Source organism: Ananas comosus, linkage group 22 (genome assembly GCF_001540865.1).
Source record: "Ananas comosus cultivar F153 linkage group 22, ASM154086v1, whole genome shotgun sequence".
Classification (NCBI taxonomy): Eukaryota; Viridiplantae; Streptophyta; class Magnoliopsida; order Poales; family Bromeliaceae; genus Ananas; species Ananas comosus.
This window is the reverse complement of record NC_033642.1, coordinates 4608327-4676781: the sequence shown is the minus strand read 5'-3', so window position 1 is coordinate 4676781 and position 68455 is coordinate 4608327. Positions and strand designations below refer to the sequence as shown.

The 68455-nt window shown below is 37.9% G+C and overlaps 1 protein-coding gene and 1 long non-coding RNA gene across 3 annotated transcripts; one reads left to right on the top strand and one right to left on the bottom strand.

Annotated features, from left to right (window-relative positions):
- LOC109726965 (probable lysophospholipase BODYGUARD 3) lies at positions 10581-32283 on the bottom strand. 2 transcript variants are annotated; one of them, XM_020256796.1, is made up of 4 exons: positions 31181-32283; positions 29881-30427; positions 11689-11771; positions 11071-11170 (listed from the first exon to the last, which is right to left on the bottom strand). In XM_020256796.1, exons 1-4 carry the CDS (start codon positions 31722-31724, stop codon positions 11166-11168), a joined length of 1179 nt encoding a protein of 392 aa, XP_020112385.1. In that variant the 5' UTR covers positions 31725-32283; the 3' UTR covers positions 11071-11165. The 2 variants fall into 2 exon arrangements, with proteins under 2 accessions (XP_020112384.1, XP_020112385.1); XM_020256795.1 differs by lacking the exon at positions 11689-11771 and having other exon boundaries at positions 10581-11170; positions 31181-32239.
- LOC109726966 lies at positions 12864-18401 on the top strand. Its single transcript, XR_002220662.1, has 3 exons — positions 12864-14923; positions 15900-15961; positions 16129-18401. It is a non-coding gene; the product is annotated as an uncharacterized LOC109726966 (long non-coding RNA).

Sequence of the window (68455 nt, the reverse complement as noted above, 5' to 3'; positions counted from 1 at the left end):
AATATTATATCACTATACATACTATATATATCCTGTATCCCCTCTTATACAATTATCAATCATATGTACCTCTACACTATCTACTCTTAATAATCAAACACTCGTACTAACCACTATATATATATGTTATGTATACATAATATATTATATACATATATATATATATACATACATATATATTATACATACATATATTTACTACTATATACCATACATATATATATATACTATACAGCACGGAGTACCATACCATATCATGATATATATACATTATATATAATGTATACCCCATCTATATACATATATACTATAATACTATATATATAATATATATAAGCTATACCATATACATATACATACTACATATATATACTATACATAATATATATATATATATACATATACATATACATATATACTATTATATATACATATAATATACATATATATATTATATTATATGTATATACATATATAACATATATATATGTATACAAAATATACTACATATAGTATCATATATAGATTATATAACATACTATATGTATATTATATAACATAAATATGTATATTATATATACATATATATGTATATATATATATACTTACTATACTTATACTATATATATACCTATATATACTATATATAAGCTAGGCTGACTATACTATCGGTAGCAACGGAGCGGCTCGTGCTACCAGTTGTTTTCGATGATGCGGTTCCAAATCGACGATCCGGGCTCCGTTAGACTTGATCTACACTCATTTAAAAAAGTATTTAGAAAACTAAATTTTATAATTTTTCAATACCATTTAACCTACCAACACAAGTAGCCCTCACAAATTGAACGGCATGAAATAAAAATGCTCCATAAAAAATGGATGATAAAGATTTAAATTCCAAGATCAGATATGCTGATCTTTCTCTAATATAGTGAAAAGAATTCTATAAAATTTTCATCCGCATTTGGATTGTTTTACAGCCGTTAAACTCACAAACACCACATAGGCCCATTAAAATTGTCAAATTTTGAGATCTTTTGATCACTAGTCAATGATGTAAAAAAAACCTTGAAATTTAGTTTCCAAATACTTTCAATAGTGTAGATCAACGTCTAACGGAGCCGATCGTTGATTTGGAAGCCGCATCATCAAAACAACTTGGTAGCACGGAGCGCTCCGTGCTACCGATAGTATAGTACCGACTCCATATATATACTATAGTACATATATAGACTATATCTATATATATATACATATATACATATAAGATTATATATATATATATATACTATATATATATATACTGTATATATATATTATATATCATATGTATATATGTATATATATATAAGATATATCTATATATGCTATATATAGATATATCTATATACATATATAGTATATCTATATTTATATATATATATATCATATATATATATAGGTAGGTTATACAGATATATATAACTATATATACGTATTATATATATATATACTACTATATAATCCTATATATATATATATACTAATATACTATATATATATATATATATATATATACTTATCTGTATTACCTATATATACTATACATACTATACGGTAGGTTATATAATTATACGACTGTAGTTATATATATATATACTATATGTATACTTAATATATATATACTATATATATATATATAGCTATATATATATATACGTAGTTACCTACAATATACATATATATATATAACATATATAGGTGGGTTATAATATACATACGATGTACGGTTATAATAATATATACATATATAGGTAGGTTATAACCTACCTATATACTCTGTATAACTACTCTCTATATATATATATAACTACCCCTATATATATATATGTATAATCTACCTATATAGTATATAAACTACTATATATAGTAGGTTATGACTATATATATATATGTATAACAACCTATAATATATATGTTGGTTATAAATATATCAGGTATATAACCTACCTACTATTATATATACTATATATAATATAGATATATTATATTATATGTATATATATATTATAGTATATACTATATATATATATATATATATATATATATTATATATATATACTAGATATATATATACTATGTATATACATATATATATTATAATATATGTATATATATATATATCTATATATATATATATATATATATATATATATATATATATATATATACTATATATATAACCTACCTATATACATACATCTACCTACCCTATATATATATACATATATACTACTAACTATATATATACTATATATATATATATATATATATAATATATATATAATATATATATACATAACTTAACCTATATATATATAATATAGTTATATATATATAGTTCATATATATACTATATATACATCTACCTAACTACCTATATATATATCTTATATTATATATAATATAACCTACCTAACTATATATATATGTATAACCTACCTACTATATATATAATATATAACTCCTATATAGTATATACTATACTAACCTACCTATATATGTATATATATTATAATATAACCTACCTATATACTATATACATATATAGGTAAGTTAATATGAGTAGCGTCTGGGGGTGCTTTCAGAAGCCACGGAGCGCTCGTGCTTCCACTTTGTTTTCCGATGTTGGGACTTTCAAATCGACGATCGGCTCCGTTTATGACTTGATCTAGGTATTTGAAGTATCTAGAAAATAAATTTTGCGATTTTTCGATATCATTTGCCCTAGTGATCGAAGTGGCTCAAATAACGGCTGAAAATAAAAATCTCACCAAAATATGATGATATCGACCATTAAAATTTAGATCACAAAAGTATTGATCTTGTTTTATATGGTAATAAAGAATTCTATCAAAATTTTCCGTGGATTTGGGATATTTCTATACCGTTAAACTTGCAAACTGGCTCACCACGGCCGTTAAAATTATTGATTTTGAAGCCCCTTCGGATCACTTAAGGCAAATGATATCGAAAAATTCGCAAAATTTAATTCTTGGTACTTTAAATAGCTCGTAGATCAACTCTAACGGAGCCGATCGTCGATTCGAAAGTCCGAACATCGGAAAACAAAGTGGAAGCACGGAAGCGCTCCGTGCTTCTTTCCGAAAGCACCCCAGCCCAACTCGGTTATATATATATATAGATTAGGTATATTATTATATACATATTATATATATATATAACCATATATAGGAGGTTATATATATATCATAGATTGTAGGTTATAATATATAATTATATAAATATATATAGTATATATATATTATATATATATAAATATTAATACTAAACTAATATATATATATATATATATAGGTAGGTTATATAACCTACCCCCCCCCTAATATATTGTATACCACCTTCTACTATATTATATATGTATTAACCTACCTATGTATTACCTATATATATACATGATTATAGGTAGGTTATATATATCTGGTATAACTACCCTATATATATATAGATATACTATATATTACTATATATTACATACATATATATATATATATGTATATCCTGTATATATATATAATATACAGAATATTTAAATTTCTATAGTATATACTATATACATACAGTATATATATATATAATATATATATATATATACATATATATCTATATTGTTAGATATACAATAATATATATACTATTATATATATATGTAGATATACATATAGTATATATGTATGTAGATATACATATATATGTTATATGTAATATATATATATATATGTTATATTGTGTATATACTATATATATATATATATATATGTATATCCTACAATCTAGATATAGATATAATCATATAACATACTATATATATATATACAGTATATATATATATATAGTATATATATATATATATCTATATATATCTATGTGATATATCTATATACATATATGTAATATATCTATATACATATATAATATATCTATATAGTAATATATATATGTATATATATATATAATACATATATAATATATATACATATATCTATATTATATGTATGTATATATGTATACATATATATATATAGATATATCTATATTATTATATTAGTACTATGCTATACATATATACATACATACATATATATATATATATATGAGCTAGGCTACTATACTATCGATAGTACGGAGCGCTCCGTGCTGCCAAGTTGTTTTCGATGATGCTACTTCCAGAAGTCGACCGATCGGCTCCGGTTGAGCTTGAATCTATACTATGTGGGAAAGTATTTAGAAATAAGTGTTCATAAGTGTGTTTTCGGAATATTATTTACCTATCAAACAAGTAGGTCTAAAATTGAACGGCTGAAAATAAAAATCTCATAGAAAAATGATATAAAAAGATTAATTCAAAAAAGATATACTGATCTTACTCTAAATAGTGAAAAGAATTTTTATATAAATTTTTCATCGCATTTGGATTATTTTTACACCGTTAACTCACAAACACACCCACATCGGCCATTAAAATTGTCAATTTTGAGATCTTTTGATCACTAGTCAAATGATGTCGAAAAAATTTGAAATTTAGTTTCAAATACTTTCAATAGTGTTCGATCAAGTCTAACGGAGCCGATCGTCGATCAGAAAGCCGCATCATCGAAAACAACTTGGTAGCACGGAGCGCTCGTGCTACGATAAGCATAGTAGCCGAACGTTCTATATATATATTATACGTATATATATATATATATATTATTTTACAATTGCGAGAGATGATGTTTGTACTTTTGGATTTCTTTATTGTACTCCCTAGATCTTATGTATGTACAGTGGATCATGTTTTAGTTTTAGCAGTTTTTTACAATCCTATTACTTGCTTATAGTTGTTCTTTTATACTTTACAAGTACTACTATCGCTTCGTATACACAAGGCTTCTTGTGTATGCGGCAGATCTATTGGCAAACCCACGTTGAGCTGTAAGGATTGAGATTTTTACAGTGCAACTAAACTCTCTGTTGACGATATTTATGTGTGTAATTTAATTACATAAGCACTCGTCAAGTTTCAGGAGAAAATGAGCTAGAACGGAGAAGTTACGTGATTATTAGTTTTCACTTAAGTGAATAGTAACTCCAGTTTTTCGGTGAAGCCACGGAGTAGAGTTGGCTTTCGGCGCTTATCGGACTCCGTTCATAGCGATCCAATAGCTCGTTTCGATCGGTTCAGCTGTTCTGGAACCAATGGCACTGACGGATTTCAGATCTGATGCACGATTTTCGAGAAAAAGGAGTTTTACCGAAAAGAGGGTTTCCGCTCTTTGCTTTTCTGTGCATTCTAAAGCTTCTCGTGCCCCGTGCTTGTGACCTGGAGTAGGGTGAAGAATGTTTCGGGTCCCTACTAGTGGTAGGGAAGTCAATTTCTAATACGAAAGTTGGTTTAATGGGTTTACACATTGGTATACGTACGATATATGGATTAATTAGAGAGCAGATGGGTTCCGTCGCGAATCCGTGACCAAATTGGATGAAACGAAATCGTAGTTTCGATGCCCCCGTTGTACTGAACGCGATGGCACAGTCGGATCGAAAATCCGACGGACGGATCTCCGGTAATTGCAAAGTTATCGCTAAGAGGTCAAATTGGCAAAACGGTTAAATCGCGAAAAGATCTAATATTTTATGTGCCGAATTGCTTGAGATCGGACATGGAGGTGCGTATGTGTAAAATACACATGCTGTGAGGGACTTGACTGAGAATATTATCCCTGGGAGGACTATCTTGCAATTGTACATATGTAAATAGTAGTTGCACTAGGGTTTCGTGAGGAAACCCTAGCTTTTGGCTTTCTCCTCAGCCGAACCGAGCCCTAGCCGCCCCACCTTCTCCCTGCCCAACCCGCGCGCACGCCCCAGCCGCCGGCGAGCTGCCCCGGCCGCCGGAAAAGCCACCCCGACCTCTTCTCTTGCTCTCTCGGCCACCCTCTCCTCCGACTTCGCCGAAGCTGCGAAGGAAGCTTCTTTCACCCTTGGAGCATCATCCTCTGGCCGAGGTCCATCTCCGTCGTCCTCCCTCGTCGGCCCCGACCACCCCCGAGCGCCACCGGATCCACCCCCGCTCCCTGCGGCCAACTCGGGTCAACCCAGACCGAGCCAGCTCGAACTCTGCGTCCTCGCCTTACTTCGGCCGTGCCGCCCTCCAGTCGGCCCCGGCGACCTCCGACAACCCGGCGCGCGCGTCCCCCGCCGTCCCCGCGCGCCGCCGGCCGCCGCTGAGATCTCCTGCAGCTACCCAGACCTGTGCGGGCCGAGGTCGGGCCCGCTCGACATCCAAGTGCCGCCGCCGCCCACCGGGGGGTACACCACTTTCCCCTCGGCCTCCGGCGCCGCACCGTAGCCGCCCCGACCTCCTCCGGCCGCCGCCGCGCCGCCGGGAAGCACGAACCCGAGAGGGAATGGGCGGAGTCGATCTCCTCCGCCGCGCCACCGGTTGCCGCCCGCCGCCGGCCAGCACCCTCCCCGGACCTCTCGGACCGGCTGCTCCCATCCCCGGCCAGAGTGCCCGCCTCCCGGCCGCCGGCGACCAACCCTAGCTCCCACTGCTCCGGTATGCTGTTTTTGAGTTCCAGCATTGCAATTTAAGCTTTCCGGCCACCTTTCTGGTGATCCGATGACTCCCCGACACCTCGAGAAGTGAGCACGATGATCTAGGGTTCGTGCTGAACATCGTGCTCACCTCCGACAGCGGCAAAGATGCCCTGGTTAGCAAGTTAGTCGCGACCTTCGCGCTGTGCGCACTGTTTCACAGATTTCGTGTCGCTCGTGCGCGCACCGCAGTGGTCGGCAGTGCTCCGAAAGGTGAGCACGGCCTCCGACATGATGAAACCTGTCAGCGAGTGCGACGGTCGGATTAATCGACCTCTGGTTTGCGTGCACGGTCCAGAAAAGCCTAGAAATCACATGAAATGATGCGATTTCATGTATCGGTATGGGCTTTTAGGACTTTTGCTTCGATGTAGATGCTGTTGGCAGCACGTTTGGGCTAAGGATAACCTCTGGACTGATCGTCCAAGGCCCCAAGCCCTTGCGAAAATCGAAAAGTGATTTTCGATGCGTTTTTCGGCGAAATCCGCCGATAGAACGCGGGTTCGGTTCGGAATTATTCCGACGGTGCTTCGTGAGCTATTGTGTAGTCGCCGAGCCTTGTTTTCTGGCCACTTGCGTCATTTCGAGAGTTCAGAAATGACGAGTGAGCGACGGTGGGTTCCGGTGTCGAATTTGACACTTTCGGGAACCCGAGTTCGTACAATTATCCGGCGATAATTGTGTAGTTGTGTTAACTTGTGTTTTCTGCCAAGACATCCAAATTGGTGTGTTTTGTGTCAGCGGGTGACTCGTATCCTGAGTTGGAACATTTCGGGACAGTTCGTGGGTCCCGACGGAGTCCCGGTGCGATTTTTGGGACTTCCGGCGAGTTACGGTAGTCGGTTTTGGGAAACTGATCTCCGTGGGTTTGTTAGCGGGATTACGATGTAGTATTTCTTAGTTGTGGGTTAGACACTAACCCAGTGGACCCTCCATAGGTCCTGTTGACGTTCTTTTGCAGTCAGGAGACAGGCGCGACAGTTGTACAGGTGGGTACTTCGATCCGACGTCGGTACAGTGGTGCACGCTCGGTGATGGTTTCTTACCTTTGCTCTTTCGTTATTATCTAGCATATATATATCTTGATATATAGTGTTGAGCCTAGCACCATGTTGTTCAGTTACACTCTACTCGGTTGTTCTCTTTATATCATGAGTAGGAGTAGAGTAGTTATACCATATTTCTTTGTTGCTCTACTTAGCTATTCTGCATATCCTGTATCATGTTTAGAGTAGAGCGGTTTCGTGATTTTATGTGAAATCGGTGACCTAGTTGATTCGTTCTTGTATCTTATATCTGTATATAGTCGGTTTGTTCCTTGACTCTTGTTGTTTGATGACCTTTGAGGTCGGTGTACCCTGAGGGGTAGGATTGTCGACTAGTGGCCGACGGTAGTTCTAGATCATATACTCAGATGACTTGTTGACCGATTCTTGCATATATACAGTAGTTGACTCATTGATCAGTATCTACATACTGTGGGTAGGATGTTGAGTTGTTCCATCCCAGTTGACTTGATTAGTCAGTATTTGCATATGTTTGAGAGGATGTCGATGTTGTCCCATCCTAGTTGACCTGAGTGGTCGGTTCTTGTGCTTCTTTACAGTTGATGACCTATGCGGTCGATAGGCCCTGGGGGGCAGGATTGTCGGCTGGTTGCCGACGGTTGATCATTGACCATATTGCATTGATCGCCCGATACTCGTCGCATTTCACGAACACTGGCGGTCTGATCCACCGCAAGGAGTGTTCTTTTCCGGAAAAGTGGTTGAATGGTGACAACCCGTGAGCCCTAGAGGGGTTATATGCATGTTAGAGCGGCAGTGGTACTGTCGGGAGGTGTTGCGGTGCGGACCTCCAGGGCATTGGCTTGAGGTCTGCGGTGCTGACCAAGAGAGCATTGGTTTCAGATTGGGTACTTTTGGACTGATTGTCCCATTGACGCATATGTTTATAGTAGCAGTCGTTGCATGCATACTTACAGATCTTACTTTATAGTTGTCTTGCTACTATAGTAGATATTCATGTATGCTTTCTGTTCCAGTTACAGTAGCGGTAGCCGTTTATTCAGTATAGTTCTTACTTCCTTTCAGTTTATCGCTATTGTATATCTGCTCATTACCTTGTTTATTTCCACTGACCCATGTTGTTGTATAGTTCTTCCTGATCCGGTGAGTACTCCTCGCCTTCTTCGGCTTGCGGTACCCACTGGGAGGGGAGACATGTTTACATGTTCTCACCTCCCCCACCATTTTTCAGGTATCGCGGGCGATGAGTAGTGGGACGAGACGTGAGGTACGTGTGTAGCGGTCGATAGAGCTTCCGACCCAGGTTATTTCGGTATAGTTATTACCCTTATTATTTCAGTTGTTATAGCTTAGATAGTTATATGGTTCAGTATTTTTTATTACATTTGAAAATATGGATTTTCGTGAATGTAATAAACGGATTTCTGGATTTTGTAAAGTAAAATATTTTCTACCCCTCGTGGTAGCATTTTTAAAGAATAAAGGTTTCCGTGTAGGAAACAGTTTTCAAAAAGCTTTCTGTGGATTTTGCATCTTAGTATTTCAAAACCTGTTTCTGTGGTTGGAAATATTTTAACTGATAGGTGTGGATTTATGCATACATGTGAATCTGTGGTGAATGGCGTATGAATATATATAACGGTTGGTTATTTGTATGTTCATTTGTTGTGGTTGTGCTTGGGTGACTTCTTGTACTTGTGCGACGCCGTGCAAATACAGGGGAGACTCTGTCCGTGTGAACAGTGGATTCCCTGTATTTGTGGCGGATCTGGCATACTCTGGGGTCAGGTTTTCAAAAAAAAAAAAAATTTCAGACGCTTTTCCGCTTTGTTTTAAACTGAAAAGGGACCCCGGGGCGTGACATGAGCCGAACCCTAGGGCGTGAAGGATTATATGCCTAGTGACTAAGCATAGGTGTGGCATTGCCTAAGGTCTTTAGACCAACATGACAATATTTGTTTGGATTGGGACTGAGTATTGAAGTATTCATTTGCTTGATGCATATATACATCTGCTTATCTTTTTACAATAGTGCTATTATTTCAAATATTTAGTCGCATGATTTCTTTCTTGTTTTACTTTTACTATATCAATTATACCTGTTTATACCTATCGTATTTACCTTATCGCTCTCTCTCTCTTATTTACTAGTGAGTACAGCTTGCCTTCGACGGCTTGCAGTACGCACTGAAAAATATGTGTACATGTTTTTCATTCCCTAGTTTCCACAGGTGACACTAGAGGTGACATATCCGCCTGTGCATGAGGTACTATTAGATAGATGAGTCCCTCTGGCAGTAACTTTGAGTTGTAATTATACCTTTTGTTTCAAACTCCTAATTATTTAGTTATTGTATATTTAGCATTTGTAGATTTGTTCTTCTTAGTAGTTTGGGTGGCTTCCTTGTAGTCGGTTTTAGTATCTGTATTTCTTCACTTTTCAGTATTATTAATTCTTGCTTCTGGCCTGTATATATTGTTATTTGATTTTGGTTGTAGGAGGTGACTTGTTGTATGTGAAGATTGGAGGCTGCAGTAGTCATTTATTCATCATAATAGTCGATCATTTATTAGTATGTTGTTATCTCTCTATTGTCGTTGTTGTTGCTACTATTGTGTTTGATGGTTGGATGTTGTACTTTATGTCTCTATATATGTCATGCGTACAGAAAAAACTCTATCCATTTGGATAGGGAAGATTTTGTTCGTATGGCGAATCAGTGCTTGTTCAGGGCAGTTTTTTAGTTCAGAAAAAGCATGTTTTTCACTCGTTTTCAAAGAAAATATTTTACAAAACAGCCTCGGGGAGTGATATATAATTTGTTGCCCTCTCGATGTAGTAAGATTGATGATTTAATAATGAAGTTATTAACTAACAATACTACATAGTTCATAAGAAGAATATATGAAAAGTAGAGAAATCTATATCTTTCCCCATAATATTTCTATCTTACATATTTCACACTTGAATAAGGGGTACCATATAGAACCACATATAGTGGTAAAACATAAGTACTTTAGAAAGAAATTTTTTTAAAAAAGAACGAAAGAGAGAAACAAAAGATATATATATATTTGCTCAAACATGCATCACTTGTTTGCATCACATTTCTTTGAGCTGTGCATTGAGAGGGAAGTTATTTCATTTAGGTTTAAATTCTTTCTTCCTCCTCCTTATTTAATGCATAGCATTTTTCCATATCTCTTCAAGCTCTCTTGCGAAAACCCTTTCTTGGCCAACGACAACCGTGATATGGTCCTTCTCATCATAGATCTTAACACGAGCCCTAGGGATCTTCGACCCGACAGCATAGCTACAATCAACAGGGAGGAGCTCATCTTTTCGGCCGTGAAATATAGTTACATTGCACTTTAGCTGATTCTTGACAATGTCTAGATAATTCTCCATCTTGTTAGCACTCCCACAAATAATGTTGTGTAGAGTGTGCCATGCAGCATTATGAGTGTGGCACATGAAACCCTCAATTAGGAAAGTCCTCATCCTGCATCACGTAAGGAATCATCCGTTAGAAGCATACATAAATTAAGTTTGGAATCATCCGTTAGAAGCATACATAAATTAAGTTTTCCTGCAGACTTGATTTCATATCCTAAACATACTGCCAAACATAATTTATCTTCCAATTTATGAAATAATGGCCCACACTGTGAAGAAAAATTTCTACTTCGAAGTTCTAAGACAATTTAATTTTATCCACATCAGTTTTCAACATTTAGTATGTAACATGCCAAAATTTGAGTATAAAAGGCAATTCCAATTAAGTGAAAAGAAGAAGGATGGAGTGGTGGCTAAATAATTATTTACCTAAATCAACTCGTTGCTTATATATTCGTCTATATGTACTAACTATATAGTGGCATTCACAGCTTCAAGGTGAGACATTTGGGAGGTAAGTATCTCGTAACAACAAAGACTAAAAATCAGATAAAAGAAAACGGAGAATCAAAAAATAGAGAAGAAAAAAAAATCACAAGAAAATAATCTTGTTTGACCACTGACCTGAATCCATGAACAAAGATGAAGCAAAACTTTTTATAATCGAAAGCTGAGTACAAAACATACGTCTCTCAAAATATCCTAACCTGCAAAATAGATGTCATGCTCTCTATGATACCACAAATCCACGGAGTAAGGTCTATCAACATATGTAAGCGGTTAAATCTCTAAAGAATTAACGATACTAGTCTAAGTTTAACTAAATTGGTAGATCAAAAGTTTAGGGGTTAGAAAAACTTTGGCCCCGACTTAACTATTCCAATTTGCAGGAGCGCTGCCCTTGCACTCACAAAGCAAGTAGTGGGCTTCTAGTGCTACTACCATGGAGTTTCATAAAATTCTATAACAAATTCATGATTTAGTGACATTTACTCCACAACATTTATTTAAATCATGCTAATTAATATATTTAACAGTATTACTTGATAATTGCCGCTAGATTTAATAATTTAGCAGCAATTTACAATTAATGTTACAAATAGGATAAATTACCAGCACTTATTGAATGCCGCTGAAGTTACAATTAGTAGCAATTTACAATTATTCGTACTTGATAAATTAGTGAATGCCGCTGAAGTTTCCAACATTTTATAAAAAATAACACTAAATGTAACAAAATAGCAGCACTTATTGCTAAATGCTGCAACACTTACTTCACAATATTTATTTAAATTAAGCTAATTAATATATTTAACAGCATTATTTAATAATTGCCGCTAGATTTAATAATTTAGCAGTAATTTATTATTAATGTTACAAAATAGGATAAATTAGCAGCGTAAATTAATGAACGCCACTAAATGTAATAAAGTAGCAGTACTTATTACTAAATATCGTTACTAATCAATATATAATTATTAATATATCCTATTTTTACTTAGAATTAAAAGTTTTGAAATTAAAGTTTAAATATTTGAAACTTATAATTTTTAAAATTAAACTTATAATTTAACATTTGAATTTTAAGATTTTATATTTTCTATTTTAAATTCTAAAATTTAAATTTTTAATTTTTAATTTTTAAATTTATACATTTTTTTTAAATTTAAAATTTCACATTTAAAATTGTAAATTTTGAAACTTAAAATTTAATATTTGAAAATTAAAAATTTAAATTTAGTATCTAAATTTAGAATTTAGAATTTAAAATTTTAAAATTTTAAAATTGAAGGCTTAAAATTTAAAAAAAATTAAATATATATAACTGAGAGTTCCTAGCGTAAGTGACAAAGTGCTTGATGGTTGGTAACTGAGGTCTCAAGTTTGAATCCTAGTTGATTCACATTTCCAGCTGAAGCGGGTAAAATTAAAATTTTAAAACTTGAGTCCCTAAAATCAGATATTTGTATTTGTGGCGTTATATTAATTTATGTCCCACTAATAAATAAGTTAAAATTAGCATTTAATCCCTTTTAGCGGCATGTTCCGAATGACACTAATTGATTTATATTAGAGGCATGTTCCTAATAACACTAATTGATTTACATTGGCAGCATTCATTATAAATACTGCTAATACTTTTAGCAACATTGGCATATGCAACAGTTAGTGTCATATGCTGCTAAAATTTTTAGTGGCATTCGTTGATCTTTTAGCAGCGTAAATAAATGTCACTAATGACTAATTTTCTAGTAGTGAAATTTTTAATTTTACTGCTAAAATTTTGGATCACATCATAAATTGGAATGGACCTGCGAATTCAACAGAATTTAAGATAATCCCTATTGAGTATATATGGAAGTGAAAACAATGTCCTAAATGATATCAAAGCATAAGGTCTTGACTCCGAATCTTTTGAGACTAATTTTCTGCCAAAATCTTTTGATACTAATCTTTAATTTAGTTTTAGCAATTTGCATATTTGGCTTTTAGCCAAAATCTGCCATTAGATGCCAAAATGTTTTGAGCACATAATAGTTAAAGGATCATTCTCTAATAGCTTAGACCTGTAAAGAAAAATAGTTCTCTCACCTCTAACCTACTATTGTGCAAATTGATATTAAGCTCATCGTGCCCAACTATTATGAATGGTCGATGTGTATTCAATTATTATTTGAATACTCTTGATCTTACCAGTCATATTGATGGTACCAATCTAACAGTTGATGAAACAAAACTAAAGCCTGATTTGCTGCTGATTGACGGGCACATGGGCTTATTTATACAAGTGGATATCGACATTTGTATGCAATTAATCAGCCTATCCACCATTTACCAGATGTGGTCTATCTTTGATCGATATATAGAGACAAATATATAGATAGTATAGTTATGGTTATTTTCTAAGTATAGAAAATCTGTAACATACTGAATTTTGGCTAAATTAACAAAGTACGGATTAAGTCATGCTAGACACAATTAAAATGGGTTTGAAGGAGTGTAGTTTGAATTTGGACCGAATATAAACTAATTTATATTGAAATTGATTTTCAAAGAAGTGAAAACTGAAGTATCAAACTTCTCGGATGCCCGAAATAGGATCCCAAGCGCTCGAAACAGGATCCCAAGCACCCGAAACCATTTCGGACAGTGGGACTCACTTGAAGGATGACTTTAGAGTGCCCGAATGGCCCCATAGGTGCCTGCAAATTAACCTTTCAAATCCTACTTAAGAGGATCCAGACCCTCTTTCGGACTCCCAACCCGAGAACTTGGGAGGTGAAGGATTGAATATTCGGTTGACCAAAATCTGGCGCTCGAAAAATCTTTCAAGCAGTCCCTCGCGGGCATCCGAATGTCTTTTGGATGTTCAACCTGAGAGCGCATGTGTGATGGATTAAATAATTGGACACCTGATGTCCATTTTGGGCACCCGTATTATGGATAGGGCGGATTGGCCGGGCATCTAGACAATTGACCAAAGGGAGCTACGAGGCTTTTGGGCTCCTAAAAGTTTGGACCGGCACCTGAAAGTCCGGACAAGTGGGTGCCCGAATCCTAGTTAAAAGGTCGAGGTTTATGGCTTTATAAATTTGGATTGTCGGCGGGTTTATGTGCTATTATAGCACGTCTATGAGTATCCTTTTAATTAGTTAGCCCTAATTTCTCTTATATTTCTTCCTCTCTCACTATCCTCTTCTCTCTTTCTTTACAGTAAAAGAGCCCTAAAATCTCTATTGTTGAAACTTAAAGATCTATTTCCTTGAAAGCTTGGAGAAGGTCAAATTCATCAAGAGAACGCTCTTGGAGGGAGAAGAAGTCCATTTCACCCGCATTTCTTATACCAGGAAGAGAAGAGGTAAGTTGGAATCTTCTGGTTTATTTTGGGAATTTTCCTAAACATAGAATTTTTAGATTCTAACTTGGTTAGAATTAATTTTTAAGATTTTCTTGGTATTCTAAAAAGATCAAGAGCATCTCTTAGAGAAGATCTAAGAAAAGGTAAAGAATATAATCAAAATAGATTTAGTTTCCTCTTTGTCTAAATTATTTTTTTGTTGCATGCATATTTTATGAGTTTTATATAAGCTGAAATATATTTTAGTTGCATGCTAGGGGATCTAGAGAGTCAAAATTGTATATTGCCATTTGGCCTAGGAAAATAGGATTTTATCCCTTTATTATACTACAAGAAAATACTTGAGATGTACATGTGAGTATTATGTGAACCATAAAATGTTGAAAACAAGTGTGGCGTTTAACCTATTTTGAAACCTAAGATGTGAATATAGTGGTATCTCTAGGCAAAACTAGAACTAGAAAATAAAACAATATGGAAATAAACCTTATGACAACCCTAGAAGTCACGAACTTAAGGTGTAACAATGAAACATGTTGCGATTTTCGGAAGTGTCATAAAGGGAGAAGTCTAATCCTCTCAACTCCCGATGCCATACTAGAGAAAATCTGATCTCCTTCAATCCCAAGTGCCTACCGATTGGAGAGAAGTTCGATCATCCTTGACTCTCCATAAGGTGTGTACTGAGATTGAAAAGTAAACCAAATGAACAAGTTTGTTAAAATTAAGAAAATAAAATGAGGTGAATGTGTAGTAAATAACATAGCAAACCATTTTTGCATATTATATATATAGAGAGGCATTATAGATATATCTTACTTATTTACTTTTCTATTGTGGTAATAGATGTTGTTTATTATTACTTATTACTAACGCCCGTTTGGAACTTGGTGAGTATAGAATACCACTTTCAGTGGTTGCACCTATTCAGAACTCATTCCAAGTTCTTATTCCATTGTTGTTTACCTATTTTCAGATCCTATTATTATCTTTGAGGTGCGGGACCATAGTAAGGGCGTTGTGGAGTAGTTAGACCATGTGAGTACGTGGTTTAGATTGTACCTTTTTATATGAACAATAAAATTGTAATATTTTGGAATGTATTAAGTTTGGTAAACTTTAAATGAGTACGTTTGCAGTGGTTTTAATTTAGAAATATTACGCTAATGCTCTATTATAACTATTTCATATATGGCATTGTACAGGTTGCTGTATGTTTCTGCTTCGTATGGGTAGGGGAAAACTTGTCTTGTCCAGTGGATCTATTGTACATGTCCAAGCGGGTCCAATTGGTCGGACTCAAGGCATGACACAATCTCCACAGCTCATCAAGAGGAGCGCATAATTTCGATTTTCTATGACTTTATGCAGGCACTTTGGCATCAAATAGCAACTATGGATACCCTTATGCCGCACTTGCTCAGCTTGTCAGTGTGCTTTCAAGCAAAAGCAAGTGCACAATCAACAATGTTTATTCTAGTTCCTTATGCACTTGCTACCTAAGTTTGAAGCCTTGCGTGGTCAACTTCTCCATCGAACTCCATTCCTCACCATTGATGCAGCTCTGGCGAAACTAATTGCTGCAGAGACATGCCTTCAAGTTCTAAGTTCCTCTATTTCTGCGATGCTTATTGTCCTCGCTGCTCGTGATCCTACAACTTCTCTACCTGCATTAGTGTCTACTTCTTCTCATCTATACCTTCCAATTCTTTTAGAAGTTATAGTGCTAGACAAGACAAGTGGAGCATTCGATGTTGTTATTGTTATCTTTGGGCCCACTTGGTTCGACGTTAACCAAAAAAAAAATGGAGAGATCAGCATGCATGAGTATTTTCGAATGAGTTTCCTCTACTCCTTGCTAAACATGATACTTTGCCACAACTTTCATGTATGTGCATCAACAAAATGACATTGCTGAGCGTAAGCACTGATATGAGACATCTTTAAAACTGCTTACTCTCATCTTATAGATGGGTCTACGCCTTAACATTTTTGGGTTGATGCTTTCTCTACATATGTGTCTAGTTTATATCATGCCTTGTAGTCTCTTATCTGCCATATCCCCCGGGGTGTGTGTGTGTGTGCGCACGCGTGTGTGTGTGTACACTTGTTTTGTTCTCCCACCCTGACATGAATGACCAAACTCTCCCTGAAATTATATATTCGTGTTTTCTTAGGCTATATCTTGAACACAACGATGTTATGATCCTATTGCTCGTCACATGCATATTTCTCAAGATATCATTCTTTTCTCGAACATTTACCCAATTATGTTCAATCTAGTTTGAGTGCTGACGTCATTTCCATTTCAATGCTTATAGTTGATCTTTTTTCGCTTCAACATTTCATCAGCCACTATTTCTTCTCCCGAAGAATCCTAACCAACTGATTCCTCAACTGCTACTTCTTCTCACCTTTACCGGCTCTATTCTCTATAGATTTTCTTGTTGTACAAGCACCACCACATGAGGACCACATGAGGACCCAACAAGTATCGCCTCATCGGATGATCCGACCACCATTGTGTATCGAGAACTCGTCGTCCAAAATAATTTGTCGGTTCTATTGACTCTACCTGCATTTTTTTGTATTATCATACATTAATTTCTTGCAGCTATTTCTGATATCTGGGAACCACAAATGTATCGTATACCGCTTCCATTATTGAATGGCGGGATGCGATGACTACGGAACTTGTTGCCCTTCATCGTGCTAGTATCTGGTCATTAGTTCTCCTTGCACCTGGCACCCTCTGCAACCTCTGAAATTATATGGCTTGGATAGTTCTTTGATGACCTCGGTGCCCTCTACTCTGCTCCAACACAACCATATTGTGATAATCAAAGTGCGATTAAAATTGCGGATAACATGTCTTTCACGAACCCACCAACCATATCAAAATGAGTCGCAATTTCATTCGCCGTTATTATACTAATGGCACGATAGCATTACCATTTGCTTCGTCCGTTCAACAGCTTACCGATTTTTTCACCAAATCTCAGTACATTTGTCCAAATCTTACACTATTCAAAGAAATTAGTACTTTTTGCCCAAACTCTTGTGGTGCTTGACCCGTCTTGAGTTTGCGGGAGCGTCAACATATATAAATAAATATTTTCATTTACATCTTCACTATTATCGATCGGAGAAAAGAAATTTCGTCGTATAATAATTGTATACTATATAGAGATGTCTCCATGTATATATATACCATGTACCGAATTAATTATCCGATCTCTCCCTTGTATAAAGATAGATGTCTCTTATATATGAACAATTAATAGAATCAGAAAGAAATTAGGTTTTCGATGGACGCACGCGATCGAAACGGCCGATTCGGTGAAAAAATGGGTCGTGGGAGGTGTTAATTCGCGTGCAATTACTCGCGAGCGGATCCACCACCGTCCTAACGAACTTAGCTGTCATAAATCAAATTCATCACATCCAGGTAGGCAGCATACATAACTATCTCCACCCTCCAAATTAATTATGCTCGTGCCTAGCTAGCTACATGCATGCTGTTCATTGATTACGACACTCGTGGATTAATGATTCGTCGCTAATTAATGGCCGCGCGGCACCTCAACACTTAAAATTAATTTGTGTGCAAGAATAAAAATTCACCTACCGACCCACGTACCCATCAAGCCGGCCGGGGTCCGATAATTACTAGCTAGCTAGGGATAATAAAAAATTTTCACACAGCTAGCTAGCGCATACACTATATACACTATATATATATATATATATATATTCAAATTAATGATCAGACCCAGTTTAAAACCGGATCTGGACCCACTTGTATATATGCATGCCACGTACGTATATCCATCCATCTATCCATCCATCCATCCATCGATACCTATTATTATTAGTATCTATAATAATAATAATAATAATAATAATATCTATACTGTATATAGAAGAGTGAATTATTTTATAGTTCTGTCACTTCTTTTTTTTTTTCAATAATAACCCGATATTTTGCATTTTAAAAATACTTTTGTACGTACTTTAAATGCTTTTATAATTTTGATTTAAAGTTTATATATTTATTTTATTTCATTAGAATTGAAATTATTATAAATTGATTTTTTGAAAAAAAAATCAAATAAAATTATATTGTAATTTTTTTTTTTCTAATTTTGCGCCCATTTTGACAATTTTTTTTTTAAAATTAGAAATTAATAAACCACAAATTCTCATATTTACTTATACCACAATGAAGTCAAATAGTTTCAAATCTAAATAAAGTCAAACAACGCCATAAAGATCAGCAACTCGATCGATATTTATATCTTTTATTAGATAATTCTCAAATTGAATTAGGAAAAAATTTAATTTAATTTTTTTAACGATTTTTATTTGATTAAAATCATTTCACATGCAAAAGAAAAAAAAAATACAAATTAAGGATTGTAGTAGCTAGATTTAATTAATATTATAATCTTAGAGATACTTAATTCATATATCTCTTGAAATAACTAAGCAGTAGTTTAATATAATTCAAGGTAGTTTATTATTTAAGCTGTTAGTCCAAACTCGGACCATTGGCCCAGTTTGTCTGAATTTTTATATCCGAATCCAAACAGAGAATTTTAATCAGTACAAAGTGAATTATGAGAACCCAATTTTTCAGACAAAATGCATGTTTGTCTAGATCTGATTATCTTTCGGATTGGTGCATGGGCCAACTAATTAACTTGGGTTGTCTTTTGCCTCCCTTATTAACAACAACAATATTTTTTGTTTACTCCTAGCTATTATCTGCTATTTTTATTTACTATTACAAAAATACCATTAATCTACTATTTTTATTTAATATTACTATAGTGCCGGCAATCTAATCTTTCCACTGCAGTAGTTGTGAATTTGACTCCGGTACATAGACTTCTTTCTCTAAGGGTGTATTTGGTTCGAAGTCGGAATCGGTATCGAAGTCGGAGGGAAAATAAGCTGGAGACGGAATCGGAATGAGTCACTATCTCATTCTGTTTGGATCGCCGTCTGAATCGGAATCGGAATAAATCATTGCTGGTGCTTGATTCGGATAGATATCAGAAACATAATTAAATTAATATATCAATTTTATTTTTATAATATATCAGTGTAAATTCAAACTGAAAATTAAGTATTAAAATTTTATGTAAAAATTTTAAAATGATGTCAAAATTTTAAATATATTTTTTTTAAAAAATTAAAATTGAAAACTGAACGGAGAATTCAAAATATAAAACTAAATTTTGAAATATTCAAATTCAAACTTAACATTATAATTTAAATTTCAATTTGAATCCATGAATTTAATTTAAATTTTGAATAAAAATTGAATAAAACTTTAGGATTCAAATTAAATTTTATAAATTAAATTCGAAATGGTTGATTGAATTTTAATTTTTAATTTAAGTTAAAATTAAAATTTGTAAATATAAATTTTAAACTTAAAATTATGTATGTTTTAATTAAAAAAATAAGTTTAAAAAGGGTAAATTTAATCCTAACAAATTCATTCCGCCACGATTCAATTTTCAATCCGGCCTTCTAGACCGGATTAAAAAAAGGGTAATTTGGGAGATTTTCATTCATCCGAAAATCAAAATCGGAATGAAAATTTCGCATACTAAACACGGACAAACGAATTTGTTCGTTCCGATTCCAGAATGAAAGAAGGGCGAACGGAACATACCCTAAAATTAGTATAAGCCTATAGATTAGGTACTGATCCATATATATATATATATGTATAAAACAGGAACTAACTATATCTATTGTATTATTGACAGAAAAGGTTTTGACGGTGAGAGATGCGTTAATATTAATAGATAAATGTACAACCATTTTCACCTTGAGCGTCAGAATTCAGCCGTACTTGCTCAATTTAACGGGCTCCGTAGAAGTGGATGTACTAATTAATAATACTACTCATTACCATATGTTGGGCCAATTTTTTAGCAAGTCCCTTGCTTTTCACCTCCCTCATTAATTACCATTGTTTCTGTTTTAATTTATCTACCTATGTGGGCTAGCTGTGGGTGGGGTTTTTCTCTAACCTCTTTTTTTTTTTCTTTTTTTTTTTTTCAACAGCCTGCTAGCTACAAAGCTAGAGGTCTAAAATTTAAGAGAAATATTATACGTACATCCCAAAGGAAGGAGAGCACCATTAAGTTTATGCGCTCGTCCACATAAAAATTAACTAGGACACGCATTTTAAATTTATAATATTTAAAAAATGATAATAAAACTAGTGAAAAAATATTGACCCGGCCCTTAAATAAGTAAGATTTAAGATTTTACTCCTACCGTACGTTTGCTCTTTTTTTTTTTTATTTCTTCTCCTTTTCTTTTTTTTTTTCTTGTACGTGTGCTTAGAATATATATGAGCATTGCTCAAGATTTAATTAATTGCAAATTCATGATAAACCCACCCTGCAGTTTCACACCTAGCTAGCTATAGCTCTCCCCGATCGATCACCTTGCGTAGTAATATTTAGTTTCTTCCGGTCTTCTTTCATGCCCACACTCTTCAGTTTGCTTATGTACGTAAAATTAATCACATATTTTGGGTCTACACTACTATTCGGTTAGGTGAAGAGATCGTCAACATATAGCTAGCTAGCTTCTAAGCAATTAATTAGTTATTCTATAGTTTGGGCAATTCTATGTATATATATAGGTTATACAAACAAGTAAACGATGAAAAATTAGTTTCCTTAAAGTTTACTCATTCTTATAATTAGTTTTAAGTTCCTCACTGGACTCGAAGACGCTAATTAAGTAACTTGTCAACAATCGTTAAAAGAGGTAGGTAACTTTTAATTTGTTGTATATGGTACCAGAATTGATTGCAACTAATTTTGTACCATGTACAGCACATTAATAAATAGTTCATCAAATTAACTCCACTACGTAAACCCATATATAGAGCAAGTGGCAAAGAGTTTAGTGGTTGGTATCCGAGACCCAACTTCGAATTCTAGTTGATTCACATTTCTAGCTAAGTTTATTTCTAAATGAAATAAACGAAGCGGGTAGCGTGCTACGTACCTATCTCTCAAAAAAAAAAAAAAAAAAAAAAAAAAACTCCACTACGTAAACCCATATATAGAGAAATTTCACGGGCCGCGAGGCTAATTAATCAGTGTAAAATGAGTTTCCTACTGCTTAATTTCTATGCGATGCGAATTGCGAAAGAAAGGAAATTCATTTTCACTGTCTAAAATCCCAATGAAGAGAACAATGATCCACACAGGGGCTAGGGTTAGTAGAGAAAATTAATTTGATCTTTAAATAAGGGTACTGTACTATTGCAATCCAGTTTGGATTGTAGATCTAGTAGTAATTAACTTACAAAAATAGCAGTTTAGCAATAAAATTAATATTAAATTTTGAGGAATATATGTGTAAGAATGGTTCCATATATAGATCCTTAAGATTCTTATTCACAGTTCACATTATTCCTATAGACTATGTTTGGTTTTAAGACAATTTCCTAAGAAATATTGTTATTTGAGAAACTTAATTATTCTACGATAATAGATAGAAATACGTGTAAAATTATGTGTATTTCAATTTTATTTATTCCTACGTATAATTAAATTGTATTTAGTATTTACCTCCAGGATAGTGGGGGCTAATAGAAAAATATATATGTAGTTAGTAAACAGTTGAAGATAAATTGTAACATATCATTATATCTTACAACATAAATGCTATTTTTTTTTTGTAGAATCATGTAATAATAATACAATGGTGGTGGTGTGTGGTAGCAGTAGTAATGATAATGATAATTAGATTATTGTTCTTTTTATTATAATACAATTTGTTATAGTATACATTACATCACACGGTGTTACAATATCACATATAACCTTCCAATATAATCGTCCCTCATTATCTCACACTATGGAGTGTTACCCTAACCTTAGTTTGAGACTAATTTAATTAATGCTAATTAAGTTTTAAAATATAAATTTTATCCTTAAATAGTCTCAAAAGTTATAGTTAGTTTTTTAATTCAAACTTTAGTTTAAATTTTAATCTTAGATTCTCTAAAGTGAAAATCTAGATTTGAATTGAATTTCAATTTTAAACCTAATTTTTTCAAATTTTAAATTTAAATTATAATTCTAGATTTGAATTTAAATTCAATTTCAATTTTGAATTCAAATAGAGATTGTGTCCTTAATTTTACTTCCAAATCTAGATTTTGAATTAGTTTTAGATTTAATTTCAAACTTTCCGTTTGAAATTCAGATTCAAAATATGAACATATTTTGAATTTGAATTTCAAATTAGAATTTATATTCACAATAGACTTGAAATTTTAAATTCAAATTCAAAATTTAAACTTAGATCTTGAATTTTAAATTTAAATTTTATATTCAAATTTAAATTATCGGTGTGATTTATACATGATGGTGAAAATTATCGGCAAAAAATTTTGAGAGTAATTTTGAAACGTTTTGAATATCAACAGATAGAAAATTTAAGGAGCATAAATAAATAATGGATAAAGAGTAAACTTGGCATTTTAAAATTATGAAGGGTATTTTTGGATAGAGACTAACTATTAGGAAAATATTCATGATATTCATGACCATTTAATAGGAATATATAATAATAGAACTAGGCTGCTATACTATCGGTAGCACGGCGCTCCGTGCTACCAAGTTGTTTTCGATGATGCGGCTTCCAAATCGACAATCGGCTCAGTTAGACTTGATCTACACTATTGAAAGTATTTAGAAACTAAATTTCATAATTTTTCGATATCATTTACCTATCAATCAAGTAGTCTACAATTGAACGGCTAAAAATAAAAATCTCATGAAAAACGATGATAAAAGATTTAAATTCAAGATCAGATATACTGATCTTACTCTAAATAGTGGAAAGAATTTTCTATAAAATTTTCATAGCATTTGGATTGTTTTACACCGTTAAACTCACAAACATACCACATCGACCATTAAAATTGTCAATTTTGAGATCTTTTGATCACTAGTCAAATAATGTCGAAAAAATCGAAAATTTAGTTTTCAAATACTTTCAATAGTGTAGATCAGTCTAACGGAGCCGACCGTCGATTTGGAAGCCGTATCATCAAAAACAACTTGATAGTACGAAGCGCTCCGTGCTACCGATAGCATAGTAGCCGGACACTATAATAATATTAAATTTAGGAGAGTATAACGATATTATAGTAACGGAACATTCATTAAATTATCTCTATAATTAATATACTTAAATATATATGTAATATACGATATAGGCATACATTTTTCTTACTTGAATTGTCCGAAATAATCTAAGACGATCATAATTAAGAATAGCCCTATACCATTGGAAATGTGGAGAATTTATTTTGAGATTATTTTTGGATTATTTAGAATACCATGGTTTAATCAGAATAACTATTCAGTTTTTTTTCTTTTTCCTTTAAAAGGTGTGATGGAATAGTAGGGGATAACTTTAGTTAATTGCTCGCTCTTTATCCCGAAATAAAACATGCCCATAGTACTACTATGCCTACTAATATTACTTAGAAGTAAATAGGACTATTGGCGAGATTCATACAGTTAGGCATTATTTGGATGTACGAATATCTTATTTAGTATATCTTCATAATTTATTTAAAAAGTTTGTATGTTTGGTAGATAAGGAGCATGATCAAATGTCTAAAATTAAATATTATATTCAGCCTTTAAATTATTTTTTCGGATAAGATAAATATCTCATAAGTGAAATACGTTATCCTACCAAATCATAGATATTAAAATCTTTCAAGGAGCAGAAATTAAATTTCTTTCTTACAATCACATAAGAAAATATTTATACCGAATAACCCACTTTCGAATAGAGCCTTAGGAGATTGGTGTAATTGAACCCTTGTACGTCACTTTAGTGCAATACAAAATCGACTAATATTTTGGCACAATTATATATCTTGGTAATTCATAAAGAGATTTTTCTCAAAAAAAAGATAAGAAAAGAAAAGAAAAGATCACCTAGCACCTAATTAACGAAGCGGCATAAACCAGTACTGTCTAAATATTCAAAAGATTATTTTAATATTTAATCATGAGTGAGCATATATATATATCTATATATATATATATATATATATATATATATAGAGTTGAGCTAGAATACTCTCGATAGTAAACGGAGCGTTTTACTATCGAGTTGTTTTCGATGATAGAGCTTCCAAATTGACGATCGGCTCCGTTAAATATGATCTAAACCATTTAAACTATCGAGAAATTAAATTTCACGCACTTTCGACATTGTTCTTTTATCCATCTAGTGAACAGAAAATGAATGGTTGAAAATGAATATTCTTTAAAAAATGATGATAGGAGTCTTGTAATCAAGATCAAGAGTATAGATCTTGTTTTAAATAGTTTAAAGAATTTTCTAACAAAAATTCAATTGATTTGGATATCTTTACACCATTAAACGAGAAAACGTTTCTTATCCACCATTAAAATTACAAATTTTGAAACGCTTTGATCATTAGGCAAATGATGTCGAAAAGATTTGAAATTTGATTTCTAAACACTTCAAGTGGTATAGATCATGTTCAACGGAGCCGATCGTCAATTTGGAAGCTCTATGATCGAAAACAACTCGATAGTAAATATGCAATCATTTTACTATCTGAGAGTATTCCTAGCGTCAAGCCTATATATATATATATATATATATATATATATATATATAATATTAATATATATATATATATATATATATATATATATAATAACTAGCTGGAATACTATTAATAGTACCATATCTGGTACATTAAGTTTTGGCTGTCCTTTTGGATTAAAAAATGTATAGTTAGGATGGATGGGGTCCTTCTATGTTGATGGGTGTTGCGTTGAATAGTATAATCAATGGATAAAATGATAAAAAGGTAAATGTAAGAAACGGCAGAACAACTTGATGACCAAATCCTTGTGCGCTATCCCCGATAGTATCCCCCCTAGCCGGACTAATATATAATATTTATATATATATATAGAAGTTTGAGGTAGAATCTATCGATAGCAACGGCTCCCCTGTGCCATCCATTTAAATTTCAGCTGATTAGATCCTCCAAATCGATAATCGGTAAGCCCTGGCGGTTGAATCATGATCTATACCACTTTGAAGTATCTCGAAATTAATTTCAAAATCTTTCTCCGACGCATCCATCTGACCTAATAGATTCAAAGGGTTTCAAAAATTTGTAAATTTTAATGGTCAAATATAGGGTTTTCTCGTTTACGTGTAACCTATCCAATCAATTGAATATTTTCGTTATTTTAAAATTCTTTAAACTATTTAGAACAAGATCTCACTACCTCGATCCTTGATTAGAACAATTCCTATCATCACTTTTGTAGATGATATTCATTTTTAGCCATCTCATTATACCGCCCACTTGAGTGAACAAGAGAAAATATTCGGAAAAGCATGAAATTTGATTCTCAGAATACCATATCAAGTGTAATACTGATGCATTTTTAACGGCACTAATCGTCGATTTGGAGGCTCCCATCATCGAAAACAAATGGTGCACGGAGCCGCGTTTGCTACCGATAGTATTCCCAGCTCAACTTCCCCTCCCCTCCTCCATCCCTCTCTCTCTCTCTCTCGTTCTCTCTCTCTCTCTCTCATCGTCTCCTCTCCTCATCTCTCTCTCTCTCTCCTCTCATCTATATATATATATATACTATATAATATAGGGTTTTGCTAGAATAACTATCGTAGTAAAACGAGCCGTTAGCTACCGATTTGTTTTGATATAGGGCTTCCAAATTGATGATCGGCACTGTTACAACACAGATCATAAAACTACTTAAACTATCCTGGAAATCCAAATTTCAACACACATTTTCAGATATTGTTCTCTGTCCATCAAGTGAAACAGAAAAATAAATGGCTGGAAATAACTATCCTTGAAAAAAGTGATAATACAATTTTTTATATTTGGATCTAGAGTCTAGATCGTTTTTATTTTAAAAGTTTAAAAAGATTTTTTAAACAAAAAATTTTAGTTGATTTGAAGCTCTTCTATCCGTTAAACGAAGCAAACGCACCATATCGCATTATTGTAGGTACTCCCAAATACTCATAGAATTCAAGTTTAACGGAGACCGATCGACAATTCGAAGTGCAACGATCAAAAACTAGCTGGAAGCACGGAAGGCTCCGACTTCTGATAGCATAGTAGCCTCACTTCACTCTATATATAATATATATGCCCACTCTATATTATATATATATATCATATATATATATATATATATATATATATGTATATATATATATATGTGTATATATATATATATACATATATATATATATATATATGTTTCCACTGACATTACTTTCGGTTATTACTTATTTTTACGTGTCTCGATCTAGAGGAATTCTACACTGTCACACTTGCACCACGTCATCAATAACAAGCCAATCACATTCCTTCTTTTCAAACAAAAATACAATAAAAATACTTTTTTACAATCATGATGGGACATATATTTTTAAAAGAATTAATTTGATTGGTTTGTTACGCCACGTCACTAATATACCCGTTGCATTCTAGAATTTTTCCTCGATCTAACGTCTCCCAATTAGAAATTAACCTACCTGATATATATGTGGAAAATTTGACTTGGTTTTCCTACTCGATCGCGGTGGTACGAAACCCGAAGCTGTTTCCCGCATTTCGTACCCGACGTCCCGCACTCCCACGGCAGGACCTCAGAGGTCGTTACGCAAAGTAAACGTAACGTACTCCTACCATATATGTCAGGCCATCGATTTCTTCGCGGCTCTGACAGCTCGTAAGCTGCCGTTCAAAATAAGGGCGGGGGAAACTAAAAAACTAATTAATAAAATTTTAATAGGGAACTTTCCAACTGTTTCTTGCTACAAAGTTCTTGATCTGTTATCACATATTAATTTTAACTTCATCCAAAATATTCTTTAATATTAAAACTCAAAAAATAAAATAAAATAAATTCTAAGGAAAAAAATTATAACTTTTGGACACAAACAAAATTGAAACTTTAGATCCACAATCCTCAACTATTATGCCCCACTTTCCAATGAGTCGCCCATTTAGTCCTAGCATGCTTAAATCTCCTAATCTCTTAAATTAACCTAGCTAGCCACTCCTAAAATGCTATATTCGGGTAAAATGATCTTATTTTATTATATCTCATATATAAAACTATTTCAGTGCTATTATATCGACGTTCTCGATAGGCTTAAACATATTCACAAGCAATAGGCGATTTGAGACTCATCTCATTTGACCTTGTGGGGTCTCGTTTGACCTTGTGGGGAGTCGTGCTCCACCCACAACTATGATCTGCCGATGAGCTCGCTATATAATTTTGGCTCAGCCGACATTTATCTAATATTTTCGGCTGGTAATTGGCTCTAATACCCACTGTAATACCCCATTTTCTAGGGCGTCACACATTCTATGATTATTCTAACCCTAGCACGTTTAATTTTTCTTAACCATTTGGGCGTAACAATCACCTAAAATGCTATAACCTGATTAAAAGATTTATTCCTATTATATTTCATATATATATATATATATATATATATATATATATATATATATATATATAATAATATATACATATAACTATTACATTCAGTTAGTGTCGCGTATATATAATCGAAAGTATCAGTCGGAATTTCTTGTTTGGAGGCTCAAAATTTTCTGTCTACAGCAGAATTTTTAATTATTTTTTATCAAGCACGGTAATTATTGTTGCCATTGAAACCAGAGGCAAAACAGATAAAGCAGACCTTATATATACTCAGTGGCCCCACGGGGAAAACCGAATTTGCTACTGTGTGGGTGAGAGAATAAAATATCAAATGAATTCCAATAACTTCTTAATTATTTGGTGCTGTCTACCATTTAATTCAAACGGAGCGGGCGGCTCACAAGTATGATCGATTTGGCAATAACTACAAAAAATCATATCATACGATGATTGTTAAAGCCAAAGTCGACAGGTGCTTAAAATGTACATGATTCAAAATTTTACTAATTCGATCGGCCGGTGATTTAAACTAACTATATTATACTAGCTAGCTAGCTAGTTTTTAATTAGCGACATGCAATCGATATATCACCGTTTAACTTTTGAATCAGGAAAAGGGAACCATATATATATATTGCCGCATTGCTATATATCTGCTAACATCATATATATATATATATATATATATATATATATATACAGCATATATATTAAAATTGCATGTATACATTAAACAAAATCTTATATACCATGCATCTCAACTTGCCCATCAACAGTTTAGAAAAATAATATTTTGGAATCTTCTATATAAATTAATATTCGTCGAGACAAAGGAAAAAATGCTTTGGATTTTTCCGCAATATCTCTCTTAATTAAAACGTCGTTAATTGTTGTATTGCTGAATTTAATTATATTATATTTTTATATTTAAAGAGGTGATAAATAAATAAATAAAATAAATAAATATTAATTAATAAGAGGGATCACATTAATCCAACCATGCGAATTTGATTTGATTTGATTTGATTTGATTTGATTTGATTCTAACCTTATATAGCTAGCTAGCTAGTAGCATTTTTCTTCCGTCGATATTGTGTGTACCTGCAGCACTAGTGTTGGACGAATTAAACAGGTTGTTATTTATGTGGGACCGGGCACGTGGAGCGCAAAATAGAGGGTGAGAAGCCAATAACGTGGGAAGGAATAAATACGAGGCGAGAATAATAAAAGCGGAGCCACCGAAACGGTTGGAGACGGAAGAAAGAGCAAACACAACGCACAGCTAGAGGAAGGGAAACGGAAACGGAAAGGGAAAGGGAAAGGGAATTAGGCAAGGCAAGTGCTAATTAAGTGCTAGCTAGGTGTGTGTAATTGGCTGAGAGCACACATACATACCTGTTGCGGGTGAGCAGTCGGAAGAGCAGATCCCACAGGCGGTGGTGCTTGCAGATGGTCAGGCAGATGGTCCTGCTGACGTGCTCGTACCAGCACGCCATCGACGCCCCGAACGCGATGGCCGGCCACACCCTCCGCGGCGCCACCTGCCGCATCACATACTGCCCGGCCGCCCTCTCCTCCCCCTTGGGCACCGGGAAGTAGGGCGGCGCCACCAGCGTCAGCGACCGCACCGCCTCCGGGTGCTTCACCGCCAGCGCCAGGGCCAGGATCGACCCCAGCGAGTGCGCCACCAGGTGGAATCTCCCGATCTCGAACCGCTTCAGCACCGACTTCTCGATCATCTCCAGGTGCTCCCGCAGAGTGTACAGCGAGTCCGTCGGCTTCGGGCTGCGCCCGAACCCCAGCAGGTCGATCGCGAAGAGGCGGTACCTCGACTTTGTCAGCTCGCTGAATGCCGGAAACACCGTCTCCGTCCAGAACGTCGACGACGAGATGAATCCGTGGATGAACACCACGTCCTCCGTCGCCGGCACCGCCGCCCCGTCTGCTCAATTTCGTTAATGCACGCCCACTCATCAGTCGATCGGCAATTTTAATTAATAGTCGCAAAATAATAATATTACGAGATTGCGTACCATCTGTGCAAATTAATTAATGAGCAAAATTTCTGTAGCATATATATATATATATATATATATATATATTCCCTCCGGAACACCAAATAAATATTTTAATGACGACATAATCTTCAAATTAAAATGTACGTACGTATAACATTGACGTCATTTAGTTTAGTTGGATTAAGCACATGCATTACGCACGCTGCCCGTGTTCGACCTCCTGGTAAACTTTTAGATAAGACGCTTGATTTTTTCATCCAAAATACTACATCTCGCAATAAGAAATGAAATTAAAAAATAATTAAAATTTTTCACTTTTAAAAATGTTTTTAAAAATTATTATCTACTAGCTATTTCGCCCGATAAAAATGAGAACAATAATCTTTTTTGATAAATATATTAAATTATACAGACTAGTAGTACGTGTTTAAAAACTTAAAAAGATGCATGACAATACTGTGCGTGCACATTTCTCGATTCAATATATATATATATATATATATATATATATATATCACAAATTCATTGATCATTAACTACGTACCAATATGCATTTTTTTTCATTTCTAAACCGATCGACTATATATATAGTTGGTAAAAGTAAGGTTTTTAAAATTTACACTACCGTTTGCGTTTTACCGGCCGGATCCTAACTCGATCGGGCATGCAGCATTTACCTCTTGGGCCCTCCACGTGAACGTAAAGCTGGGAAGGGGTCGCGGCGGTGCTCCACGAATTGCAGATCTTACAGCAGCAGTCGGACCAGCAGGGCACCGGCCGCGTAGGCCGCTGCCGGTCGATCTTCCCTCGGATCATCTCCGCAACACCAGTGCTGACCCGGAACGTCGGCGCAGCCGGTGCCGGGCTCACGACAACTGATGCGCCGCTGCCGGTGGTTCCCGCCTTCCTCGCAGCGTCCATGACGACTGAAGGACGCGCGTACAGCGTGTCGGAGACGTCCTCCAGCTGGAGCTTCGACGAGCAGAGCCGCACCACCTTTGGCCCGCCTCCGCTGCCGCTGCCGCTGCCGGCAACCATGTCCTTGGAGGCCGAGCAGTAGCACGGCTTCCACTCGGCCTCAACGGCATAATCGATGAGCTTGTAGACAATGCAGAGGATTATATCGAGAACGTCGAGTACGGAGAACACGACAAAGCTCACCGCACAATTCAGCACCCGCCCGGCGAGAGTAAGAAGCGAATTCTTCCTCTCGCCGCCCATTTCCACCTTGATCCGTCTCCTCTCCCTCCCCCTCCCCCTCCCCCTCTTTCTTCTTCCCAAGTGAAGAGGAGGTACGTAGTGAGTTGGGTGCCTTCTCGATCGGGATTATTTGGCTTGTTTGGTGGGGGAGCTCACAACCACTACGTACAAGAGTCCACAAAGAGAAAGGAGAGAGCAAGATGGGAGCCAAGAAAGAGTTAGTCTCACTCAAGCATAACGTATTATAACGCAAGAAGTAATTAGAGTGAGAGAGAGAGAGAGAGAGAGAGAGAGAGAGAGAGAGAGACGAACTTTAAAAATATAGGGGAATTAAGGGGGTAGGAGGTGGATGGTTCTTGACGAACTTTAAAAATATAGGGGAATTAAGGGGGTAGGAGGTGGATGGTTCTTATTTTGGAGGTGTGTGGAGTATGATTAACTTTTGGAGCGGAGAAATGAGAGGTGGGACGGGGTAATGGAGGGAGAGAGAGAGAGAGATGAATTGATTGGGACATTTAAAACGTTTGTTGGACTCGGGGAAAAAGGAGAGGGAAGGAGGGTGGGTGGTGGTTGAGTACCGCGTCGAGCAAAGCTTGGGTTTTGCCCACCATAGGGGCTTCGAGGATATTTGTGTGTATTTCAAATTAATTTCCTATTGCTACTAAAATGGTAGAGGATTCATTTGACACTAAACGAATATAGTTTCATAATTTTTTATCTGTAATTTTTTAGGTTGAAAAAATTGGTGTCTATACCCGCAAATTTGCGTGTAATCCGCGAGCACTAGCGGGTATGGGTTGAGATTGATAGGCTAGAATACTATATATATATATATATATATAATAGTATATAGTATAGAGTGAGGCTACTATTGCTAATCGGAAGCGACGGAGCCTTACGTGCTTCGCGGCTCGGTTGTCGATCTTGCGACTTTCGAATTCGTCGGGATCGGCTCGTTAAAGCTTGATTTAGAGTAGTTTGGGAGTACTAGAAAATAAATTTATTATTCTTTCGGATTGATCATTTGCCGTAGTGATGCGAATGGGACTCAAATCAACAAATTGTAGCATGGCGCGGTGAGCCGTTTGCAAGTTTTAACGGGTGTTAAAAGATATCCAGAAGTCGGCGTGAAATTTTGATAGAAAAATTTTTTGACAGTAGGTATAGAACGAAGATCAATGACCCTCTTTGTTAAAATGTTTAAGTGTCATCATATTACATTTTATGTAAGGATTTTTATTTGTAGCCGTTGATTTTGAGCGCCCTTGCGTTCACGTAAGCAAATATATCGTAGAAAGTCAGTAAATTTATTTCGTAGGGTACTTCAATACGTCTAGATCAAAGTGTGTAAGGGAGGCCGATCGGACGGATTGGAAAGTCGCAAGATGCGAAACGAGCTGGAACGCACGGAAAGGCTCCGTGCTTACGATAAGGTATAGTAGACCTACATCTAGTATTATTATCGGAAGCACGGAGACCATATATGATCGGAAGCACTGGAGCCTTCCGTGCTCCAGGCTCGTTTCGATCTTGCGACTTCGAAATCGTCGGATCGGGCTCCGTTAAACCCACTGTGATCTATAATATAGTAATTAATATATATATATATATATATGATATATATATATATATCATAGTATACCGTAGTATGTAGTCATATTATATATAGAGCAGTATATATATATATATAGTTATGAGTAGGGTAGAATACTTGTTACAAGTATCAGCCAGTGGTACTTGTGTGTTTTTAGCCTTGGATGGAGAAGATGTGAAAGGTTGGATAGATGGGTGGTAGGTAGGTGGTAGGGTGGTGGTAGGTGGAATAGTGTTTGATCCAAGGGCTATTTGTAAACAAAAGTAGACTCCAATGGCTAAAAAGTTGAATAGCAATAAGATGGGGATGGATAGCTTGTAAAAGTATCCTAGATCCTTAGTAAATATTATATATATATATACTACTTATAAAAGAGCAAGTTTTAAAATTTTTTTCTTTCCCAAAATATCGCTCCCTATTAATATAATTCCAATCGCATACTAGCAATATCATTCATTCAAGTTTAATAGAATAAATCATAACCGTACAATTTATATTTTATTTTTAAATTATCATAAAATATATTAATTCTTAGTCTTCGAATTTAATCCAATAGTTGACGATTTAAGTATCTGTCACTTTTTTTATCTGAATTGCCCTCAAAAAGTGCATATTGAATTTTACATTTTATATGCGCACCTTATCTTCTAATAACCGTAGCCCACGTAATATCTATTTTTTATCATAAATAATATTTGCAATTTAAGAATTTTTTAAATATTTTCTTTCTCACACGTAATACGGCCTACATAATATCCTATCACATAATACCTTCCGCATATATAATATTTAATTATATTTTTTTAAAGGTGAATATATAAAAATTATCTAAATTTTATCTACTAATATTTAAAATATGAGATATTTTTTAATAAAATATAATATAAGAATTTATAATTTAAAATTTTAAATTTGTAAATAAATGTGATTCACAAATTTATATTGATTTGGGATTATTAATAAAATAGCTGTTGACAGACCTTTTTTTAATAGGAAAAAATATTGCATTTCATTTACGAGAATATAAAAAAAATTCATACTTATCCAACTTTATGTCAATCTAAAAATATCTACTGTTGAATATTTTTCACAAGTGCCCCATAAAAAAATATTCCATACTCATCAAAAAAAAATTCTACGCAACTCACATTGAAAATATTTAGTATTCACTATCTCTCAATTAACTAACTAAAAGAAAATTAAGTTTGAAAAATAGAATGATTTAAATAAGTTTATCAAATCAACTTTAAATTTTAAATTATTCAAAATTTGAAATTAATTCAAATTTCAATATTTGGGTGTGTAAATAGTATTTCAAATTGAAAATAATTAATTAACTTAAAAATATATCAAATTTGAAAAATAGATGGGATGTTAAATAAATCAATGTCTCTATAACCATTTATATTCAAATATGGACTCAAAATTAACTTCAAATTTTGAGTTTTGTTCATAAATTTAAATATGAATTCATTAATTTAAAATTTAGAATTACTTCAAATTTTTAAATTTGGATACAAATTAAAAAAATTTAAGTTAGAAAAAAATTAATTGATAAATAGACTAATACTATCAATAATTATTTAAATTTAAAATATAAATATAACTTTAATTTAATTAAATGTGACGGGCATTGCACATGACTATAACTAGTATATATATATATATAATATAAGAGAGAGAAAGATAGAGAATAACAGAGCTAGGCTCCTATGCGTCGAAAGTAACGCGGATGGGCTGTGGCCCGTTCTGTTAATCTTGTTGAATGTGGACAGTTCTCGATTCAGCGATCAGTTGTTAAAACTTACATCCATGGAGCGAACTACTAGAAAACCAAATTCATATATTTTTGATTTCGGTTTGTGCGTCTAGGAACAGTTACCAAAAATGAACGCTAGAAAATGAACAAATCTCATAAAAAAGTGATAAAAGATTCAAATTTACATCGAAATGATATCGGCTACTTTGATTAAGTAAATTTTTATTAAATTCATGTAATATTGGATACTCTCTAACAAGCCGTTGACACATTAAAAATTCCACACGCCGTAAAATCATTTTAGACTCTTTGATCGGCTAGTAAATACTGTCAAAAAAATCTAAATTGATTCTAGATAGTTCTCAATAGGAAGATCATGAGCCTAACGAGCGATCGTGCGAATCGGAACGGTCCTAGTCATCGAAAACAACTTACAAGCACCGGGCCTCCCGTACTTGTTCGAAAGTATCGGAGACGACTATAGTATATATATATATATATATATATAAAGTATAAGTATATAATAAATATATATATTATTGAACTAAATATCTCTTTCAAAAGCACCTACCTTCATGTGCTTTAGAGATCTAGCTCAACTCTCTCTCTCTCTCTCTCTCTCTCTCTATATATATATATATTTATATATAGAAGAGCTACTAAGCTATCGAAAATATAAACTAGTTGGTGCTTCTGATTTTTTAGCCCTTAGATCAACTCCATTGATTATTCTAACCATTGGATTAATATTATTGACCAATGAGGACCGCTCAACCCTAGGGGGACCACTCAACTCTAAGGGGACTGCTATCATCCCAACCGTATAATTTTTGATCCAAGGGCTAAAAAATCGAAAGTACCAACTAATTTATACTTCCGATAGCATAGTACCTTTACTATATATATATATTGTCACGCCCCGGATTACTCATTTTCCGGGCACGCCGACAAATCCGCCGTATACAAAGAAATTTCTCCTGTATACAAAGCGATAGTTGTACCTGTAAAATATACAATCCTACAACCAGTAGTATAGAGCTTGTCACGCCCCGGATTACACGTTCCCCGGGCGCGCCGACAAATCCGCCGTATACAAAGGAATTTTTCCTGTATACGAAGCGATAGCTGTATCTGTAAATCAAACAATACTACAAACAGTAGTATAGAGCTGGTTAGGAGAAACGGAGAAAACCAACTGAGTTCCATATACATACCCCAAAATCCAAGATACACAAAAACTACTCGCACTGGCGAGTTAAAGGTAGGTAAGTACATGAACTCCAACAAAACTACTACCTGTAGTAGGGCACCCCTAGCTCGGCTCGTCGGGTAGGGCTCTAACTCGCGACGCCCTTGCCTCGATCCTTATCAGCAATAGCAGCAGCCGAAGACGATGGCTCTGCAAAAATGAAGTAACAACAGGGCGTGAGAACTACTGTAAAAACAAGTAGTCCTCAGTGGGTACCGCCCAAAACAACATCGGTCCACTCACTAAGTCTATAGAAGGGAGCAAGAATAGTAGTAAATGCAGGAATAAAATCTACCGCTATCAAACACTACACTATCATGCTCTACACTAACCAACTGTAGGAAATGTCCAATCTGACCCAATCCAATCGGGACTGTAGACATACCCGTCCCTGGGACTGTGAACACACCCGTCCCTGCCGAGTTGCGACTATCCAGCTCTATCCACACTAACTGGTCCGTGGAGAGTAAGTCCAACCGGCATGAGCGACACCAACGCGAAAGCACAAAGCCTAACTCCGGAGTGGCACTCGTGGGCGCTACCCAACCGAGTATGCAGCGTATCTATGTCGAGCTCAAACAGGCTCCAATTAGCCAAAGTCAAGTGAACAGGGTAAAAACAGGCCTACAAACCAAACCCACGTGCCCTCGGCACAATCTGTGACCAAAACAAGAATCTGGGTCCACCGCTAACCCGAACGGCACCCAACGACCCGAAACAGCCTAAACTCTGCTGAAAAATAAGCTCGGCATCCCAGCACGAGCGTAAATGCCTTCTAAACTACCCCAGATATCCATCGCACTAATACTGCAACGATACAATCGAATCTCGGCTCCTAGAGCTAAATCTGGTAGTTTAAACATATGACGGGTCAAAACGCAGGTTTTCTCCTAAGTCAAATTTCAAGTCCAACATGTATAATATAAATATTCATTTCAGCATGCTTCTACATTCATATTACATTCAAGATGCTAATCGATGAATTAAAGCATGATATACAAAAATCGAACTATACACGTCGACTAAACATGCACTTAGGAGCGAAACCGATGATAACCCACCTCTAGTGAAACTCCTGGCAGCAAGAGGGTCTCGGATCACAAGCAACACTGCTGGAAACTCCTCCAAACCAGCAACAAAGCCCATCAAGATCTGGATATAACAATTCATCCAAAATCCAATAAAATTCATCAATTTTAGCCTTAAGCTTAGGATTTCTCAATTCCAATGTCAAAACTCACCTAATGATCTCCAAATCAGGTGAGAACAGTTCCAAAATCAGCAAATACTGAGGGGTGATCAAACTCAGGTCCAAAATTCCACTGCCAACAAAGATAGCATCAAGAAAAGCTCAAAAATTCTATTTTCAGCTCAAAGCCAACAGTAGTCTAGAAAAACCTCAGTTCGACCAAGCTAACCTCAACCAAAATCTACCATTCAGGGCTTCGTAGATTCCTCTGGAAGTCTAGAATCCAGCAAACCAAGTTTCGTCGAAATCCGACCTTCCTACATCGCGCACGAGCCAAAACACTGGAGGTCGTCGCTGAAGAACTACAGAATCAGCACTCCATCAAGCTGGATCAATGGAAGTTTAATGCAATTTGAGGCAAATCCGAGGGTAGAGATGCTAAAAGAGACTTCTCTGTGAAGAAGGGGGGAAAAGAGCAGCAAAGGGGTGTTTACCAAGTATTTATAGTGAGTTAGAATGATCCAAAAAGCCTCAGGAACTGAAGCTGCTATCCAGTGTCCCTGCAGAAACGGGCGTTTCTGGGCGCCCGGAACCATGTTTTGGGCGACCAGAACATCCAGCTTGCACAAAACGGGCTCCTCGGACTCTCTGCTCACGGTGTGCTGCGCCCGTAAATGGCTCCGGCGGAACTCACCTGCCGCCTGCCACGCATCGAAGCAAGCGATATTCACGATGTCGAATTTCCGGACCCACATCTGGGCACCCGGAACATGGGATCCGAATTGGCCTCCAGTTTCAGTTAAATTCAACACTCGTTTCTGGGCGACCCTAAAAATGTTCTGGGCGCCCGAAACTGGCAAAACTCCAGTTTTGCTTAATTGAGTGCGTCGAGTCCAATTCTGCATCCAATTCGTGCGGAATTGACTCCGACTTAGTTCGACACTCTCCAGAGATGTCGACCAGTCACTAATATTGAAGCCAATCCTATCCAAAGCTCAGGAACACTACAGAGCTGCTAGCCAAAGTATAACCAGATAGAAAAATAAAGTTCACTATACATACAACATCCGGTAAACAAAAGCTCGCCAAGCGAGATACAACAACAGTATGTATAGGAAGTCAAAAACTACAACTACCTGTAGCTGGTGCTACTCGGCGGCTCGTTTGGTAGGGCTCTAACTCGCAACGCCCTTACCACGCTCTATCTCGGACGATGCAGCAGCCGGAACCGAAGGCTCTGCAAAAGCAAATAGCAACTGGGCGTGAGAACTATTGTAAAGACATGTAGTCCTTAGTGGGTGCCACCCTCAACATCATCGGTCCACCCACTAAGTCTACAGAAGGTAGGTGGGATACTAAATAATGCTGGAACAACTCTACAACTAAAAATCACTATACTATCATGCTCTAACACTAACAGTCTGTAGAAGATGTCATACCTGACCCAATCTCACTCGGGACTGTAATCATACCCGTCCCAGGGACTGTGAACACGCCCGTCTCTCCTGTCGAAGCTAAAGCTACCTCCACACTAAGCAGTCAGTGGATAGCAAGTCCAAACAGGACACCTCGACATCAACGCAGAAGCACTAAGCCCGACTCCGGAGTGGCACTCATGGGCGCTACCCAACCGAGTATGCAAGCGTATCTCTGTCGAGCTCAATCAGGCTCTCGCAGGCTATAGTCAAGTACACAGGGTCCAACTAGTCTACCAACTAACAAGTCACGTGCCTTCAGCATAATCTGATACTAAAATGGCAATCTGGGTCCACCGTCAATCTCGACAGCATCCAACAATCCGGAATAGTCTAAACACTACTGTAAAAATAGGCTTGGCATCCCATCACGAGCATAATAGTAATCTAAACTATCTGGGGTATCTACCACGCTGATACTACGGCGATACAAAATAACAATGGCTCCTAAAGCTAAATCCGGTAGTTAAGCAGGTGACAGGTCCAAATCACTGGTTTTCTCCTATGTTATATCCAAGTCCAATATGTATGAATCTACAGTCAATATACTAAGCTCCAATTCATATTTCAATCATGCTGAACAATGAATAGAGCAATTACGATAGGCAAAAACACGTGCCGAATACATGTCGACTATATAACCCATAGGAGTCAAACCGATGATTAACCCACCTCACACGCTACTCATTTGCGGCGGTGAGCATCGACCGCCGACCTGCCCGCAGCGTGAAGGAAAGTGTTACAAGTGCGATCAACCGGGGCATATGGCCTAGGAGTGCCCTAGTTGGGGATCGTTTGCACCGACAGCGGCATTAGTTCCTTCCACCCTGAGATAGCTTGCGGGGTTGCCCCCAGCGATGTCGGCTGGACGCTCATCTGCATCGCGTCAACCGGAGACATCTAGAGCACCGAGTGGGCGGGTTTTGCCACTCAGATGGAGGAGCAACCTGTAGCACCAGATGATGTCGTGGCAGGTATAATTTTGATTAAAGGCACTAGAGCTAGAGCTTTATTCGACACAGGTGCATTACATTCGTTCATAGGTGCATCATTTGCAAAAACTCATGGCATGGAGATCACGTATAATCAGGATTATTGGTGGGTAAATGCTCCAGAGCATTCGTTTCATATTCATGATGAGTGCTTGGCTTGTCCAGTACAGATCGGTGATTGGATTATGCTGATAGATCTACTAGTGCTAGAGCGAATGTAGGGATTCGATGTAATCTTAGGGATCAACTGGCTCTCCAAGTATTATGCCGTGATAGATTGTAAAAGCAAGGTGATCACATTTCGTGAGCCTAATCAGGAAGAGTTGGTATATTAGGCATGTAAAAGCTCACGCTTCGCGGTGACCGTATCGGTGACGAGGGCGAGAAAAATGATTAAGGGTGGATGTGAAGCCTATTTGGTGACAATGGTAGAAGCCCAAAAGGAGCACCCGGAACTTAGTGATATTCAGTTGTCGTGCGAGTTTTCGGATGTATTTTCGGCGGAGTTATCGGGATTGCCACCGGACCGGGAGATCAAATTCGTTATTGATTTGATTCCCGGGGCGGCGCCAATTTCGAAGGCTCCGTATAGAATGGCTCCGACAGAGCTAAGAGAGCTAAAGGCACAATTGCAAGACTTGCTCGATAAAAGCTTTGTGAGGCCGAGCGTGTCACCGTGGGGAGCTTTGGTGCTATTTGGAAAGAAGAAGGATTGCACATTTCGACTCTGCGTGGATTACCGCGAGTTGAATAAAGTGACGACTCTGCGTGGATTACAGCGAGTTGAATAAAGTGACAATTAAAAATAAGTACCCGTTGTCGAGGATTGATGATTTGTTCGATCAATTGCAAGGGTCGAGGGTGTACTCAAAGATCGACTTACAGTCGGGGTATCATAAGTTGAAGATACGGCCCCAGGACGTGCACAAAACGGCGTACCGTACGCGGTATGGCCACTATGAGTTCATGGTTATGCCGTTTGGGCTTACTAATGCCCCGGCAGCATTTATAGACTTGATGAATCGGGTCATTCGACCGTTGCTAGACCGGTGCGTCGTGGTGTTTATTGACGACGTGTTAGTTTATTCACGGAGTGAGGAAGAACACGAGGAGCATTTGAGGACCATGTTGGAAATACTCCGAAAATAGAAGCTATATGCAAAATTAAAGAAGTGCAAGTTTTCGCTTTCATAAGTCACTTTCCTAGGCCACGTGATTTCGGGTGATGGCATTTTGGTGGATCCGAAAAAAGTAGAGGCAATTAAAGATTGGCCTCGCCCGACAAGTGTTGCGGAGGTCCGTAGCTTTCTTGGACTTGCGGGTTACTATCGGTGGTTCATGGGGGGGTTTGCCAAAATAACCACTCCACTAACGCGCCTCACGCACAAGGGAGTTAAGTATGTTTGGAGCGATGATTACGATCGGAGCTTCGAGGAATTAAAGAAGAGATTGACATCGACCCAGGTGCTTGCCTTACCGACGCCGGGGGAGAGTATTGTGGTATACAGTGATGCTTCCTATGTTGGTCTCAGGTGTGTCTTGATGCAAAATAGGCGAGTTATAGCTTATGCTTCGCACCAATTGAAGAATTATGAAAAGAACTACCTGATTCATGACCTTGAGCTAGCGGCGGTTATTTTCGCGCTAAAGTTATGGAGGCATTACTTGTACGGTGAACATTGTGAGATCTATACGGATCACAAGAGCCTTAAATACTTGTTCACCCAAAAGGAGTTAAATATGCGACAACGGCGGTGGTTAGAGCTATTAAAGGATTACAACGTTACTATTTTATACCAACCGGGAAGGCAAATGTCGTGGTCGATGCACTTAGTAGAAAATCGTGAGAAAACTTGGCTTCAGCAATTACACCTCAACCATTATTGCAAAAAGAGATGTAACGACTTGGTCTTGAGGTAGTAGCTTCAGGAATGCCAGCAACACTTGCGGCATTGGTGGTTCAACCCACCTTGTTGGAGAAGATTAAAGATCTACAAGCTACTGATCCTTATGTCCAAAAGATGCAGGGTGATGTTGAGAGCGGTAGTGTAGATGATTTTGGCATTGGGACCGACGGCGCACTCCGGTTTAGAAATCGTTGGTGTGTGCCTAAAAATGAGGACATTCGCAAGGCGATTATACAAGAAGCGCACCAATCTCCTTATAGTATTCACCCCGGCGGCACCAAGATGTATCAAGATTTGAAAGTATACTATTAGTGGCCGGGCATGAAGAAAGACTTTGGGGAATTTGTAGCAGAATGTCTTACGTGCCAACAAGTCAAGGCGGAGCGCCGGTTTCCGGTAGGAAAGTTGCAAAGCCTACCTATACCCGTTTGGAAATGAAAAAATATCACAATGGATTTCGTGACCGGATTGCCTCGATCTCAAGGCGGACACGATGCAATTTGGGTGATAGTAGACCGATTGACGAAGTCGGCGCACTTTTTATAGATTCATACTACATGGTCGGGAGATAAGATGGCTCAAGTCTATCTCGACGAGGTAGTGAGACTTCATGGGGTTCCCGTGTCTATTATATCGGATCGAGACCCGAGGGTCATATCTCACTTCTGGAGGAGCCTACAGGATGCGTTGGGCACACGGCTCGATTTTAGTACGGCATTTCATCCTCAAAGTGATGGTCGATCGGAGAGGATGATACAAATACTTGAGGACATATTTCGAGCGTGTGTACTTGACTACAAGGGCGGATGGCATGATCATTTACCGATGGCGGAGTTCGCGTACAATAATAGTTATCAAGGAAATATCGCGATGGCGCCATTCGAGGCCCTTTATGGAAAGAAGTGTCGCTCTCAAATTCATTGGAGCGATGTGGGCGAGAGAGTTACTCTTGGCCCAGATATGGTGCGGGAGGCGGAGAAGAAAGTTCGCCTTGCCCGCCAACGGCTTGCTACGGCGCATTCTTGCAAAAGAGCTATGCCAACAAGCGAAAAAAGGATATAGAGTTTGCAGTTGGAGACAGCGTACTCCTAAAAATATCCCAATGTGGGGAGTTAAACGGTTTGGAGTCCGTGGAAAACTAAGTCCCCGGTACGTTGGACCGTTCGAGATATTGGAGCGTGTTGACACGGTGGCATACAAGTTAGCAGTACCACCGAGGCTTGCGGGAGTGCACGATGTGTTTCATGTATCGAATCTCCGCAAGTATATTCACGATCCCAAGCATATTCTCTCATTTGAACCGTCCGAGATTCAAGAGGATATGACTTATGAAGAGTTCCCGACGTACATCATCGATCGAGAAGTAAGAAAACTAGGAATCCGTGAGATTTCATATGTTAAAGTTTGTTGGAAGAACCACGATGATCGGGAAGCTACTTGGGAGCTCGAGAGTGCAATAAGAGAGCATTATTCCCATCTCTTCGAGAATCTGGATTAAGGTATAAATCTAGATGTTAATTAAGTTAGTTTCGCGGACGAAACTAATTTTAAGGGGTGGAGAATGTAACATACCGAAACTTCGGTAAAGTAATCCGGACTTTAGCCAAATTGTAACACACTAAACTTTTGCAAATTGCGAGGTTCGAGTGTTTGATTTGTGATCTGAGTTTTTTCCAGACTTTCTGGAGGGTCGTCGACAGTGTTCCGACCTATGGCTCGTATTTCGAGAATCGAGGTTTAAACTTAGCACTAATATCTCCAAAGTGAAGATTATTGGGTTGCTCTCGGGTTTGTCTCTGCAGGAAAGTGTACCGGTACACCTTAATGGTTGTACCGGAACGGGTTTTGTACCGATACACCTTAATGATTGTACCGGTATAGATGGGTTGTTTTCCGCCAACCCGAGGCTCGGGTTTGCGCGCACAGTAGTTTGTAACGATACACTTTTTCGTGAACCGGTACACAGTGTAAACTGCAGTCTGGCAGTTTTTGAAGGATCTTTTCGCTTTTGTCGCAATAACTTATATACACCCTCACCCCTTGGACAAGGGCTTTTGGGCTGCGACTAGAAAAGGGAGAGGTGAGCTCCACTCTATTTTTCCCTTAGTTTTTCTTCCCTTTTTGCTTGGGATTTTAGGTTTTGATCTCCCCTCTTTGCTCTATTTTGCATTTTGGGGACTTTGCACCTTTGGAGAAGGCTTGGAGCTTGGTAAAAAGCTTGTTGGAGGAGAGATCTTCAACCCTAGCTCATTCCAAGTCTTGTTTGAAGCTTTTAGATAGGTTAGAAACATGTTTCCCTATTTTGATTCTTGATTTAGTGGAATTTTTGAGATAAAACCTAGAAATGAGAAATCTAGAATTTTATTTTGGGTTTCTTGATTTGAGGCTTTAGGGTTGGAATTGATGAGTGTAGAACACTCTTATAGTTTGGATTTGAAATTTTCAAGCTTCGATTTCGGCTTTGATCAAGTTCTTCTTGACTCAAGGTATATTTTACACCTTGTATGTGTAATTTTTGAAGTAGTTGTTTTGTAACTTTTAACCCCTTTGGAATTTTTCTTAGGGTGCTAGAATCTTAGGGGACAACTTCGTTCGGCGTTACGAAAGAGTTCGAAGTATTTCCGATGGGTTTGATCTCACCAAAATAGGTGAACTCCCCCCTAAACCTCCTTTTAGTTTTAAGATCCAATTAAATGGTTTTTTATACTCAAAATGACATGCGATAATTTATGAGAAACATTACATATATGCTATGTAAAGACAATTTGATGCTCTATGTAGTAGAATCTCTTATGTGAGCTTGTGCATGAATTAGCCCTATTTGGTGAATTCTCTTTTATGCAACCTTAGAAAGCATGTTAGAGCATGAATGATGGTATGACCCTTAGGGGATCTCGACTTATCGGTTTAGTAAAGTGATCATCTTACATATTAAATAATATACTTGTGTAGACAAGAAAATAGGGTATTGTGACCTAGTAACTAACACGGTGTTGACCTTGAGATTGATAGCATAACTACATGACTTAGACATGTGCATGAATGAGACTTAGCATATATTTGCATGACAATATCACACTTGTTGTAGGCAAGTAGTTGGGGCATGGTAACGTAGTACATGTAAGATCTATAAGAAACCAAGTTGGAACATTCATTCTAGTTGAATATTTGCATATGGCATTATTGAATGAAAGCACTCGCATAATTGTTATTACTCCATAAGGTGGAGGTATGGGTAGGAAGATATATGTGCATGGCTTGCATCATGAGCATTATAAATAATTAGTGGTAACTATGCATACACCATAAGAAAGTGACTTCCTTAGCTTTAGTGGAATAGACTAAGTGTGAACTCTCATTGAGACTTGGACAAAAGTGAACTACCCTAGATAGGATAATGGCAATGGTTGTGTGCATTTGAACTAGTGACTGTTACTTGACATAGTAATCATGAACGTCATGTAGTGACATTTGGGTTAATAAATGATAAACCTTGACATCGTAATACTATATGGGACCTTTAGGGTCATTGCCACTTATTCCATATTTTAGACATGATGACCGAGAGTTGGATACTATTGATCACGCTTGCTTGCCTTTGTGCTCATTCACACATTCTTGTGAGGGTCGCTCCCCACAAGGTGGCACTCCGGAGATAGCCTATGTGACACAAGCTCGCCCGTGCGGGATTGGGCGCTGAAATGGGATGCCGTGGGGGAGGCTCATTCCTAGAGTGGGAATGTTGACTACTACGGGGCCATTTTTGGCACGGCACAAGCCGGACTACACATGTGTAGATCCATGATGAGGATTGAACTACGAAACCTAAAGTGTAATGTGAAAACTACTACTAGATGATTTATATCAGTTGGACTAGTGGATATGCATGATAGTGCATATGTGGACCTTATGTTAGTCATTGTTAGCATTGACACCCTAGTGGTAGTATGTTACACTTATATTGATTGGCATAATGTATGGTTAGAATAGTAATGAGATGTATCGTCACTTATTGTAGCATTATGAACATCATAGACATGATCTGTCACGCCCCGGGACACAGCGGAAGCCCGCCCGGCGCGTGTCCAGACCCGCCATACGTCTAAAATATATAAGGCGTCTACAATAAGGTAATAAATAAAGCAACAACACGAAGAGATCTAGAGATATCAGAGTATACAACATCTAGTATCTATGACAAGGAAAAGAAAATAAGTAAAGAGCTAGATCCACTAAATAAAACCATAAGGTAGTACAATAACAAAACCCGAGTACATAAACTGAAGGTAATACAGAGGTGGTCTTTATACATGGATACAAAATCTCTCTCTCTCTCAACAAAACACAAAAGAGAGAAAACTACCTAAACAAAAGTAATGTAAGGAAGTGAATTCTCGAAATATGAGGATTGTACTTCATCCAGGATCGACTAATTGTCAAAAGTATACCCTTTGTGGGAGTTGGGAATGTCCAAAGCACAAAAAGTGCCTTGGAGTTGAGTCCGCGAGAGCAAATGAGGCAAATTGCATCATTGGGCTGATGTTGCTCTCGGGGACCGGTCTCTGCAAGTAAGAGACCGGTTCCCCTGGCTTGTTGTAGCGGGGTTGCATGACGCAACCGGTCCCTGGTAGGGGGGGACCGGTTCCCGAACGTGGTCCCAGCGAGAGATGCCAAAAATTGGCTAAGTCCTGAAAATCAAGCTCTTGGGGACCGGTCTCTCAGGTGAGGACCGGTCTCCCGAGGACCGGTCTCCCGGGGAGAGACCGGTTCCCGAACGCGTGCGCCCGAGGGAAGCTCTCGGGGACCGGTCCCAAGTCGGGGAGACCGGTCCCTCCGCGCGAAAACTGCCTAGTGAGGGCAGTGCACAGGAGGGAAAGTTGAGGGGCTTTTATGCAAAATGGCTTTTATTTGAGTGGGCTGAGCCCTCTCTCTCCCTCACACTCTCTCATTCCACTCTCCCTCACTCTCATTTCTCTCTTGCTCCCTCTCTCTCTCTCTAGAAAGGAAAGAAGGAGAAGAAGAATAAGAAGGAGAGGAAGGAAAAAAAAAGGAAGATAAGGAAGGAGAAGAAGAAGGAGATCAAGAGGAAGGCTTTGAGCACCTCCATCTCCCTCTCCTCTTCCCATTGGTGTAGCTCTTGAGGTAAGCTACTAAACCCTAGCTTTGTAAACTTAGAGTTTTTGGATTTTATGCCTTGGATTGGGTCAAATGGACCCTAAGCTAGCTTCTAAATAGATCAATCCCAAGAATCTAGGGATTTATTGGGTGGTTTGCTATAGGTGCAAACCTAGGGCTCCAAAATGGGGTTTTTGTATAAGTATGAGATTGGTCTCATTTGAAGCCTTGGAAACCCTATTGATAGGTCACAAAACGCGGGGGCGAAGTCGATTTCGGCATTCGGCGAACCGACGTGAAGTTCTCGGCAAAATCGGGCCGGGCTAGTGTTGATTCGGGCGAGGAAGGCTAAAGCCTTTTCGTAGAGCTCGCCGAGAAGGATTTTCCAAGCCTCTACATCGATTAAAGGTGGGGGGTGTCATCCGAAACTTTCGAACTCCTTTCTATGTCTTAGATTGCATTTAATCTCATCTCTTCATGTTGCATTGTAGGATTGCTTAGTAGCTCCATTCCTTATGCTTTCTAATTGATGACTTAGTGTACTTGGAACGCTTGGTAACTAGATAGGTGAGGATTGGGTCGGAAGGTGGATCCTATGATGCTAAAGATAGAGATGAACCCGATAGGAGTGTTGATGACATAGAAAGTAGTGTTATTGTTAAAGAACAAACGAGTGGCATCCAAACATTGAATGATAACGAGTGGCATTAATGTAGTGTAAATAACACTAGAGGTCGATGGACCTAGGGATAAGTGGATCCCTTAGAAAATGCCTTGTGAACAATGAATTTAGAAAACTAAATAGCATTACATGAATGTCGGGAACCGATGATTCCGCGATAGTCGTTGACCCTAGTGTAGGGCGTCCTCACTTGGAGAGGATTCGATTGGGTTATTGACTCTAGTTGTAGAGCCTCCTCACTTGGAGAGGATTGGATTGGGTGTAGACCCTAGTTACAGTGTATCCTCACTTGGAGAGGATAGATCTAGCTCACAGTCTGCGTTTAGGATGGTATAGCCATCCAATCCCCACATGGAGGGGATTGTCGTCGAGTACTCCGGAGTGTCGCGCGACTAGGACCACTTGGAGGTCCGGACCACATGGACGTCCGCAGACGGTCTCGGGCTTGGGTGCACTTGGAGCTCCCTCCCCACTTTGGGATTTGAAGGTGAGTCATGGGCGAGCCCTAGGGCCTCGCCACAGATTGGGTAAATGAAAAGGTTAAAGGTTTATTAATGTCATTGAACATTGCTATTCGAACATGGATCGAATTTGTTAGCATGGTAGCAAACCTTTATTATATGATGCATGCATTCATATTCATGATTATGGGCATAGTAGCATAGTTTTCCTACTACTGCATTTACAGCTTTCAGATACATATCTATCTATCTATCTATCTGTTGTTACTTGTGCCCACTTGGACCTAGTGGGGAGATCGGCAGAGTCGGCGGCCGAGCCCACTGGGAACTATGGAAGATAGTTCTCACCCCACTCTATTTCCAGTGGTAGGTTCAGGGCTGCAGAGAGAGGACCGCGGCAAGGGCGTCGCGCCTGATCAGTGAGGCCGTGATAGTATAGTAGCTTTCCTTTTGCATTAGCACACCTATGTATAGAGAGAGATTCATGTAGGTGAGGTTGAAAAGCTATGTATTTCGAGGATCAAGTGTATTCATTTTGGGAAAATGATGTAAATGTAAAGAATGCAACTATTGTAATAGTTAGTAAAGTACTCTCTTTATTTCACTCGTATATCTTGTGGATTACTTGCTCTTCTTGTTGTTGGCACTGTTTGTGCCCTCGTTGAATGTGTATGTTTAGAATTTAAAGTCCTGGGTAAATTCTTGTACACATTCCTGTCGTTGAGCCTTGGGCGGACAAGGGAGGTGCTGTCCGTTCGGCGGTCCGTCGCCGCAGCCGAATCGTGCCAAATTGGTATTGGTTTCGGGGCGGGGCGTGACAAGTAACCTCCTCCCTATCTAGCTAGGTAACTCCCTTGCCACGATCCCGTGCCTCCACCGGTGTAGAGGGCTCTGTAAAGAAAGCACAAAACAGAGGGCGTGAGAATTATTAAATAATAGTTTCCAGTGAGCAATTACTGACTTCAGTGAAATGCGCCACTAGGCCCAAAGCTAAAAGGGGTAAGTGCATGTAGAGGCAAAACGAAACATTAAGCAACAAAATAAAAGCTTACTACAACAGGATATCTCTACTTAGTTTGAAATTTGCATAAGTATGAAAGCTACTCTAACATGAATGTACAAGAGTATAACTAACATAATGTCCACAAGCTATATAGTAAAATGTCAATGTTTACTATTCTAGTCAATGTCCACTTGGTATACTAAGTCACCAATGTTCCAATCCTGTAGGACCTACCCGTGGGTAGTTCGGCCTGTGCCGTGCCTAATGGCCCCGTGGTAGTCAACATCCCCACTCTAGGAATGAGCCTCCCCCCACGGCATCCCATTTCGGCGCCCAATCCCACACGGGCGAGCATGTGTTGTGATCGCTATCTCCGGAGTACCCGCTTATGGGGAGTGATCCTAACAAGCATGTGCGAATGGCACAATGGCAAGCAAGCGTAATATCCGTCTCAAGTCCCAAGTCATCATGTCTAATATATGGAATATAGCATATGTCTCAATGGCCTATCACTATATCATTATGTCTAAAATATAGAATATAGTCGATGTCCAATGGCCTATCACTATGTCTCTATGTTGCAATTTCACAGTTTACTAAGTCGAGTGCCCCTTTATGGCACTTTCATCCACTAAGTCCAAACATGAGTATAGTGTTCAAGAGTACTAGATTCGAGTCATTTTCATCATAGAAGACATGTTCCCAAATTGCTAGAAAAAATACTTTTCACATGCATACGGAATACACTTAGTGCTTTACTATATAGAGTTGAATTTTCATGATACATAACCCCTACATTTTAAGTATTCTAAAATTCATAAAAATTCTATCTAGCATGAATATACATACATTTCGATGATACGACAAATATAGAACACATAGGAGACATTTCTCTCATGATTCATGAATTCAAACCCACCGTGACTCTCGTAACTCTTCGTTTCGCCGAACGAAGGTGCCCACTACTCTCCTAGCACCCTAAAGATATAGAAAAGAGAGATACACGAACATTACGAACAACCCATAGTTCAAACATTAAGCAACTCAAGTAAAGGTGAAGAAAACTCACCGAATGCGAAGGAAACTCTCTCGATCACTACAACAAAACTAAGCTATAGCGACACTTTTAAGTGTCCTTAAAACCTAAAAAAAGTGTTGCTGGCAAAAATACCGACACTAAAAATAGTGTCGCTATATGTGCAGTCCCTAGGGTATATAGCGATACATAATAAAGTGTCAGTATATCCCAAAATAAGTGCTGCAGTTTAGTGACACTATTTGTTGGGTTTTAGTGACACCCATAAGTGTCCCTAATTTTTTTTAAAAAAGTAATATTTTTTTTATATAGTGACATTTTATAAATGTCCCATTGTCATTCAAAGTATAATATTTTATTTAAATAACTAGTGTAGTATTAAACTTTAGTTAAGCTAATCTCATGTACATTAAATCGATGAAACTAAAAAAAAAAGCAATTAACAAAGTTTCTTAAATTCTCGTTAAAATGATAAAACTAAAATCATACGTCACAACAATAATATCCACTCATATGTTGTAGTAATTATAACAAATTAAACTCTTTAACTGAAAAAAAAATACAAAAAATCAAAAATTGTTTGATAACAAAAATAAAAAAATGCATAAACGAATTCTGATCGGCTCCACGACTATATACTTGAACCTGCACATTGAATAACATTTGAATTAGTTCAAATTTGTGCAACATCCTTGATTTGCCAAACATTAAAAAAGAAGTGTATTGCCTATGTTTTATAACAATAAAATGCAGCAGAATTCCGCAAGAAATTAAAACAAATCATTTTCCGTCAAAATTAGTATCGAGACATTAATAATCCAATTATAGTTCAGAAACGTTGTCATCATCCCTGAGCATGCATTTACATGAAAGAAGAATATAATTAAGCTTATTCGTTATAGTCGGAGCTCCTACATCAAAGGGCGTAACTTTTTGAGTTTGTACAATCGAACTAACACTAGAAATATGTTGCTTGATTTCATTCAGAAAAGCATCCACTAATTGATACTAATAATATCAGCATAAATCAGCATAGTTTTAAAAGAAACTGAAAGTAAGTTTTAAATAACATACCAAACTAAGAGTTAGTTACTTGTCTGCATGTTTCTTGGTGAGCTGCGAAGAGTTCATCGTACCTTAACTGCAGGTCCAATTTCTCAGCTTGTAGTTTTTCATATTCAGATATTGACGGACCGCCTAATTTTTGTTGAATGAACCTGATAGATAACATAATTTAAATTTGCATTAGGAATACAAGACAACCGACTCCCAGAAAAAGCACATTTCTCATGGGTGTTTGGGTAAAGCTGCAAGAAACATTTCTTATTATGTCTGATAGAAGCAACTTATTTCTGCTGTGAAGCAGAAGATTCTGCAAAAAATCCCCGTTTCAACCAATTTTCGCAATATTTTCACTAGCACAAATAAAAAAACCTAGAGCTTCTCGCTAAAGTAGGAAACGAAAATTAGCTTTCATCCAAAACAATAGATTAAATTGGAAAAGGGTATTTATGAAAAGAACTGAGATGGCATCTTCAAACAAGTCTGCTAAAAGCTCCATCCAGGAGCAGCTTCAAAACCAGAAACATAAGCTCCACCATATAGCTTTTGCTTTGGGGTTCGAAAGCCCAGTTTAGCTTCCTGCTCCAGCCAGAAGCTCCGAATTTCTTTTAGCTTCTTGGTTTCAGCTTCTTAGAGTAGAAAAGCTAATGTAGGGGTGAGGCCAAAAGCATGCAAAACAACAGTATAGAAATTCATAAGAAAATGGCAGCTTTTAGTAGTGTCTTTCAAAGAGCAAATAGTGCAGTACAACAAATGAAATAAAAAAAAAAGAAGAGCAAAGTACAGTGTAATAGAATGCAATTAAGCCTTTACATAAATTTGCTAACTACCAGACCCTGCCATAGACAATAACAAAACAATCTTAGTAGAATCAATTGATGACTAATAATACAACAATATAAATCATGTAAGGCGCGACAAAGAAAAAAGCAGAAATTACTCACAGGAATTACGAACAATATAAATCATGTATGCCACTGTGAACTTCGTTCAGAAACAAAAGTGAAGGAATGATCTGACCAAACCTTTCTTTTATGCAATCAACAAACATCAAAAGTTGTGCATATTAGTATTTAAATCAAAGTACAATAGTGAAGGATATGCTTAAATATTATACCTAGATATTATCCCAAAAAAATAAACTTATGAGAGAGAGAGTACTACTTTTCCTCCTGAATTTAGAAGATTCCGCAAGAAATGCAAAAAGCTACTCATTAGTCATGCATTCACCATTAACTAGAGAAAAATTGCAGCTCTAAAGATGGTTCATGCATTTCTTAGAAAAATAGAGAATGGCTCATAGGGTCCTATCTTTACCCCTTCTAGAGGGGTCTTACGATTAGAGAGGCCAACCAAACTCATAATTAATAATAATAATAATAACAGGAGAGAGAAACTGAGGGAGTCTCCCCTATTGCTCTAGCCTAATAAATTAACATCGAAAGATAAAATACACTTCCAACACATTTTGCACTTCCTATTTTTGATGAGCTACCCTAGTAATTTTTCTAACCGACCCACGAAAATGCATGACCTACTCATATCATCTTAGTTTCCATCTATTCCCACAGAGAACGCAGCCTTACTGAGATGAATAAAATAAACCAAATTATTAAAGTACACTCTAACAAATTTTTACAATTTAAATTGATCACACAGTTCAATAAAAGACCAGGTACTAGGTAATTTCACTCGCTCAGCAAAACATCTTATAGCTCATCAAAAATACAAAAAATAGTGAGCTTATCTTATAGCTTATCTTATAGCTATAAGATAAGCAATAAGATAAATCAAAGTACAAAAAATTTTGAGATCATCTGTTCGAAGCTATAATATTCAAGCATATAGCTCCTTACCCTTCACTCGAAGCTCCATTAATGAGGACCACATGCATTTATTCTGATCAAAGAGTAGAAAGATCCTATGTTTCATGTTTGAACTACTAAAAGTGAAGGAATGATCTAACCAAACCTTTCTTTTCCGCAATCAACAAACATCAAAAGTTGTGCATATTAGTATTTAAATCAAAGTACAAAGTTGAGCAACAAAATTATGACAAAATTAAAACCATAAGAAAGGTAACACTACCAGGGAAGTAGATAGAATCACGAAAATTGCTGCACTCTTTATCTTAGTCTTCATCAATATCATTTGTGGCAGCAGATTATAATTATCTAATGCTTTACCTGTGTCGATCTTGATAAAAACTAATAGAGAACGGATGGTCTATTATGCATTGGAAAAAATGACAGAGAATAGACAACAATCTATTACGCCATAAATCAGAAAATGGGTGGTCTGATCCAAACATTGTTGTTACACCGCAAAACTTAACAGAGATGAGAGTGCCAAATATATCTATACCGCAAGTTTANGAGAGTAAAAACTCTCAGGACTTATCCAGAATTCCTGATTTTCGAACTTTTAGGTCGGAAAACATTCTACAACCCTCCACCAAGTGTGGAAAAGCTCGAAATACATCCAAACACTCGAACCTCGCAATTTGCAAAGGTCCAGTGTGTTACATCTATATCCACCGAAGAGTGCAGATTCTGATGGATCATCTACATGCTTACATGTAAATGAAATTAAACCAACAGAACATAATAAATAATTAAGGGGTTATTGACATATCCAAGTATAACATAAGCAATTCTCAAAAATAGCAGAATCAATTGAAAAGTATATTAAGGCTGTGGTAGTAGGTTACCTCAATTGAAAAGAAATGATCGCTTATTCTGCAGAGCCCCTGAATTGCATCAAGACTTATGTTTGGGTACCTGTTAATACCAAAATTATACATGTCAAGACTAAGAAAATTTAATCACGTATAGAATGATAATCACGTATAAAATAATCTATAGATGATGACCAAATGTCCTTAAGTTGTTTGCTTGCCAACACACAATGCCCTGTGGCCTTGGTCTCTCCCGACGAACCTAATTGACTCCTCAAGTGTCAATCCAAGGACCCATAATTGAATCCCACATCAACGACAAAATTGAGCTTTCACCATATAGTGTCAAATCCTCTAAAAATTATGGCCCAGCTGTGAAAGTAGTTAATATGTAGCACTTAAACGGACTCTAAACAAATTCAAATCAAGTTCTAAAAAGCCTAATCTAAACTTTAAAGAAAAAATCCCCAAATTCATTTCTTTAGGGCTTTTCCCCTTTATGATAGAAATAACTAGTATCGAGAAATTCAATCCAAAGACATTAATATGTTACTTATCAGGGTCTTGGATCCTTTCAAATAATACAGCGAGGCGATTTTTCTCAAACTCTAGATCTTTAGTTATGGGTTTGATACGAGGCTTATCTAGCAGGTAGCTGGAAAATGAAATGCAAATTCCTAAATTGTTTCATGAACAAGCCACATTGCCTTACAGTGTGAATTTCCTACATCAAATCTATACATTCTAATAATCCAACTCCCTCTAAGCTACCATTGTAGGAAACTAGATATCTCATTTGCTTTTGTTTTGCATTGTTAGGAAATCAACTGATTAATGGTTCAGAATTATACTAATTATTAATGATAGCCTGTAGAGTACAACTAAATTTGATAACAAAATACTACAGTTGGTAGAAACTATGGATCAGAATCAGAAGGAATTAATCTAAAAAATATAATCACATATCAAATTAAGTGCTCTTCCACTGTAAGATCTTAAGAACAAAAACCCTAGATTGGGATTAGAAGCTGATCATGCGCTCAATCCGAGCTCTTGAGGTTCTCCAAAGTTGAAGTAGAGAATTATTTAACTAAAAAGAATCCAATGGACCATAAGAAATGCAGGTAACAAACTACAGAGAACTTGTGATGACTCAAAAGCTTACATAGAAGATTACCAATACCAGATAACAGAAGCTCAAGGACGACCAAAACAAATTTCAAGACAGTAATTGCATAACTAACTCTACGCAAATCACATGAGATCTCAGTTGTGAATCATTTGAGCAATATCTTAATCCCTTTTCTTTCTTTTCTTTTATTTTGTTTTTATTTTTTTATTTTTTTGTTTTGAGAGCAATTTCTTAATCATTAAAAAAGTTCCCATGTTTATCTTCCTTGCATGGTGATGGCCTGCCTCAATGAATGGAGTTTCTGAGAATTCCCAAGAGTCTCATGTTCCCTAGTTACTATGAGAAAAAAACAGACGAAAAGCTAAGCCAAAAGGATCACAAAGATTTTATCAAATGCATAGAGCCAAATGGTAAAAGAATTAAATGGTTCAGTCAGTCTCCTAGCTCCTTATCTTCTTGCAATTCGTAGGTAACTTAAAGAGTTGCTCCAATTGTCTCACATTCTACTCTGAACCATGATTGCCCAGTTTACTAAGGAAACATTGCTTTAGTGATGGCAAATGTTATATCAAAACACTACTATTAGTTTGAATAAGGATGTGAAGTACAACTAGGCATCAACTATAGCAGAATCTATAATAAGTACTTTGCCAACTCTCTTGGGAACATTCACATAAGATATTTCCAGCATGAGATCCTTGTCATGTCCACCATGAATTCCACAACCTACTATTATTTACTATTTACATCCCCAACTCGACAAAGTACAAGAACTTCAAACTACTAAATTATCGCACTTCTCCAGTAGATTACGCTCAACATGCCCTATTTGATAGAAACCGAATTCTTTACATGAGCAAATCTACTCGAAATATTTTGATCTTCATGAAATGATCTACATGAGCAATTTTGGAAGCTTTCTAAAAGCGTATGAATCCTCATGATAAGAAACCCTAGTATCGATCGAAGATCAGATTCGATTCATGCACAAACAAGCAAGCAATTCACGAACGAAGAGATTCTCACAAGAGATTACACCCTAAATCCTCATGATAAGAAACCTTAGTATCGATCGAGCTTACCTTCTCCTTCTCCTCGTTCCGCACCTTCAACGCGCCGCGAGCATAGCCAGGAAGTGATCGCCGGACTCCTCCCCCAACGCCGCCGCCGCCTCGACGTTTGGTGCCAACTCTCCCGGCGACCGTGGCGTCTCGTACCTTATCTCTTCGGGTGCTACGGCGGAGGAGGAGGAGCGCGAGGGCCGATTTCTAGGGTTTCGACGGGTTTGGTGAGGGGAGAAGAGGTGGTGAGGGGAGAAAGAGGGATACGACTCAGGGTAATACGTGAGGGGAGAAAGAGGAATACGACTTAGGGTAATACGACCCAGGGTAACGGGTTTGGTGAGGACCGATCCTTTTTTCTTTTTCTTTTTCTTTTTCTTTTTTTTTTTTTTTGTAATTGAGGTCTTTATTTGGGCCTTGCAAATTTTTTTTAAAATTTTAAAAATTTTTGAATATATTTGGAACACTTATACTAAAGTGTCCCAAGAAAGTGTCCCTATAACCTAGTTTTGTTGTAGTGGATCTCCAAAAGGAAGTTAGAGTCCTTCCACTCCAACCTAAACAAAGGTTCTAAACCCATCAATTTGGTTCCAAAACTCTCTAATCAAAAATCTCCATTTCTAACCCTAATTTCCAAATCTAGGGTTCCAACATGCAAAATCCATCAAAACATGTATTAAATGAGGAATACATGTTACTAACCTTTTTAGAAGCCTCAACTAAGGACCAAAATCAGCTAGGGTTGAAGATCCTCCCTCCACAAAGCTCCAATCCCGAACTCTAAGCTTCTCTCATGATAGAAACCAACAAGAAGCAAGAAAAAGTAAAGAGGAGGAGATCAAAACTAGCTAAAAACCAAGCAAAATGGAGAAAAACCAAGGGGAGAGGGTCTTACCTGTATTTTCCACTGGTTAGGGCTCAAAAGAGCTCTCTAAGGGGCTGGGGTAGTATAAATAGGATTTGCAATAATTGCAAAAATACCCCTCTACAAAAACTGCTCGCACTGTACTGTATACCGGTACACGTAAAAGTGTACCGGTACAAATCCTGCGAGACAGCAAACCCGAGCCTCGGGTTGGCTGTTCACCACAAGTGTACCGGTACAACCATCAAGGTGTACCGGTATAAATCCTATACCGGTACAACCATCAAGGTGTACCGGTATAAATCCTATACCGGTACAACCATCAAGGTGTACCGGTACACAGCCCTACAGAATGCAACCCGAGAGCAGCCTAAATCCTCCTCTCTGGTGGCCTTAGCGCTACTTCAAATACTACAATTCTCGAGATATGAGCCATAGGTCGGAACACTGTCAACGACCCTTCAGAATATTTGAAAAAGCTCGGAACACAGAGCAAACACTCAAACCTTACAATTTGCAAAGGTCCAGTGTGTTACAGGTACATTTTACACCTTGTATGTGTAATTTTCGAAGAAGTTGTTTTGTAGCTTTTAACCCCTTTAGATTTTTTCTTAGGGTGCTAGAATCTTGGGGGACAACTTCGTTCGGCGTTACGAAAGAGTTCGAAGTGTTTCCGGTAGGTTTGATCTCACCGAAATGGGTAAACTCCCCCTTAAACCTCCTTTTAGTTTTAAGATCCAATTAAATGCTTTTTCATACTCAAAATGACATGCAAGAATTTATGAGAAACATTACATATATGCTATGTAAGGACAATTTGATGCTCTATGTAGTAGAAGCTCTTATGTGAACTTGTGCATGAATTAGCCCTATTTGGTGAATTCTCTTTTATGCAATCTTAGAAAGCATGTTAGAGTATGAATGATGATATGGCCCTTAGGGGATCTCGACTTATTGGTTTAGTAAAGTGATCATCTTACATGCTAAATAATGTCATGCCCTGCGACCGCCTGCCTATTTGGCCTGGTCGCAGCGCCGCAACAGACTGTCGAACGGACAGGGTTTCCCCTGTACTGCGGACAGAGTCTCCCCTGTACGTTCAAGCCATAGCAATCAATACAATGTGCGAAGTTCCAACCAGGAACACATTTCAATCAAGATTGCATAATGGAAGGTATCAAACAATATAATACATCCTATGTTATTACATGCATTCACATTCATACATGTTTACATCACAAATCTCATTAGATTCTTACATTAGCTTTCACTTAACTTCCAAATACAATCTGATTTAACATGATTATTGCAACTTGATTCTTTTCATTCTTTACATCCCTAAGTAACCGACTCGAGGTACCGCTATCTCTGGTCTCGGTGGTAGGGCGCTAACTATGATGCTACGCCCTTGCCTCGCGCCGCCGCGCGCTCACGTGTGAACTTGTAACACCCCAAAATAATGTGGGGTGAGAACCAACTCCATCGTTCCCAGTGGGTACGGCCACCCAAGGGAAAAGCTCGACCAATAGGTCCAAAGGAGGCAACAACACGTTAGTTCAAAAGATAGATATGAAATCATAATTTAAATGCAACTAACATATATCATGCTTTGCCTCACAATATGCAACAGGAATATTATGCAACTATGCAACTGTATAAACAACTAGTAGATATGTTAATTCTACATTTACTTTGCTAACTTTAGCTCTTACCTTTATCACTAGCTTATAAGGTTTCTATTAACCTAATCAAGCTAACCACCCGACTCGGCCTCGAGTCAATCATCCGCAGATAGTCCGCGCACTGGCTGCATCTCAGCCTGGCTGCCGTCACAGCCTACCGCACCTATGACTTAACCATCTGGCAGCGAATTCATCGCATCGACCCAACAATGACTCAAGTCATGACTTAGCCACCTGGCGGCGACACTCCATCGGCATCACACGCCCAACAATGCTCAAATCTTGGCTTAGTCATCTGGCAGTGGCCACTCGCCTCACACCACATGGTTAAGTCAATCTAGCGCATCTCTGATAACTAATGGCGCGGAAACCACACATACCAAATTTCATCTTATTCTCATGGCATCCCGGGCGAAGAAACCACACACTACCGTTGAATCACTGCAGAGCCTTGGGAGAACCAACACTACCTTGCAGTTATGATTCGCTTGCCATCTCTTTTACCGACAAGTGCCACCGCTTCCTTTGCGCCACTTCACTAGGATTCCGAATCCATTTCACGACTCAAGTTTGTCTCAAACCCTAATATATTGACCTATCTAGGTCCAGTTCATGCCCCGGACGGCAGAGGCCTCACGGTGGCGTGCCCAGACCCCAATTGTCCACACATATAAGGCGTCTACCAACAACAGTGAAAAATAAACCAAAGTAACCTACATCTAGAGATATCAAAGCATAGATAGATCTATAGTCTTATAACAAAGTAAAAGAGTATACAAAAACAATAAGAGTGAACATAAAGTAGTACAATAACATCTCCCAAAATAGTACATCAAAGGGTGGTCTCTAGTACACTGTACAAGCTCTCACCTCTCCAAAATAAAAATCACGAAGGTAACCTATCCACGCGTCCCTCGAGAACTAGCTTCGAAGCAACGCTCTTCTCACGGTCCCTAACCTCTCCCGCGTGGAAGGCTTGAAAGAAACATAAAACAGAGCGCGGAGAACTATAATTTATAGTTCCCACGGGCAATTACTGACTCGACTCAATGCACCACCTAGCCCAAAAGAAAGGTAATCAACAAGGCAATAGTAACGAAATAGTTGCATTATAAAGCATAAATAATTGCTAAGCTACTATATCACAAGTAAACATATGCGAAAGTGTCTACATCTACTTATCTCCAATGAAGTAATCAAACATACTAATATGTCCAAACACAACGAACAGGTAGTAACATGATCCACAATGTCAATGTATGATGAATATGCTCTATCATGGTAGCAAGTGTACTATCTGCAATAAATAAACATCGAGTATATCTACGTGTCTCAACACTATGCTATAAGCATATCATAGTAATCCAACTACTAAACCTATCTAGTAGTGATTATCATCTCTCGATCAAATGTCATTATTTCCAACATGTTCTAGGACTCACATATTGTAGTCCAGCTTGTGCCACCTAAGTATCGGTGATAGCTCCAGCATTCCCACTCTAGGAATGAGTCTATCGCTCCCGACCCCGTAGGTTTCTCGATACCGCACGAGCGAACATAAGTCGCGTAGGCCAACTCCGGAGTGCCGACTTGTAGGGAGCGACTCTCACAAGCATGTGCGAATGAGCACATATGGCAAGCAAGCGTAATCATCGTCTCAAGTACCCAATCATCATGTCTCTAACATGGTAATAGTCACTAGCATCTCAATGGTCTAACTCTAGGTCACAATGTGAAGCTCCTATCATTCACTAAGTCTAGTGCCCCTTTATGACACTTAGACATTTCAATGTACAAACATGTTCCAATTCTCTCAATGGCCCTATCCACTAGGTTCCCACACAACCCGAGCTCAATGCCGCTTTATGACATTAGCTCACGATCTCACATATCAATATTGTCATATGCCTCTTTATGGCTTACTAAGATCCTTTAAGTCTCAAGTAGGAATAGCTTAAAATGCATGAAGGTAATGCTCATTTTCACACCAGTAAATATGATTCCAAGTCTCAATAGGATGTCAATCATGTACAAGTCCCACATGGTAGCCCTCTACTATATAGGGGCCCGAAATTTCTTACACATAATATAGGCATGTTAAGCATCCTAAAATTCACAATAAATACATTTAACATAGAAATTCATGAATTTTTTACTCTACAAGCATAAAACATGGGATATGAGAATTTCTCATATGCCAGGCTAGGTCAAACCCATCGAACCGTCGCAGTGTCCTTCGTTTCGCCGAAAGAAGTTGTCTACGAGTCTCAAAATACCCTAAAAGTAATGAGTGAAGAGATACACGAGCGTTACGAGCAACTCTAGGCTCATAAATTAACAACCATAAGAAAAGGGCAAAAACTCACCTAGGGAGTAGAAATTCTCTCTCAAGTTCCAAAAGAAGGCTAAGATCTTCCAATCTAACCCAAAGGAGGGTTCTAATCCAAGAAATCTAGCCTCAAAAGCCCTAAATCAAAAAGGCCCAAAATCAACCCTAAAATTCCATTCTAGGGTTCCATATGGTAAAATCTACCAAAACAAGGATCAAAGGGTAGAATCGAAGTACTAACCTCTCAAGACGCCTCCAAACAAGCTCCAAATCTTCTAGGGTTGAGGATTGGTCCACTACCAAGCCCTACAAGCAAGCTCCAAGCCTTGCAAGGGTGGAAAGGAGAGCAAGGGGGTTGAGCTCCAAGATCCCTCGAGGAGCTCCAAGCTCCCTCAAGCAAGCTCTTCTTCTTCTTCTCCTTCTTCTTCTTCTTCTCTCTCTAGAAGGTGTAGGGAGAGGGTGAGAATGAGGAAATGATGAAAAGAGAGGGTGGAATGGCTATTTAGGCCCTCCAAAGTAACAAAATCCCAGGAGGTCCCTCAAAAAGCCAAAATCGTATCAGCCCGGTCTGGGCAGATTTCGCCCAGAGGGACCGGTCTCTCCCTGCNGCTTCCTTTGCGGCCACTTCACTAGGGATTCCGGAATCCATTTCACGACTCAAGTGTTGGTCTCAAACCCTATAGTATTGACCTATCTAGGTCCAGTGTCACGCCCCGGGACCGGCAGAGGCCCTCCCGGTGGCGTGCCCAGACCCGCCATATGTCCACACATATAAGGCGTCTACAACAACAGTGGAAAAATAAACCAAAAGTAACCTACATCTAGAGATATCAGAGCATAGATAGATCTATAGTCTATAACAAGGTAAAAGAGGTATACAAAAACAATAAGAGTAGAACATAAAGTAGTACAATAACATCTCCCAAAATAGTACACAAAGGGGTGGTCTCTAGTACACTGGTACAGCTCTCAACCTCTCCAAAATAAAAACATCGAGAGGTAGACCACCTATCCACTCGTCCCTCGGAGAAGAGCTAGCTCGAAGCAACGCCCTTCTCATGGTCCCTAGCCTCTCCCGGCGTGGAAGGCTCTGAAAGAAGACATAAAACAGAGGGCGTGAGAACTATAATTTATAGTTCCCAGTGGGCAATTACTGACCTCAGCTCAATGCACCACTAGGCCCCCAAAGAAAAGGTAAGTCAACAAGGCAATAGTAACGAAATAGTTGCATTATGAAANCCATTCTAGGGTTCCATATGGTAAAATCTACCAAAACAAGGATCAAAGGGTAGAATCGAAGTACTAACCTCTCAAGACGCCTCCAAACAAGCTCCAAATCTTCTAGGGTTGAGGATTGGTCCACTACCAAGCCCTACAAGCAAGCTCCAAGCCTTGCAAGGGTGGAAAGGAGAGCAAGGGGGTTGAGCTCCAAGATCCCTCGAGGAGCTCCAAGCTCCCTCAAGCAAGCTCTTCTTCTTCTTCTCCTTCTTCTTCTTCTTCTCTCTCTAGAAGGTGTAGGGAGAGGGTGAGAATGAGGAAATGATGAAAAGAGAGGGTGGAATGGCTATTTAGGCCCTCCAAAGTAACAAAATCCCAGGAGGTCCCTCAAAAAGCCAAAATCGTATCAGCCCGGTCTGGGCAGATTTCGCCCAGAGGGACCGGTCTCTCCCTGCAAGGGACCGGTCTCTCGTGTCGAACCCGAGAAACCATCCTTTGGGAACCGGTCTCTCCCCGCGCGGGATCGGTCTCTCACTGTGAAGACGCGCTCGGGGATCGGTCTCGCCCGCCAGGGACCGGTTGCCTCGCCGACAGCGCAACACTGCTCACTGGGGGACCGGTCTCTCCTATCAGGGACCGGTCCCCGAGAGTAAAAACTCTCAGGACTCATCCAAAACTCAAGTTTTCGGACTTTTTGGATCAAAAAACATTCCACGACCCTCCACCAAGTGTGGAAAAGCTCGAAACACATCCAATCACTCGAACCTCGCAATTTGCACAGGTCCAATGTGTTACATTCACCCCTTCTAAAAGGAGTTTCGTCCGCGAAACTCAAAAGTAAAGTACCTCAAGCCTCCATCTAAAAAAGATGGGGATAGCGCTCCCGTAGGGCGCTCTCCAACTCCCAAGTGGCCTCGCACTCGTCGTGATTGCTCCAAAGCACCTTCACGTAGAGAATCTCACGGTTCCGCAGCCTCTTTACTTCGCGAGCCAAAATCCTCAAAGGTTGCTCTTCAAAGCTCAAATCATCACTCAGCTCCAAAGGTGTGGCGTCCAACACGTGAGCCGGATCATGGATGTACTTCCGAAGGACCGATACATGAAAAACATTGTATACACCCGATAGGTTCGGAGGTAACGCAAGTCGATACGCTACCGGGCCTACACGCTCTAAAACTTCATACGGTTCGATGTATCGGGGGCTCAGCTTACCCCAAATTTCAAATCTTCTTATTCCTCTGGTCGGCGAGACTTTCAAGAAGACATGGTCACCAATCTGGAACTCCAAGTCTCGTCGACACCTGTCAGCATAACTCCTTTGCCTACTCTGGGCTATCAACAACCGCTCCCTAGCAATGCGAACCTTGTTCTCTGCTTCCTGGAGCATATCTGGGCCTAAAGCCAATCTCTCGCGAACTTCCCTCCAATGAAGTGGCGATCTACACTTCCGTCCATAGTGCCTCGAAAGGTGCCATCTTGATGCTTACTTGATAACTGTTGTTATAAGCAAATTCTGCCATCGGTAGATGCTGCGACCATCCTCCCTGGAAGTCAATCACACAGGCTCGAAGCATGTCCTCGAGAGTCTGTATCGTACGCTCTGACTGCCCGTAACTCTGGGGGTGGAAAGCTGTACTGAAGTCTAAGCGCGTACCCAAGGCATCCTGTAAGCTCCGCCAAAAGTGAGATACAAATCAGGGGTCTCGGCCTGATACAATAAATGTAGGTACCCCGTACAATCGCAGAATCTCATCTAAGTATACCTGTGCGAGTCTCTCACCAGTCCATGTAGTGTGAATAGGTATGAATGTGCCGATTTCGTCAACCTATCCACGATCACCCAGATAGCATCATGCCCAGCCTACGAGCGGGGCAAACCCATCACAAAGTCCATGGTGATCTTCTCCCATTTCCAAACTGGTACCGGTAGGGTCTGCAACTTCCCCGCAGGAACTCGGTGCTCAACTTTAACCTGTTTGCAAGTTAAACATCTAGCAACAAACTCACCAACGTCCTTTTTCATCCTCGGCCACCAATAAAGCAACTTTAAGTCCTTGTACATCTTGGTGCCTCCCGGATGTATTGCATACGGTGCTCGGTGTGCCTCTTGAAGAATCTCTTCTCTAAGTGCTGATTCCGCCGGTACACAGATCCGTCCACGGAAACGCATCAATCCAACACCGTCCTCTGAAAAGTCACCGGTGTAACCATCAATCATCTTAGCTCGAACCTTTGCAACTTCACATCGGAGACTTGCTTTTCTTTAATTCTTTCCACAAGTATAGGTTGCACCACCAAAGACATCAGTCTCAAAGGTGTATCAAGAGCCACCACTTCCAACCCCAACCACTTCATCTGCTCGATCAACGGCGGTTGAGTAACCACAAGCATCGCTAAGTTTTCCGTTGATTTCCTACTTAGCGCATCCGCCACCACGTTATCCTTGCAAGGGTGGTAAAGTATAGTCAAATCATAATTCTCGAGTAGCTCCAATCATCGGCGCTGCCTCAAGTTCAACTCTTTCTGCGTGAATAAATACTTTAAGCTTTTGTGATCCGTATATGTTAAGGACTTTGTATTGGCAAGTTTCGTGAAGTAAATCGGAGTCTTGAAGGATCGAAGCGGATTGATGAAGATTGAAGAATTCAAGATTTCAAAGATTTTGGAAATTTGCTCACAATATGAATCACGACGTAAAGGTTGAGTTTTAATTCATGTTATAGTGATTCATACTTAGTTATAGGCATTAGAATCATAAACTCAAAGTTTAATGGATTAGAAAGTGCCTCGGAACGTTGAAAACCCGAAACAATGCAAAATCTGAAAAAATGCATTGTGTACCGGTACAGCAAGCGCCACGTACCGGTACAGCCATCAACATTGGCAATGAATTTTCGTTCCGTCATTATGTACCGGTGACAGCCTTTCGTGTACCAGTACACAGTGTAAAATCGTGAAAACTTTCTAATCCGACTCCAATTGATTCTAAAGTCTATAAATAAGCTATTGGGGTTCTCTAACATATCAAGCATCATAAGAATACATGTTTGAGAAACCCTAGAGGCTCGGATTTCATTCTAAACCTATTTTCTACAAATTAGCCTCTTTAGATCAAATCGAGATATTGTTCTTCGCATTCTCTATATGTCGATTTGATCTCCGCTTCGCTTGGAGTTCTATTCCCTGGTTTTCTACGATACTCTTAAGCGAAGGATCACCATAATCATGATGCTCTTCATGAACGGCGTTGTGGATTCGGCGTGAACAAAGGTGGTTCGTGGATTCGGATCGTTGGCTTGTGGATTCGAGTGGCGTCGTGGATTCGGCGTGATTGAAGCTTCGTGGATTCGAAGTGGAGGCGTTCGTGGACTCGAACGTGAGGGCGTGGACAACCTGGAGGGTAGCGCGAAGATTCATAGGAGGTTAAGAGAGGTTGAGTCCGTGGAGTCGGTAATCACCTTGCAATCTTTTCTCTTAGTGAATTGTTTTTTCGCGTGTTGGTCCCGTGGGTTTTTCTCCAAGTTGGAGTTTTCCCACGTAAATCTCGGTGTGCTTTTTATTTTCCGCATTTATTTTTATTGCATCGAGATTTGTGGTTTTTGGTCGTTCACCTATTCATCCCCCTCTAGGTGATAGATACAATCTGGATAGATCCTTGGGCTCCTCAAAACTTTCAATTGGTATCAAAGAGGGATCTAGATAAATTGTTATCTAATGGCCGAAGGTGGTAACATTAATCGACCTCCGCTCTCCGACGGCACGAATTATGCTTATTGAAAAGTTCGCATGAGAGCTTTTCTAATTGCTATCGATGAGCGGGTTTGGCAATCAATTGAATTTGGGTGGAAACATCCGATAGAAAAGGTCGATAATGTTGAAAAGCCAAAACCACGGAACAAATGGACGAAAGAAGAAAACGAGACATCTTCGTTTAACGGCAAGGGCATAAACGCTTTATTTAATACATTGTCTCAAACGGAGTTTACTCGTGTTTCGGCTTGCGAAACGGCAAAGGAAATTTAGGATACTTTACAAGTTACGCATGAAAGAACGAGCTTAGTAAAGGTCCAAAAATTGCAAATGCTAACAAGCAAGTTTGATTCTATTTCTATGGATGAAAATAAGACATTTACCGAGTACTATACACGTCTACAAGACGTTGTGAATACATGTGCTAACTTGGGAGAGAAAATCCCGGATTCTAAGGTTATTAGAAAGATTCTTCGAACTCTTCCGGAACGCTTTCGGGCAAAGGTTGCCGCGATCGAAACGGTTAAGCATCCGGACGAGATGAAAGTCGAAGAATTAGTAGGTGCTTTGCAAACTTATGAGATGACTTTTCCTACTAATCAATCTTTTGTCAAGTCTTCTTCTAAAAGCACAGGTGTTGCATTGAAATCTACAAAGGAGAAGGACGAAGACTCGAGTTCCGATGATGATTTATCAATTGCGGACTTTGAACAACAATTGGCGCTTCTTACGAAGAAGTTTCGTCGAAAAAGGCTTCATCGTCTAAGCGACAATCTTTGTCTAAATCATCTTCATCGTCAAAGTCTAAGGATACAAACCGTGCAAAGTCTTCAAAGGAAAAGGATGAATTTGAAGGAGAGATCCAATGCTACAAATGTAAAGGCTACGGCCACATTGCAACGGATTGTCCTTCAAAGAAGACGTATAGACAAAAGGCTATGCAAGCAAAGACGTGGGATGATTCAACATCAAGTGAATCATCGTCAAGTGACGAAGGAAAGAATGATCAAATTGCCTTATTTACTACCACTTCTCTACCTTCGTCGAATGTTGTGTGTTTATCCTCTTTTGCTACTAATTCCAACATTTCTCTTTCTTCACATGATTCTTCGAGCAACAATGGCGAAAGTGAGGAGGAATCAAACGACGACGACATAGCGAAAGCGTACAATCAACTTCTCATTGAATCAAAGAAGATGGCTAAACTCAACAAGAAGTTGAGACGTCGTTTGTTGGAACTTGAGGAGGAAAACAACAACGTAAAGAATTTGAATAAGGTTCTTGAGGAGGAAAGGGATTCAAACTTGAAGATTAATTCGGACCTCCAAGAGAAGCTTAATGAAGCGGAATCAACGATCAAATCTTCTAACGATAAGATTAGATTTTTGGAGCATCAATTTCATGAATCGCACAAGTCCAATCAAGTCTTGACCAACCAAGTTCGTCAACTCCAATCCGATCTTCAACAATTTTCTTCGGGATCAAAGAAGTTGGATAAAATGCTAGGATTGGGTCAAACGAGCAAATTGGGCCTTGGATATGAACGAACATACGTTGAGAAGGATTCAAAATCAACTTCTAAAGTCTCAACAACTTTGAAAGAGAAAGTATGTTATCGATGTGGCATCAAAGGACACATTAAAAGGAATTGCCCGAACAAAAATGGCAAGTCACAATCAGCAACTTCAAAACATCCATCGGCTTCATCTACTATTCGACATTCCCCACGGAATCAAAAGCAAAATCAAGTTAGTCGAGTACCTCAAAAGAATCGGATTTCTAATGCACAACGTCAAGTTCATGCAAACCGGGTGCATAAACCTCAACGACAAATTCAACCTAAGCCTCAACCGAAGAAAACACCAACGGTTGATCAAAAGTCTAAACAAACGGCACCTAACGTCGACAAGTTGAGAAAACCAACGATTCGACAAGTTTGGATCCGGAAAGGTGATATCTTTCCTAGCTCCTCGTCTTAGTCATTTTTGATCTTTAGTATGCTTTGATTGGTGCTTGTTGTTTAATTTTATTCATTGCATTACATGTTTACATGATTTTTGGTGCTTGAATTTATTGGTGTATAAATCGGTTTGAGGAAAGGTATTTGGAAATTTCAAACTCTTTGAGAAAGGAAATGATCGAGAATCATTATTTTGAGGAGAAGTTTTTTTTAAATTTGTTTAAATGGTATTTAACTTCACAATCATATTAAGTTAAATTCATATTAATTATCGTTTTTACTCCACTGTTTATTATTTTGATGATAATTTAATATATGATTTCTTAATGCATATATTCATCAAAATTTTGAAATCAAATTTGATTTTTTGGTGATTAATTCATCTTGGTTGTGAGTGTTGGATATGATGAATGGATATTCTCTAATTGACTAAAATTCGTCAAAATTATTTTCAATTGTGAGATTGTCTAATTTAGGGGGAGTTCGAAATTATTTTTTAAAAAAAAATGGAGAAAAAGAAACTTCTATGTTTAAAAGATGTAGAAAGAGTTACA

Coding starts and splice junctions, on each gene's coding strand:
- LOC109726965 (XM_020256795.1), bottom strand. CDS start 31,724: ATGGGCGGCGAGAGGAAGAATTCGCTTCTTACTCTCGCCGGGCGGGTG. Junction 30,428..31,180: donor TCACGTGGAGGGCCCAAGAG/GTAAATGCTGCA, acceptor GAAATTGAGCAG/ACGGGGCGGCGGTGCCGGCG. Junction 11,171..29,880: donor CGACTGCTCACCCGCAACAG/GTATGTATGTGT, acceptor TACGTGATGCAG/GATGAGGACTTTCCTAATTG.